This window comes from Dysidea avara, chromosome 7 (assembly GCF_963678975.1).
Source record: "Dysidea avara chromosome 7, odDysAvar1.4, whole genome shotgun sequence".
Classification (NCBI taxonomy): domain Eukaryota; kingdom Metazoa; phylum Porifera; class Demospongiae; order Dictyoceratida; family Dysideidae; genus Dysidea; species Dysidea avara.
Window position 1 is genome coordinate 29,085,438 of NC_089278.1, and position 55,744 is coordinate 29,141,181.

At 39.0% G+C, this 55,744-nt stretch overlaps 1 protein-coding gene, 1 long non-coding RNA gene and 1 pseudogene across 2 annotated transcripts; 2 read left to right on the forward strand and 1 right to left on the reverse strand.

Annotated features, from left to right (window-relative positions):
* Positions 1-12,516: 12,516 nt before the first annotated feature.
* On the reverse strand, positions 12,517-50,574 carry LOC136259548 (uncharacterized). The gene is made up of 7 exons (XM_066053012.1): positions 50,459-50,574; positions 22,282-22,646; positions 21,590-22,149; positions 20,185-20,240; positions 19,434-19,535; positions 18,636-18,973; positions 12,517-13,112 (listed from the first exon to the last, which is right to left on the reverse strand). The coding sequence occupies exons 2-7, from the start codon at positions 22,522-22,524 to the stop codon at positions 12,726-12,728; spliced, it is 1,686 nt and encodes a 561-aa protein (XP_065909084.1). The 5' UTR covers positions 22,525-22,646; positions 50,459-50,574; the 3' UTR covers positions 12,517-12,725.
* Positions 26,180-27,642, forward strand: LOC136262143 (uncharacterized; annotated as a pseudogene).
* Positions 50,575-53,618: 3,044 nt separating the features above from the next.
* Positions 53,619-55,054, forward strand: LOC136261969 (uncharacterized). Its single transcript, XR_010704063.1, has 4 exons — positions 53,619-53,927; positions 53,977-54,327; positions 54,379-54,440; positions 54,497-55,054. It is a non-coding gene; the product is annotated as an uncharacterized lncRNA (long non-coding RNA).
* Positions 55,055-55,744: the final 690 nt, after the last annotated feature.

The following is a 55,744-nucleotide window of genomic DNA, read 5'->3' on the forward strand; positions in this document are numbered from 1 at the left end:
GCAGTCACGAGTGTAACACGCCGAAAGTATATACGTAGCTAGCTATCTCCGGTATCGAGGAAATACTCTAATAAAGCAGTCACTTGTAATCTATAACGAAATAGTCACAGATAGAGAGAGCATCCGTTACCAGAACACTTTTTAAAAAGGACTAATTTTTTGTATTATATTTTATGCTTGCCATATCTATTTTACTTTGGTCTTTGTAGTCGCACGTGACTGAGGAATTGTATGACACTTCATCAGTTTTGATGGTCAAAAAAGAAAGGTACAGTAAAGCCTGTTGACCAGGACACCTGAAAATGAAGACACCTGCATAATATGGACAGATGGCAAATTGGTAATGGACCCAAAATATCTCTTAGCATGTAAACTGTCCAGGACACCTTGATAACCCAAGGTGTCCTAACTTGATGTAAAAAAAACCTAAGGAAGTCAAAGAAAAAAAAGCTGAGCAGTGATTGCTTATGACATAAAGCAGACCACCTGTGACTGGATACAGTGATCCACTGGTCTTTTTCTGGTAATTGCAATCTTGTAATAATGTTTGACCGAATTTTGGAATATCACCCACAGTGTTGGGCAAGTTACTTTGTAAAAGTAACTAGTTACATATTACATATTACCCATAAAATATAGTAACTATAATGATATTACATATTATATTACTTTGCGTCCACAGCCTTAAGCTGTCACGTGTGAAGCTACCACCTTATCATGTGACATGATTGCATTGTTGGACAATGTGCAAATCTTGGTTATAAGTAAGAAGCTGGTGAATAAGCTTCATTCAGTAGGCTCCATTACTTCATTGTGGCTAGGCATTACTCAGTAGATTACTAACGAGATTAGTAACTTCGTTACTTGTAGTAATAATCTAATCAAAAACAGCCAAGCTGTAAAAAAAGGAGTGCGGCCTTTGATGAAAAGGCTATGGTGAAAAAAGATGTGAAATCCAAGGTGGCGGCCAAGAAATGGCTGTGATGGTGGGTTAATGGTAAAAATTTTAATAACGACAATTCAGGTGAATTTGGTCTTGGCACAAAATTCACGTGAATTGTCGTTATTAAAATTTTTACCATTAACCTACCATCACAGCCATTTCTTGGCCGCCACCTTGGATTTCACATCTTTTTTCACCATAGCCTTTTCAAAGGCCGCACTCCTTTTTTACAGCTTGGCTTTTTTTGATTAGATTTCACTTCTTTTTGTATTTGTATACCCCAAAGCCAGCCTATGGCCAGCTTTGGGGCTTTTTAACCTATATATTTTTCTTTACCACAGGAAAAAGAAAAAGATGAAGCAGATTTTATAAATACTTTAACTCATTCTGATTTTATCAGTAAATGTACAAATTATATATATAATGCATATATTTATTACATGTCCATTAATCCCCACAGGATAATTTGCAGCTGATCTCTCTACTGGGTGACTTGAAATGTAGCTGAACTCTCTACAGGGTGATCTGCTTGTACGTAGATGAACTCTTTACAGGATTCTCTCTACAGGGTTACTTGACTCTAGTTGAACTCTCTGCAGGGTTATCTGTTTGTAGTTGAATTCTCTACAGGGTGATTTGTTTGCAGCTGAACTCTCTACAAGTTAACTTCTTCTAGCTGATCTGTCTACAGGGTGACATGTTTCTAGCTGGTCTCTCTACAGGGCGATTTGTTTGTAGCTGAATTCTCTACAGAGTGATGTGTTTGCAGCTGAACTCTCTACATGGTGGTTGCTTTGTAGCTGAACTCTCTAAAAGGTGACTTCTTCTAGCTGAACTCTCTACAGGATGATCTTTTCATAGCTGAACTCTCTACAGGATGATTTGTTTGCAGCTGAACTCTCTACATGATGATTTCTTTGTAGCTGAATTCTCTACAGGGTGATTTGTTTGTAGCTGAAATCCCTACAAGTTAACTTCTTCTAGCTGATCTTTCTACAGGGCGATTTGTTTGTAGCTGAGTCTTCTACAGGGTGTTTGTTTGCAGCTGAATTCTCTACATGGTGGTTTCTTTATAGCTGAACTCTCTACAAGGTGATTTGTTTGTAGCTGAACTCTCTACAGGTGATTTGTTTGTAGCTGAACTCTCTACAAGGTGATAATTCTAGGTGATCTCTCTACAGGATGACTTGTTTCTAACTGATCTCTCAACAGGGTGATCTGTTCATAGCTGAACTTTCTACTGGGTGATTTGTTTGCAGCTGAACTCTCTACATGGTGGTTTCTTTGTAGCTGAACTCTCTACAAGGTAATTTCTTCTAGCTGAACTCTCTACAGGGTGACTTGTTTCTAACTGATCTCTCAACAGGGTGATCTGTTCATAGCTGAACTTTCTACTGGGTGATTTGTTTGCAGCTGATCTCTCTACATGGTAGTTTCTTTGTAGCTGAGCTCTCTACAATGTGACTTCTTCTAGCTGAACTCTCTACAGGATGACTTGTTTCTAACTGATCTCTCAACAGGGTGATCTGTTCATAGCTGAACTTTCTACTGGGTGATTTGTTTGCAGCTGAACTCTCTACATGGTGGTTTCTTTGTAGCTGAACTCTCTACAAGGTAATTTCTTCTAGCTGAACTCTCTACAGGGTGACTTGTTTCTAGCTGATCTCTCTACAGGGTGATCTGTTCATAGCTGAACTTTCTACAGGGTGATTTGTTTGCAGCTGAACTCTCTACATGGTAGTTTCTTTGTAGCTGAACTCTCTACAATGTGACTTCTTCTAGCTGAACTCTCTACAAGGTGACTTGTTTCTAGCTGATCTCTCTACAGGGTGACTTGATGATAAGTGACGCTTCTAAATGAAAGAAATGTTAAAAAATTACAGCTAATGAAAATAAGCCTAGTATCATTTATTTGGTACTTAACTATTTTATTTACTTAACAATATAATGGTATACAGTAGTGTGGAGGTGTATAGAGAACTTGAAACTATGAAATTTGTTTGTAAAATAAAAGTACTAACTTAGTATTGTAGTTGTTTGGTTATATAGCAAGGTTAAACCTAAAGCAAAATCACAAACAATGTTTAGTATGTAGAATATACAGGCTCACTGTCTTTCCAAAATGTAGATTGCATGTAGTTCTGGATTAATAATTATAATCTAATCAAAAACAGCCAAGCTGTAAAAAATGGTGTGGCTTCCAAAAAAATCCAGAATGAAAAAATTTGTGAAATCAAAGGTGGCAGCCAAGAAATGGCTGTGATGGTAGGTTATTGACAAAAATTTTAATAATGACAATTCAGGTGAATTTGTGTTGCCTTCTCCTAGGATTCGGCACCAAATTTACCTGAATTGTTGTTACTAAAATTTTTGCCATTGATCTACCATCACTGCCATTTCTTGGCTGCCACCTTTGATTTCACATCTTTTTTCATCCTGGCATTTTTGGAGGCCGCACCATTTTTTTACAGCTTGGCTGTTTTGATTAGATATCACTTCTTTTTGTAATTTCATACCTTAAGCCACCCTATGGCCAGCTTTAGGTATTTCGTTTAACTTATCTTTTTCTTTATCACAGATCTAGAGAGAAGGTTATTATGAAGAAGAAGATTTTAATGATTTGTTTAGCTACATGTACTTTAGGCAATAATTTTTAACTGTGTTGATTGATCATAAAAATAAGTTGCACAGGTTAAACTGTTTGCAGCTGAATACTCTACAGGAACATGTGTATGTAGTTCTACAGGGAGCCTCATAATGTAACTGCACTCTTTGACTATACATGGTGAATGGTTTGAACTCACCACATGGTGGCTTATTTCTAGCTGAAACACTCTATAAAATGTAGCTGAATTCTCTCCTGTTTCCAGCTCATCTCTCTACAGGGTGACTTGTTTCTAGCTGATCTCTCTACAGGGTAATTTGTCTCTAGCTGATGTCTGCAGGGTGAATTGTTTCTAGCTGATCTTTCTACAGGGTGACTAGTTTCCAGCTGAACTCTCTACAGGGTGACTTGTTTCTAGCTGATCTCTCTACAGGATGACTTGGTTCTAGCTACACTCTCTACAGGGTGACTTTAAATGTAGTTGAACACATATTATACTGGGTGACTTGATCCAGCTGATTTCTCTACAGGGTAATTTGTTTCTGGCTGATCTCTCTACTGGATGATTTGTTTCTAGCTGATCTCTCTACATGGCTGCTTGTTTCTACTGAGCTCTCTACAGGATGACTTGAAAAATAGTTGAACTCTTTGCAGGCAACAAGGTAACTTGCCTAACCGATCGCTTTACAGGGAGATTTGTTCCCAACTGAATACTGTGCAGGGTGATTTATTTCTAGATGATCTTTCTACTGAGAGATTTGTTCATAGCTGGATTCTCCATGGGGTGAAATAACGGAGATTATTTTACTGCTCATGGATAATCCATAGGTGTTTCGTGGCACTGTTCTCTGGTAGTGCTACACGGTGTGGACTTCATTCTATCTGATCTCTCTACAGGGTGACTTGTTTCTGACTAATCATTCAACAGAGTGATTTATTTCAAGCTGATCTTTCTACAGGGTGATTTGTTTCTAGCTAATCTCTCTACAGGATGACTTGTTTCTAACTTATCCTTCTATAGGGTGATTTGTTCCAAGCTGATTTTTTTACAGGATGATTGAAATATAGCTAATTTTGCCACAGGGTGACTTGTTTCTAGTAGATGATTTTCTCTCTACATGGTGACTTCTTACTGGCTGAACTCTCTACAGGGTGACTTGGTTCTACCAGATCTTTCTACAGGGTGGTTTGTTTCAAGCTGATCTCTCTACAGGGTGATTTGAAATGTAGCTTATCTCTTTACAAGGTTATACTTGTTCTAAGGTTACTTGTTTTGAGTGATCTCTCAATGCAGTGATTTGAAATCTAGCTTATCTCTTTACAAGGTTACTTGATCTCTCTACAGGGTGACTTCAAATGGATTTGAACTCGTTGCAGGATAACTTGCTTCTAGCTGATCTTTCTATTGAAAGAGTTTGTTTATAGCTGAACTCTCCACAGGGTTGCTTATTTCTAGCAGAAACACTTTACGAAATGTAGCTGAATTCTGTATAGGGTGACATGTTTCTAGCTGATCTTTCTATGGGTGGCTTTGTTTCCAGCTGAACTCTCTACAGGGTGAGTTGTTTCTAGCTGATCTCTCTACAGGGTGATGTGTTTCTATATAGCTGGTATCTACAGGGTGAATTGTTTCTAGCTGATCTCTACTGAGCTCTTTACAGGGTGACTTGAAATGTAGCTGAACTCTCTACAGAGTGATTTGTTTGCTGCTGAACTCTCTTCAGGGTGACTTGTTTGTTGTTGAACTCTCTACAGGGTGACTTGTTTGTAACTGAACTCTCTACAGTGATATTTGTTTTTGATACTAGTTGAAGGGTGACTTGATTGTAGTTGAACTCCTTATGTTGTTAGCTGAACTCTCTACATGGTGAGTTGATTGTAGCCGAACATTCTAATAGAGTGACTTATTGCGCAGCTGGATGTTCTATTAGGGTGACTGCACTATTGGAGTATCAAAGGTGGTGGCCAAGAAATGGCTGTGATGGTAGGTTAATGGCAAAAATTTTACTGACAATCTATGTATGTGAATTTGTGTTGCCTTCTCCTAGGATTCAGCACCAAATTCACCTGAATTGTCTTTATTAAAAATTTTGCCACAATTCTACCATCACAGCCATTTCTTGACTGCCACCTTTGATTTCACATCTTTTTCACCCTGGATTTTTGGAGGCCACATTCCTTTTTCACAGCTTGGATGTTTTTGTATAGATATCACTTATTCTTGTATTTGTGTAATCCAAAGCCAGCCTGTGGCCAGCTTTGTTGCTATTTTACTTGTCTTTTTCTGCAGAAAGGAAGAACCATCAAGACCTGAATTCTATGGATATATACTTTTTATAATGATGCATTTTTTTACAAAAAATAATACTGTATGAAAATATCACATGCCCTCTCTCCTATAGGTAGACTACTTTGCAGCAGAAATCTCCACAAGGTAACTTGTTTGTAGCTGAAGTCTACAGGGTGACTTGTTTGTTACTGAACTCTACTGGGTGACTTGTTTGTTGCTGAACTCTCTACAGGGTGATTTGTGTGTAGCTGAACTCTCTATAGGGTGACTTGTTTGTAGTTGAACTCTCTACAGGGTGACTTATTTGTAACTGAATTCACTATAGGGTGACTTGTTTGTAGTCAAACTCTCACCAGGGTGACTTTTGTGTAGCTGAACTCTCTCCAGGGTGACTTATTTTGTAACTAAACTTGCTACAGAGTGATTTATTTGTAGCTGAAGTCTACAGGGTGACTTGGTTATTGCTGAACTCTTTTCAGAGTGACTTGTTTGTAGTTAAACTCTCTACAGGTGACTTGTTTGTAGTTGAACTATCTACAGTGTAACTTATTTGTAACTGAACTTGCTACAGGGTGATTTATTTGTAGCTGAAGTCTACAGGGTGACTTGTTTACTGCTGAACTCTCTTCAGGGTGGCTTGTTTGTAGTTAAACTCTCTAAAGGTGACTTGTTTATAGTTAAACTTTCTACAGGTGATTTGTTTGTAACTGAACTCTCTACAGGGTGATTTTTTTGTAGTTGAACTCTCTACAGGGTGACTTGATTGTAATTGAACTCTCTTTTAGGTAACTTGTTGTTAGCTGAACTCTCTACATGGTGACTTGACTGTAGCTGAACATTCTAATAGAAAGATTTATTATGAAGCTGAATGTTCTATTAGGGTGACTGCACTAGTAGAGTATATCTCGATCGCGCACTTGTTACACCTAGTTGACTTTTGTAGTGTTACTCAGTGGTTTTTGAAGAAGATCTCTCTACAGGGCGATTTGTTTGTAGCTGGATTCTCTACAGGGTGATTTGTTTGCAGCTGAACTCTCTACATGATGGTTTCCTTGTAGCCAAACTCTATGCAGGGTGATGTGGTTGTAGCTGAACTCTCTACAGGGTGATTTGTTTGTAGCTGAACTCTCTACAGGATGGTTTCTTTGTAGCTGAACTCTCTGTAAGGTGATTTCTTCTAGCTGATCTCTCTAATGTAACTTCTTGTAGCTGATCTCTCTACTGGGTGACTTGTGTCTAGTTGTACACTCTACAAGGTGATTTTTTGTAGCTGAATTCTCTACAGGATGGTTTCTTTGCAGCTGATGTCACTACAGGTGACTTATTTCTAGCTGATCTCTCTACAGGATGGTTTCTTTGTAGCTGAACTCTCTACAGGGTGATTTTTTTCTAGCTGAACTCTCTCTAGGGTGATCACTTCACAGCTGAATCCTCTACAAGGTGGCGTCTTCTATCTGATCTCTCTACAGCAGGGGCGGATCCAGGGACTGGCAAGGGGAGTGGCACAAACAAGTTCAGATTCACACCATTAATAAGGGGAATCAGCTACTAGCTACAATCTGCTGTAGTTGATATACACATAGCAGCAAATAATCACCTCTCAGCAGTGTTTCACTGTTAAATTGTGCTATTTAGGTCATTGCAGAAGGTTATGTAGTCTTAAAAGGTGCTACAAAAGCTTGAAATTAGGTTAGGTAATCCTAAGGCTGCAGCACATGTTGCTGTTAGACCTTCAGTGGTGGTCACTGTAAAACGCTAATAACAATAACAAAAACACCTGTCACACGATAATTATTTCTAGGGGCGCTTAATACGCACGATGGTACTGGGTGATAGTTTGAGTTTGATTTCAGGTTAAATGTGTAGTCAAGAGAGGTAATATGTCTGCCTTTTAAGCTAAAAGTATTCATTTCTTGAGTAATAAACTGATATTGGCCTAACTGGCATTACCAAAGTGATAGCTATATAGCTAGCTATTCTTCCTAAAAGGAAAAGGCAGAGCCTGGGGGGGAGGGGGCATTTGCCCCAAATGCCCCATCTTGGATCCGCCACTGTACAGTGTGATTTGTTTGTCTCCACAAGGTGACGTTTTCTAGCTGAGCTCTCTTATTTCTAGCTGATTTCTCTACAAAGTACCTTATTAGTAAAGCTGAAGTCTTTACATAGTGGATTTTGGTTGTTAAACTCTCTGCATGAAGACTTGTTTGTAACAGAACTTCTAGAGTGAATTGTTTGTAGCTGAACTCTCAACAGGGTGCATGACTTGTTTATAGCTAGCTGAACTCTCTTCATGTTGTAATGTTCTGAATCACTACATCAATATAATTATGTGACTGGGCCTGCGAAAATAGGGCATGTGGGCACATGATTTTTGCCTACTTTTTCAAACTTCTATCGCTCATAACTTTTTATACCATTATGCACTTGCAATGTAATTTCAGCTCTTAGTAAGCATTTAATTGGCTTTGTGATACAAGTTACAGAATTCAAATATTCTGCTCTAATATACTGAGATATGACCTGTAGTGTGATGGTATGTGGTTTGTGCCCACATGCCCTGTTTTCACAGGCCCAGTCACATATTTGTAGCTGAACTCTCTATAGGGTGACTTGCTTCTTGCTGAACTGTCTATAAGATTAACTGTTTGCTGCTGAACTCCCTACAGAATAACTTGTAATGTAATAGAATTCTATAATGAAGTAAATAAATCAGCTGAATGTTCTATTAGGGTGACTGTTCTATTAGAGTATCTCGATTTCGCATTTGCTACACGTAGTTGGCTTTCGAATCATAACTCAGTGGTTTGTAATCCGATTCTTCTGTACTACTGCAAGGACTTTCTATGAAGATTATTCCAGCAACGCCGATTTTCAGCTCATTGCTCTAAGCGGTTTGCCTAGTACAGTGTAGACGTAAAAACTAATACTTTTTACTTATAAAAATCGATCACGTAATTCTGACACAGGTTGGGTTTTGTGTCATATCTCCATGGTCTTTATCTCGATTTCTTTCAAACCACCAAAAGGCACTTCTACGATGGTTTCTCCATCTACATAGCAATTTTTAACTCATTCATTGAAGCGGTTTACCCCGTAGGCCTGTGTAGGCTCTGTAGGTTTAGCTGCTTTTTCTTTCTTCTGCTTTTTGTCATTTATAAATTAAATTAGGTTTAACTTCTAGCTAGGGATCGGGGAGGATGGGAGTGCCATTAGGGCCGGAATTAAAAAAAATTATTTATCGTCTAAAAAAAAAAAAAAAAAAAAAGTTTACCCCGTAGGCGTGACAACAAATCGATCTTGTTTTACGCGAATAATCGATCATAACTCCCGAACCATTCATCGGATTTGCACCAAAGTTGATGCTAGGATCCGCCTTTGGATTCCCGTTCTGTGTGCCAAATTTCAAGGCGATCGGAGCACGCGTTTGCGTTTTATAGCAATTTTTGCAAGTGTGCGAAAACACTTAGAAGAAAAAAAATCGAAACTTTGGCAGCTCGTATCTCGAAAATGCACTGTGAAAAAAGAAGGATATAAGATGGTATTTCCAGTGGCTTATTGAATACAAAAAAGCTTGGTATAACCTGTATTATACTAACAATCCCACATAAGGCTTTAGTTAATGTGTTAAACATATAATTATGTGATGGTATAGTGTGGGCATTATATCAGATATAAGCTATTTCAAGTATTGTGGTAATTAAACTGAAACCATACATGCAATAGTATAGTGTGCATTATACTAAAGTATAAGATGAGTATAATACAGGATTTATATTAAGGCTTATTTGTATTCAATAAGCCACTGGAAATACCATATTATATCCCACCTTTTTCATAGTGATGGCTGGCGCGATTTCCTTCAAATTGGGTATGTAGACCTCTCTGGTTGGCGGGCAACTCTGTAGCAAATTTGGCTCCAATCGGATAAGAGATCACCGAAATATAAAAGTGTTAAAATGACATTTGTGACCGGATTTGCAAAAAGTTACCTTTTCCACACATTTTACATACCAACAAACAAAATTATGTAACACTTGACTCCTTATACTGATTAACTTGAAAATAAATTTTTAGATATTGTAACTCTGGAGCAAGCTTGCCCTCTGTGGAAGAGATTGAAGTATGGCCTCCCTGAAAAACAGCTGTCCTTCCTGCTACGTGCTGGTTGTGACACTCTACCAACCCCTATGAACCTGGCCAGATGGAACATCATTACTGATCCTAGATGTGCTCTTTGTCAAGCTCCTCAACCCACAACAAACCATATTTTGACTGGCTGTCCTGCTGCTCTAGATCAAGGCAGGTATACCTGGAGACATGATTCAGTTTTACAGGTCCTTGTTCATGGGCTCCAACAACATTTACCTGAAACATTCAAACTTTACGCTGACATTCCAGGTTATCTAGCTAGTTCCAGCCCCCCTAGTACCATCCCAACCAATCTTTCCTCCACCCTCAGCAGGCCTGACTTGGTATACGTATTGGTTTCTAATGATTCCATTTGTTTGTTCGAATTGACAGTACCAACTAATACCCAGCAACATCTTCTTGCTGCTAGAGCTAGAAAGGAAGATCGATATAGCTCCTTGCAATATGACCTCCAGCTTTCTGGGTTAACTGTCAATCTTGTTCCAATTGAAATTGGTTGTTTAGGCCACTTTTTGTCAGAAACAATTGCTCAAATGGCTACTGCTTGTGAAGTGCCAAAGAAAACCATAAGATCCTTGTTTGAGCAGGCAGCTCGCATAGCTGTGTCCTGTTCTTACAGAATTTTTAATTCTAGAGCCTCCCCGGGCTGGGATCTTTTAGATCACCTTAGGTAAACTTTAAGTATTACATATATGTAGATATAGTTTTTTTTTGTTTTTTTTTGTGTATTGTAATTTAATTTACCTTTAGTTAATGTAAGTCTTGCCAGGGCTCCTGTACTGATCCATCAGCACATGGTACCCCTGTGTCTAGGCCCCTGTATGCTTGTAATGTATATTTTGTCTTAATCATTAAGACGTTTATTCTCTCCTTCCCTTTTCTCTCATAGTATCAAAATGCAGCCAGATACTGTAGCTACAATCATGGAAAATTTCAGGCAATTATATGCCATAGTAAAAAAGTTATGAAGCTTCAAAGTCCACAAAATGGGTCAAATTTTGTGTGTGAAAAAGGTACCATTTTGCAAATCCAGTCACATTTTCTTTTTTCATGTCAATATACCCACGGTGTGGCGCGCCGGTTTCTTGGGCCGAAAGACACACTGATTAACATAAATGTAAATGATCAAGAAGTGTATTGGAACAGTGGCTATAATCTGTACTGAATGTTCTATTAGAGTATATTACGATGAATGTACTATTAGAGTATATTACGATGAATGCTCTATTAGAGTATATCGATCTTTTTTAAATTACAAATTCAAGCAGTTGAAAAGTGGCCTGGTCCAGCACCATGTCATCATGGACTCCAGTAATGCTGTTAGGGACCCGTCGATTTTTCCGGCTAAATTTTTGGCATAATGGGTGGGTATAAGTAATGAGCAAAATGCTGGCATAATAGGTGCAATTTTTGTGAAGTGGACCTTAAAGTTTCACAAAAGATCGAGATACTCTAATAGAACAGTCAGATGCGCTAAAATATCGACAATGCATAGCTAATTGTTACAGGAACAACAAGTGACAATCGAGATATCCTAATAAAACAGTCACACATGTTAAGCGATATTAGCTAGCTTCTTGCTTTACATGTTAGAAGTAATTGCTGATCGAGATACTCTAATAGAACAGTCACTTTAAGGCGGAACTATAGCTTTGCAATTGGAAATATTCAATTAACAAAGATCAGTGCTGAGCAAAATTATATAATTGTTGAGCAAAATATGGAGCATAATAGGTGAAAAATGAAAGAATTGCTGGAAAGAAAAATAGGTGGAAAAAAAAGCAAAATTATTATTATTTATTATTTATTAGACTAGTCGCTCCCTAAATGCTGTCTAGCAACGTTTGAGTACAAAATCCGGGGTGGCCTGCTCTGCATTTTGTTGAGCATTTTTACCGAGGCAGCTTCCTCGGTTGCCTCAATGGTAGCTACGCCACTGCAACACCAATCAAAATTATTAATGATATACTACAACATTGTCTTAGTCTGGTAATTCATTGAATACAATTATGTATTACAAATACACAGGGGTGGATTCAGGGAGAGGGGCACATCCAGTTGTGGAAGTTTCTCAAGTTATATGTATATATATAGTGATAATGTCATACCCTCGATTTTACAATGAGTTATTTATATAATTATTTCATTTGAGTCTAAGTGGTCATTAAGAGGGTGTAGTTACTACACCCTCTTAAAACCACTTAGACTCAAATGTTAAGTTATACGTCATATCAAAACTATTGATTTCAGAGGTCTTGCTGAGTAGTAAATAAATCACACAAGCTTATAATAACTGTACTATTACATACTGACTGCTCTATTAGAGTATCTAAATTGTTTCTGCCCATTTCAATTACCAGTTTTGTAGTATGCATAGAGCCATGTTACAACACTGAGCATGCACAGAGAAATAGCATTTAGAAGGGGCATGGATACATCTCCCCACAACCCCCTCTGGCTAAGCTAGATAATTATAAAAATAATTTTATTAGGAGAGGGGGCATGTGCATTTACTTCAATTGTTCCATGTCAAATCCACCATCAGATACTCAACTATATGTGCCATTTGTACATATCATACAGCTTACTAAAGTGCAGTTGATAACATGTATATATGCATATGCATGCATTCACAATAATCAAAATTATGTACATATATAAACAGAAACTGTAAAAACTATCAAGAGTACTACATGTGTACATTATTATTGTTGTGTACTCTTGCTACTATGTATGTTTCAGTGCTTATTGAATATCTTTAAAATGGCCTCCCTCACAGTTTGGAAACGTATCACATACATCAGATGAGTGAAACTGATCATTGAGTATAACAAGAAAGCAATAGTAAATAAAGCAAGTGAAGTACTCAGTGACTTTATAGCTTCCAGTTTATATTCCTCACACTCCTCTCTGGCACCTCCAAGTGAACAGACTACAAACTTGTCAGTATGAGCAAGTAACTCATCTTTACTTATCAACTCCACCATATGTGCACTAGAATATGACAACATTATTAATACATAATAGCAGAACAAGAGACTCAGTTTAATTTCAGCAACAGACCAGCCCGAGATCTCACAGAATATTTTAGCAAAGGTGATATTGTTTGACCTTGAGCGATGCTTCTAAGTAAAAGAAATGATGAAAAATTACAACTAATGAAAATAATCCCAGTATCATTTATATGGTACTTGATATAAATAACATTTTATTTAGTTAACAACAATATTATAATGGTACAGCAGTGCTGGGGTGTATATATAGAGGACTTGTGGGTATATAGACTATAGAAATTTGTTTGTAAAAAAAGGGATTAGCTTAATATTGTAGATGTTTGTTTATATAGCAAACTACAAGGTTATACCTAAAGCAAATCATGGACAATGTTCAATAGTACAGGCAAATTGTCTTCCAAAATGTACACTGTAGTTGTGCATGGATTAAAGATATACGTATTTTAGCAGTTTTGCACAATATACACTTAAACAACAGTTAAAATCCTAATAATGAACATTGTAGAGCAATAATAAAAGTGATTTGATCATTCAAAGTGGCTTAAGCCTTCTATGTCAGCATTTTTGTTACATACGCATATATTATGTAAAGTCAGCTTATATGTACACCTGTAGGTTGAAAGGTCTGACATAATTTATGCAAACAAGCTAATGCAAACATCCTGTGTGCTATTTTGATATAACAGTATAACGTGACCAGTGAATCTACAAATATAGGCAGTAAAGTATATCTAATCCAAAACAGCCAAGCTGTAAAAAAAGTGTTTGGCCCTCAGAAAGGCTATGGTGAAAAAGATGTGAAATCCAAGGTGGCGGCCAAGAAATGGCTGTGATGGTAGGTTAATGGTAAAAATTGTAATAATGACAATTCAGGTGAATTTTGTGCCAAGACCAAGCGGCACCAAATTCACCTGAATTGTCATTATTAAAATTTTTACCATTAACCTACCATCACAGCCATTTCTTAGCCGCCACCTTGGATTTCACATCTTTTTCACCATAGCCTTTCTGAGGGCCGCACACTTTTTTTACAGATTGGCTGTTTTGGATTAGATTTCATTTCTTTTTGTATTTGGGTTTTTTTAACCTATGCTTTTTTCTTTACCACAGGAAGAAGAAAAGATGAAGTAGATGCATAGGCGGCGGAAAGGGGGGGGGGGGGGGGGGGGTTGGGGGGCTAAATCCCCCCTCAGAATGATATCACACCGAAATTATCTTTCTTGGAGTGGGGCTGAAAACCGTGATAAAGATCGAGATACTCTAATAGAGCAGTCACTCTAATAAAGTAGTCAGTGTGTAGCGAGCTATGTAAGGATTTTTATGTAGTTTATCAGCTAGAAATGGTAGCTGGTGAGGTGGAAAGTTCTTGTGAGTTGGTTGTGACCTTTTTTTTTTTTTTTTTTGGTCTCACCTTACCAAACTATAGAAATAAGTTTGGGTCATGGGTCAGCTCAGCGGAGCCCCCCTTCATATCAACTACTTCCTCCGCCGCTGAGTAGATGTACTTTAAATATTTTATCAGTAAATGTACAAATTATATATATATATAATACATAATAATTATTATATAGATTACAGAAATCTCCATGGTGGTTTCTTTGCAACTGAACACTCTACAAGGTGACTTCTTCTAGATGCTCTCTCTACAGGGTGAATTGTTTGTAGCTGAACGATCTACAAGGTAACTTCTTCTAGCTGATCTCTCTACAGGGTGATGTGTTTGTAACTGAATTCTGTACAGGTGATTTGTTTGCAGCTGAGCTCTTTACAGAATGGTTTCTTTGTAGCTGAACTCTCTAAAAGGTAACTTCTTCTAACTGATCTTTCTACAGGGCAATTTGATTCTGGCAGAATTTTCTACAGGGTGATTTCTTTGCAGCTGAACTCTCTACATGGTGGTTTCTTTGTAGCTGAACTCTCTACAAGGTAATTTTTTCTAGCTGATCTCTCTACAGGGTGATTTGTTCGTAGCTGAATTCTGTACAGGTGATTTGTTTGCAGCTGAGCTCTTTACAAAATGGTTTCTTTGTAGCTGAACTCTCTACAAGGTAACTTCTTCTAACTGATCTTTCTACAGGGTGATTTGTTTGTAGTTGAACTATCTACAAGGTAATATCTTCTAGCTGATCTCTCTACAGGGTGATTTGTTTGTAGCTGAATTCTGTACAGGTGATTTGTTTGCAGCTGAGCTCTTTACAGAATGGTTTCTTTGTAGCTGAACTCTCTACAAGGTAATTTCTTCTAGCTGATCTCTCTACAGGGAGATTTGTTTGTAGCTGAACTATCTACAAGGTAACTTCTTCTAGCTGATCTCTCTACAGGATGATTTGTTCATAGCTGAATTCTGTACAGGTGATTTGTTTGCAGCTGAACTCTTTACAAAATGGTTTCTTAGTAGCTGAACTCTCTACAAGGTAACTTCTAGCTGATGTCTTTACAGGGTCACTAGTTTGTAGCTGAATTCTCTACATGGTGGTTTCTTTGTAACTGAACTCTCTACAAGGTAACTTTTTCTAGCTGATCTTTCTACAGGGTGATTTGTTTGTAGCTGAATTCTGTACAGGTGATTTGTTTGCAGCTGAGCTCTTTAAAGAATGGTTTCTTTGTAGCTGAACTCTCTACAAGGTAACTTCTTCTAGCTGATGTCTCTACAAGGTCACTAGTTTGTAGCTGAGCTCTCTACATGATGGTTTCTTTGTAGCTGAACTCTCTGCAAGGTAACTTCTTCTAGCTAATCTCTCAACAGGGAGATTTGTTTGTAGCTGAACTCTCTACATGATGGTTTCTTTGTAGCTGAACTCTCTGCAAGGTAACTTCTTCTATTGATCTCTCCACAGGGCGATTTGTTTGTAGCTGAACTCTCTACATGGTGGTTTCTTTGTAGCTGAACTCTACAAGGTGATTTCTTCTAGCTGAACTATCTCTTTCCATAGTTGCATGAACTCCCTACAAAGTAACTTCTTCTAGCTGATCTCTCTACAGGGTGACTGATCTCTATACAGGTTTCTTGTTTCTAGCTGATCTCTTGAATTCTCTTCAGGGTGACTGCTCTATTAAGATGACTGCTCTATTAGTATATCTCGATCTCGCACTTGCTGCACCAAGTTGGATTTCGTGTTATAACTCCGTGGCTTTAAGTCTGATTCTTCTACACCATTGATGAGCCTTTCTAAGATGATTACTCCATCTGTACAACGATTTTCAAAGCATTACCCCAAGCGGTTTATCTGGTAGGCGTGGCAAGCAGTCGTTTTTTATTAGCTAATCTCGATTGCGTAATTGTTACACACTGTTGGTTTTTTCGTTGTATCTTCCAGTTTTTTAGCTCGATTTCTTTCAAACCACAAAAGGTTTGAGGTTCAATAGTTAACCTATTCACCCACCGATTTTCAGCGTCTTCCCATACGCGGTTTACCCTGTAGGCGTGACAACATATTGGTGTTATTTTTCGTGAATAATCGCTCATAACTCTTTGCCTGTTTATTGCATTCCAGCCAAAGGTGGTACCAAGATGCGCCTTTATACCCCCCTTCTGTGTGCCAAATTTCAAGGCAATCGGATATGGCGTTCGCGTTTTATAACAGTTTTTGTAAGTGTGCGACAAGAAAAAGAAAAATAAGAAGAAAAAAACGAAGAAACTGAGTCAATTTTTGAAGTCGCATATCTCGGGAACGCGCTAAGCGATTTCGCTCAAATTTGGAATGTGGAGTGCTGCAGTTAGAGGGCATGTCCACAGCAAAAATCGTCTTGTTTCATCAAGGAAGCACAGAGCTACGGAGGTGCGAAAATTGCGTTTTCTTTCTTCCTGTCAATATACTCATGGGTGTTACGCGCCGGCTTCTTGGGCCGCACGACACACTACCGTGTGTCTTGATAATTTAAAGCTCGCATAATTATATCTGTGTGCATACTGTATGTGAGTTACATTGTTCTATGTACAAATATTAGGTAGATGTAAAGGATTACGAAAGTGTTTTGACACTGTATAGTTAACTATTTGATAAAGGAACAAAGGCATGCACAAGAAAACATGTACTGATAGTGATATTTATTCTATTCTGTAAATGCCATCCCACTAGAGACCTGTGAGAAGGCTTAAAAGCCTGTGAATACAAGGACTTCAAAACCAAATAGATCAAGCTATGTATTGTTATCATGAATCATGGTTCAATGTATGACTGCAGTAAATGGGCTTTCCTTCAACAAAAGTAAACAGGCTTTGTTTAAACTGTGTTTTATAATACATAATGTACCACTTTCACACTTGGCTCAGATCAAAGGAAAACCACTGCATATATATCACATATGTGACCAGATTTGCAAAAAGGTACCACAAAATTTGGCCCATTTTTTGAACTTTGAAGCTTCATACCTTTTGTATCATTGCATATAATTGTCTGAAATTTTCCATGAATACAGCTACTGTACCCGACTGTGTTTTGATACTAAGAGCAAGTTAATCAGTATAAAGAGTAAAGTGGTACATCATTAATTTTATTTCCTGGTATGTAAAATGTGTGGAAAAGTACCCTTTCTCAAATCTGGTCACATATTGCACTGATTCAGGAAAGTTCACGAGATAATTATATGCAATGTAAGGCCCCTATTTGATGATTATTAGTTTCTCATCCACTGCCCACATCCTTCTTAGGCTACCACATGGTAAGCCATTATTTACTCCGTGCATGCTCAGAAGAACACGTGATACCAAACCATCATCGATGAAGTTTTTAATTAATGCTACAGTGTGCCAGGAGTATAGTTGTATTGTTTCCTTGGCAAATTGCTGCAGTGGATTCTATTTTCGACTGTTTTTCAAGTCAACTGAAATCCTGCTAGCTTGATTGAGAACGATTGCAACTAAAACCAATGTTAATTTGTGGGAGGAAAGAAGGAGAATTTGGAATTAATAATATAATGGCCTAATGGTAGTACCGTCCCGCCCACATCATAATAAATAGAAAAACTGGATGAGAAACTAATAATCAGCAAATATGGGCCTAAACAGTGCGTATATCTCATTAACTCAAGATATTGTACAGTTAGGTGTGCATATAATTATCATGTTAACTCATTCGAAGAAATCCTCAGATTTTTTATGTCCTTTTTTATCTCTGTGCCATTATATATAGTCCCCAAGCATTTGGAGGTGAAGTGGTATTCTATATAACATACTCATAACATACTCAGCTATAACATACTCATAATTATAGTGAATAGCTGGCATCATTATCAAATCGTGTTTTGAGGTCCTGTGTCTCCTTGTTCACTATATAAACCCACAATCAAACATTTCGTATAGTCATTTTGCTGCATGTAAATTTCAACTCTTAGCACAGCAATGCCTTGTCATTATTCTTATATTGTTTTCAGTACCCACTATCGAAATTAACAAGCCCAATATAAATACACTCATGAAACATGCCAGCAGTTGGCACATATTAGTTATACCATCAGCACTTGTACTTTGAATGGTATATACACACTTGCTTATGGTCCTTGGGTAAATGCGTACATACCAGGCAAAGTACTCGTGCCCATGGTATCACTATTACTTATAGTATTTTGTTTGCATGTTTCAATTACTATACACTTAACATTCACTCAAATTCACACTTTTTACTTTCAGCTTACTTTCAGAAGAATCCACCATGAAGTAAATATAAACATAAGACCGATACAAAATAGAACAATATTTGGTAATAGTCCTCCATAAAATGCAACAGAATTTGATTGAGGGAGACAGCGTATTCCAGTAAATTGTTGCTTTGTTACACTCACAGCTATTATTGGAGACAATAATCCATACAGTACTACAATTACCACTTCAGTAATGTGGATTTTCTTTCTACATGATGATGAGTCCATCCATGCTTTTGTTGTGAATGGAAAAGCCAAACCAAGAAACAAGTGAAGGAGATGAAAACACCAAAATCCCACAAAACAGGAGTACAAAAATTGTAACATGAATCCTACAAAAAATATTAATTAAAATTGGCTTGTGCATATATATGCTGGACAAATTCATACACATGTCACTTTATGTAATTTAGCAGTGTATTATTTAACATGGAAACAAATAATGTAGCACATTAGACAGTCAGTATTCATATAAGTATGTTCTACAGAGCATAGCTACCTAGATTTACTATACAGTTTGGCATGGAATTTACACAGCCTATGCTAATCTGACTCTTTTGGATTATGTTTTGAAATGATTTTAAAACAGATACTCTAAACAGTCAATATATGCACATGGTTCATAATTAAAAACTCTAGCTGTCATTTATTGGCAACAACATAATATATCACTGCAGTAGAGGAAATTGGTGAAATGTGTCCATGGCTTTGGAGTGTTCATTGTCTTGAAGTGCTTGGTGTTAATTCTTTATTGTATGATATATATTTATGTGATCATATTGTGACACACACCTTGAATCTCACAAAAGTAGACACGTTTTCTAATGCTTTTTAGATTGTTGTGATCTGAGCACACCAATGAAGGTACAATAAAAGGGAGCATGGCAAAACCCACTGCAATAAAGCATGCACAAGTAAACACTGTAGACATTCACAATACTTAAAAATTACAAGTAAAGTATAGTTGATGTATAAACTTTTTAACAGCTGTACCCTAAATTAATTATAATCCATTTGTGTGGTAAGCCAGGGTTAAAATATTCTGAAATTGCAACCAAAGGTGGCAGTCAAGAAATGGCTGTAATGATAGCAATTGCAATACATTATAATAATGATATGCTTACACTATTATCATGATAATTATTGTCTACAGAACCACTAGAACTTACTTTGTTCACATGACAGTGGTTTACTTATTATTATAGTAAATTCATATGTGTACATAGTGCATGTGTGTGTGTGCATGTGTGTGTGTGCGTGCGTGGGTATGCGTGCATGTGCTTGCATGGGTATGCGTGTGTCCGTTTGTGTGTAAGTGTGTGTGTTTCTAGTTGTGTAATGTATATATGTGTGTGTAGTAAGTAGTACAGTGCATTTTGGACATTTGCATGTGGGTGTGTTATTGTTAATGCTGAGTGTGTCACTGTGTGTTGTGTGTGCGTAGTGGAGGTGGCAGAATCTTTAATCATCCATTGTTATATGCAACTATACTCTACTGGCTCTATGCTAAGTGTGTGGTTATGATAATGGTCAGTCAACTTACAGAATATTTGCCAAATGATAATTTTGTATACAATGAATATCCGAGGAAACTGTATTCTAAAAAAAACATTAAATATTACCCCAAATGTGTACATGTAATACAGTATGTGCAATTACTGCATACTCTGACACAAGTCTATAGTTAATATTGTACAATTAGGCTTGAGTACATAATGATTTTTAGATTACCCATTTTTGGCAATTCATTTTTGTTCATGTATATTCCTGAATGTCTCCTGGAGTGATTCATGAAACAGAACAAGTTGCTGTACATACGTTTTCTTTGGGAGCTCAAAATATAAGCTTTAAACAATCCTTTTAAATGTTGCGATACTCTGATAGAGCAGTCACATAATATTTGGGTGACAGTTTATTAGGTTAAGGTCCAGGGTTACTGCCCTATTAGAGAATCTTGATCTTTGTACAGACGTTATGCTAGCAATATTTAAGCATGTGCCTTCATGATGTTCTCTCTGGCAGCTACACATTGCAAGAACCAGCAGAAGATCATCCTATTATCCCACCTGGTTCTTTTTAGCTACCAGAACTTATTCTGGCATAATTAGGGCTAAAATGAACATTCTAAATGCTAATGAAATGAATAGTTTTAAAAAGAATGAATACTCGAATATTCTAAATGTATATACTTTATTCATAAACACTTACACTTACATTTTTTTGTAGGAAATTTAACTGCTTCATTTGTGCTGATCTGCTGGTACAATTACTACAAGCCCCATATTTTATAAGAAAATGATGAAATATTTTGTAACGTTTTTAAAGCATTACCATTGTAAAGTATGCCTATAGAATGTCAAATCTACTCCCACAACTTTGAATATTTATTTATTTATTATCAAGGCTTTAGAGCACAAGTGCTGAAAGTCTGTAAGACACCTGGTCCCACAGCCTGTTTAAAGTGTTGTGTTTGAAAAGGTGGAGAAGGAAGAAAAAATCCATAACTGGACCTGGGCAGCCTCGAACCTGCAGCCATCTGATTAACGCCCAAATGCTTACAGGAGTCTCCTAGGCAGTCAAAATGTTTTCTTCTAGACAATTTATTTGATTTAGAACAAATAATGAACTATTGAATGGTTGTTTTAGCCCTAGGTATAATATACTAGCCTATGTACACTAGCCCATGTACAATGTTCAATCACAGCTAATAAAATACTTTACAATCTTACATGCCTATCATAATTGATATGATTAATTGACCATTGAACCAAGGAGGTTTGATGGGCCACAATTAAACTTCATCGCATTATTCATGACTAACAGTTTACACATTAAGTAATGTAGTCAAATTATTATAACCTTACTTTACATGCAAGGGGGTGGATCTATAGCTGGTTAGCATGACCATGATGTCTTTATTTAATAGATGAACATGTAGTAAAACTTACAATTTATGTGCATTGCAGTAACAGACAATGATAGCAATGATCCCTACAATAAATCCAAGTATTCCACATGAAGGTGCTACAAAGCGGAAAAAAAATAAAAGAGTGCCTTCAATTACCAAGATTTGTTCACCACACACTGGTAAGCATATAGAGTTAGAGTCACAAAAATGGTCAAAGCCAGTTGGACAATTCTGATTTGGAGCCTTTGAGAATGTCAAAGTCCCATCTCCAGAATAACTTGAACAATTGACAACACTTATGTTACAAATGCTCTCCACTATTCTCCACTCAGAAGCACATTTGTTATCTCGAACTTCTTCACACTCTTCAATCAGGTCTACTGAAGAACTGCTACCATTACACAATAGAAGTGTTGCATTGCAGAAAAATGATAAAGTATCATTTGTACCACACTGAGAAGCAGTACTGTTTAACCCTAAGTAATGAATTGAGTGTAGACCTAATATGGCCATAGAATTCAATTTGCAATCTTGATATTCAGAAATGTTTATTTTACAATGGTCCATCAACCAAGTAGAGTCAGGCACTGGACAAGTAGCCTAATATATGCACATAAGAGAATGAATGTATATACCAAGTAAGGCAAATGTAATGCATGGTACAGTAACTATAGTAGCACAAGACTGACATAATCATGCAAATAATAATATGCACATTGGTAAAGTACTCACCATGCAATTCTCAACTTCTAGATTATAAAAGATAGTGCTTTCTGTTAAATATGTTTCTGCACTAGGTGGATCTGTGTTATACCAGACAATCGAAGCAAGAAATAACAATATCATCACACAAATGATAACAATCAGAGTTGTCATTAATCTACACTTCTGTGTCGTAAAAACTTCAGCTGCAATATTTCTTACTGAACTCCTTAAGGAGTTATGCAATGTTTCATTATTCACGTGAGCATCCATCTTATCATTTAGCAATGTTGGATTATTTGGCACTTGCAAGTGGTTATCATGTAAGTCACTTCTCTCAGCACAAAATGATGTGGTACTTTCTGTAGCAGCACCAGGCACTTCTGTGTCTTCCACTGTTAAGTTAACCGATTTACAGTAACAGTATTTGTTATATTGTCATTTATCTCACTCAAATGGCCATGGTGAAAAAAGAAATCCAAGGTGGCGGCCAAGAAATGGCTGGGATGGTAGGTTAATGGTAAAAATTTTAATAACAACAATTCAGCTGCCACCTTGGATTTCACATCTTTTTTCACCATGGCCTTATTGGGGGCTGCACACTTTTTATACAGCTTGGCTGTTTTTGATTAGATATCACTTCTTCTTGTACGTATTTGGGGCTTTTTAAACCTATCTTTTTTTCTTTACCACAGGAAGGAAAAAAGATTTAATTACAATCAAGATTTAAAGAAGATTTTTAATACTTAAACTATTTTGATTTTATCAGTAATTATACAAATTATATATATATATTTATATTAAATGCCAATCATTATTTCCTACAGGATACCGTAATTCACTTTATTTTCGTGCAAAAAATTTTTCGTAATAAAAATTTTTGTGCAAAAATATTTTCGTATGATTTACGAGAATGACTGCTCTATTAGAGTAGTTCGATACTGTATAAAAATTTTCGTGCAAGAAATTTTCGTACAAATTTTACATGCGAAAATTATTTTACAACGAAAAAAGCAAATTACGGTAATTTGTTTGCAGCTAAACTTTCTGCTAGGTGACTTGAAATGTAGCTGAACTCTCTACAGGGTGATTTGTGTGTAGCTGAAATCTCTACAGGATTCTCTCTACAGGGTGACCTGTTTCTAGCTGAACTCTCTACAGGGTGATTTGTGTGTAGCTGAAATCTCTACAGGATTCTCTCTACAGGGTGACCTGTTTCTAGCTGAACTCTCTACAGGGTGATCTGTTCGTAGCTGAACTATTTACATGATGGTTTCTTTGTAGCTGAACTCTCTACAAGGTAACTTTTCCTAGCTGATCTCTCTACAAGGTGACTTGTTTGTAGCTGAATCTCTACAGGGTGATCTGTTCGTAGCTGAACTCTCTACAGCAAGGGAAGATTTAACGGGGGTGCTTGGGGAGCTGAAGCACCCCCTCCAAAATTTTACCGTGTGCAAGCTAGGAAGCTTCTCAGCATAGATGCAATTGCATCTTATATGTATGCATGGACAATGAAAAGATAGAAAGAGAAGGGAGAATGGCTACTCTTTACTTAGAATTACTAAGATGGGGTTCAAATTATACTTTTGGAGTGAAACTTAATCTATAAGCTGCTAAAAATCGAAATACTCTAATAGAACAGCCAACTACTCTAATAGAACATTCATCATAATGTTTTTTTTCAATTGCAAGAAGTTGCCAGTGTGTTTTCTTGACCTGTGCACTGTTATCTTACCATTGCTCCAAACATCCTGCCATATACTAATCACTTTCTGAGAACAACGTTTGTCAAATAGTTTAATGTTATAGTGGGTATTTTCAGTTGTTGCTACATTGATGCTTGGGTTAACATGCTTAAGTTAGGGTCCGCAATCCGAAAAATCAACTTTTACAAATCGACCCCCTACCATTGTGGGATGTTCATTGTAGTATCCCATTGCTAGATCCACCATGAAACCGGAGGCACTATTGTTGTCTTCACAGAAATATCGATTTAAAAAAATATATATATAAAGTCACGTGATTTCGAGTGATTGACTCTCCAGTGCCTCCTGTATTGCCGCGTCCTGCGAGCTACTAGGCACGCTGTACGACTGCCTTCACCGACGCACGGTGTTACGAAAGGTTGGCCAATGCTTTGTTGTCGCGTGGTTTCTCGCTTGTCGCTTTTCTGCAGGGTTGTAGGAGGCATTAATTGGAAATGCGTCGCTCGTCACGACGTAAAGCTGCTGTGGCTGCTGCTGCGGAGGTGAACAACGCTCCAGACAAGCTGTGGTGTTCTTGCCAACAACCAGAGAACAATCGTTTTATGATTTCGTGTGATATCCGTAGTGAGGCTTGTAAGATTTGGTACCATGGAGACTGTGTAGGAATTACCAAGGCTCAAGGGAGGCGAATAGTGCGAAATGGTGAGCAATATATCTGTCCAATTTGTTTGCCGTTCTTTTCTGCCACCTCTGAGGTAGCAGAGGAGGGAGTGGAGCCTGTCCCCTCCGTGGCGGCCCAGCTGCCTCAGTTTTTAAGTATGTCCTCCCCCTCCTTTGAGTGGAATGAAGTTGATGGTGAGGTTTTTGTGCAGGAGATTTCATCCGCATACAATATATTAGTGCACTGGCGCTGTAACCTGTTTGTGGTCCCATTTGGGAGGGTTGGCAAAGCCTTTGTTCAGGAATTGGCCAGATTATATGCTGCGTATGGGGAGGGTGGTTCTCTTGAGTGTATTGCTATTAAGGCTGCTATGGTAATGTGTGCTCTTTTACTGCAGAAACCACATCGATCTGCTAAGTCAAAGGATTTTATTGCTTGTTTGGAACGTCGTCTTGATTTGTGGAAGCAAGGCCAGATTGCTGAGTTGCTGAATGAAGGAACAGTTATACAGCAACGTCTTTGTGCACAATCTAAGAACTCTACAGATAACACTGAACATTTGTGCCGTCGATTTGCTAACCACATGTTGCGTGGCAATGTGAAGGCTGCTATCAATCTCATTGATTCCACCGAGCATTCCGGCGCTCCGATGAAACTAGATACACTTCTGGATCCAGACTCTCCTTCTTGGACCGTTTATAATGAACTTTTGAAGAAACATCCTCAGTGTCAGCCTGCTCACCCTGATATCCTCAAGCCATTGTCAAATAATGATGAAAAATTTCATCCAGTGATTTTTGATGCCCTGGATGGGACTGTGATTCGTCGTGCTGCCCTTCGAACTCAGGGCTCTGCAGGCCCATCTGGACTGGATGCCTATGGATGGAGACGCCTTTGTACCTCATTCCAGCGGGCATCTGATGATCTGTGTAACTCTCTGGCACTGGTTGCTCGCCGTTTGTGCATCTCCTGTGTTGATCCTGGTGGTATCGATGCTTTGGTGGCATGTCGTCTCATTGCCCTCAACAAATGCCCCGGAGTACGTCCTATTGGAATAGGCGAAGTGGTGAGACGGATCATTGCCAAGGCTGTTTTGCTGATCATTAAGCTGGACATTTTGGAGGCAGCTGGGTCACTTCAGCTGTGTGTGGGGCAGGATGCGGGCTGTGAGGCAGCTGTCCATACCATGAGATCCATCTATTCTGATCCATCAACAGAAGGGGTGTTGTTAGTGGATGCTTCAAATGCATTCAATTGTCTTAATCGTCAGGTGTCACTCCATAATATGCAGTCATTGTGCCCTCCTCTTGCCAACATTCTCATTAACACTTACCGGAAAGACATCCCCCTGTTCATTGATGGTCGCCATATACTTTCTTCTGAGGGAACCACACAAGGCGATCCTTTAGCCAAGGCTATGTACTCCATCAGTGTTACACCATTAATTGCCTCACTGCAGGATCCCCATGTGGCACAAGTCTGGTTTGCCGATGATGCGACGGCTGGGGGAACTCTGCGGGGGCTGTATGACTGGTGGTGTAAGCTCAAGGACCTTGGCTTCATGTATGGGTATTTTCCTAATGCTGCGAAGACATGGTTGATTGTTAAACCAGAACGTTTAGATGAAGCCAAACAACAGTTTGCTGGCACGGGAGTGAGCATCACTGTAGAGGGCAAACGTCATCTTGGAGCTGCTCTTGGTTCCCGCGCCTTTACTGAGAAAGTCGAGTCATGGTCCCGTTGTGTTCGCCGGCTGGTTAATATTGCAAAAACTCACCCTCATGCTGCGTATGCTGCATTTACGCATGGCTTGTGTAGCAAGTGGACCTATTTTGTGCATACCATCCCAGCAATCTCCTCCCTTCTCGAACCACTGGAAGACATCATCTCTCTTCAACTTTTGCCCGCACTGACTGGGAGATCTATTAGTGATGTGGAGAGGGCTCTTTTTTCCTTACCTGTTAGACTGGGTGGTCTTGGTATCTGTGATCCCAAATCTCATTCTGATGCTGAGTTTGATTCTTCTGTGAAGATTACCTCTGCGCTTGTTGCTTTGATTGTTCAGCAGGAGCTAACATTTAGCATTGACACCTTGGAGGCCCAACGCTCGGCTAAGTGTGAAGTTGTGCGAATGAAGCATCGAGCGCATGATGAGGTCGCTGCCACTTTGTGTCAATCACTACCAGTTGGTCTGCAGAGGATTGTGGCATGCACTGTCTAGCGAGAAAGGGGCCTCCTCTTGGCTTTCCGCTTTGCCTGTAGAGGAGCATGGTTTTGCTCTGCATAAGGGTGCCTTCCGTGATGCTCTCTGCTTACGCTATGGGTGGCTCCCATCTGGATTGCCAACCCAGTGTGTTTGTGGTCAAAGATTCTCTGTGGACCACTCCATGAACTGCCCTACGGGTGGCTACCCCACCCTTCGGCACAACGAACTTAGGGATTTTACTGCTGCCATCCTGTCAGAAGTCTGTACTGATGTGTGTGTTGAGCCCCCTTTACAGTCTCTCTCTGGTGAAACACTCACATACGCTACTGCAAATCGTGAGGATGGAGCACGATTGGATGTTTCAGCTGTTGGGTTCTGGGGTGGTCACCACCAATGGGCTTTCTTTGATGTTAAGGTGTTTAATCCAACTGCTTCGTCATACCGTGCTACACCAGTGGCTTCATTGTATCGGAGATTTGAAAAGGAGAAACGTAGGAAATATGAGCAGAGGATTAGGGAGGTTGAGATGGGTTCATTTACCCCAATAGTCTTTTCAACGTTTGGTGGAATCAGTGGATGTACCAGCATGTTTTACAAACGTCTAGCCTACTTACTGTCCCTGAAGAGAGAAGTTCCCTACAGCAGTGCGATGTCTTGGCTACGTTGTCGCATCAGCTTCTCGTTGCTCCGCTCAGCGATTGCGTGCCTTAGGGGGGCGCGCTCCCACAGTGGTTGTCCCATCAGCCATAGGGCACTTGACCTTGTACTATCAGAGGGTCGGGTGCCTTCCCCCTAATTATTTAAATTGCTCCCTTTAATCTCAGTCAAACTTTTGTCTAGCACTTCAACATCTAGTGCTAGGGGAAAAAAAAAGTATTTCGTGAGATGCAAAAATAATTTTTTAAATTTCGTGCTCCACACAAAAGAACAGGACAAAACTTGTTGCTTAGCTAGATATTATCTAAAGTTAAAGTAGTTAAAAAGTACGCACAGTAATAAGGAAATGATTCACTGGGTTCCCGGCACAGGGTTGCTTTCTCTCAAAAAGCAGAAAACGAAACACGAATTTTCGAATTCAAACTGCCCTACCAGCCAAGACAAGAAAAGCCAACTCTTCCTCATAGTGATGTGATAAGGTTGGATGCATAGTCTGTCTATGCTGATAGTCTGGAAAGGATCTGAGACTTCTCACCATCTGGGTGAAGAACGTTAAAATTTTCGTGCGTCATTTCAAGGGATTCTCTCAATGGTACCTAAGTGCTTTCCAGTACTTCTGATGCCACACTGGTCACTTAATTTTGTTTAGAATGATGATAAATGATGGTTGAAAACGTTTGGTAGTAGTAGCAGTTGGTGTTTCTGTGATTTCATATCAGGGGCGTAGCTAGCCAGAGGGTGATGGAGGGGCAGGCATGCCCCCACGAAATCACTTACGATTGCAAAAAGGGCTAATGACCCAATGGTGGGCTAGCCAACATACGGTGTTGTATTATTACAGCTTACACAACTAGCTACGTAACTATTTCAGTACTGATTGCTTATCACTTATCAATGGAGGTATATTCGTCGAACATCGTCGCACGTGCCACAACTGTACTCCAACAAATTCATCCACAGTCCGGTAGAACTATATTGTTAATATTTTAGTGCTAATACAAGTTACTTTGTTAGCCACAGCTTGTACTGCAGTCCTAGCACACTGCCAACAGGATGACATGTTCACTCACTACACTCCGCGAAATTCAAATGCCACGTATTGCATGAAATCCCACCTGTCTCTCTTGCTAGCAGAACTTGTAAGCTTGTGACTGATCCGCCTGACTGACTGATAAAGTAAAAAAATAGACTGCACTGCCGTAAAAAGATCTAGTGTGATCGACTCGAGAAAATAAACTTGGTACATTTAACACTTTATCACCTCGCAGCGAGCAGTAGGTTCGTAGCGTCACTCGGTCTCCTTCGTCACTTGTGAGTTGCGACTCCTGCCGCGGCGAGGATTTTTAGAGCGGGTCACTCTTTAGATTCGAAAATGCTCTATCACGTGAGTAATCTAGGCTAAATATAGAAGTGTGTCTCTAATATTTTCGTTCGGTGGATTCACGAGCGAGTTGAATGTTGTGTGTGCGCGTTCACTAGCAACCCCCTGGTGATACCGCTGAGTAGCGCACATAATTTATAATCATTTGCGTGTCAGTTTATTACTGGTAAGCTTGTGACGGAGGTTTAAAAAAAAACCACTACGGTGATGGGGGGACAAATGCCTCCCCTTGCCCCCCCTTGGCTACGCCTCTGTTTCATATGATGCAGTATACCAGGAGCTCCACCCAGCTCGAATCAAAAATGACAGATTTTGTGCCTTTTTCGGTTTGTTTTGGGATGTTGTGCAGCATATTGGTGATGTAGGGTGATCTAGTGAAGATTTGAAGCTGCTGTGGAGCGTGAGAAGAGAAGTCAAATTTGGACGATTTTGCTGCCTCCCTTGAGGCATAGCTTAGAGCGAGGCGTGGAAGCTGTGCCGGATGAAATAATAATTGACAACCACTGCTACCAAACGTTCAGGGACATATTTTTCCATAGTTTTAGTTAATAATTGATGATTGTTGTGGTTGCAGAATCGATAGAAATGGCTAGAAAGCTAGCGCGACACAATTCTCTAATGCTGCAGAAAATTTTGACGCTCGTCACCCAGATGGTGAGAAGTCTCAGATCTTTTCCAAACTAACAGCATAGACAGACTAGGCACCCAACCATATCGAAACACTATGAAGAAGAGTTGGCTTCTCTTGTCCTGGGTGGTAGGGAAGTTTGAAATCGAAACTTCGTATTTCTTTGTCTGTTTTTTTCAAAGAAAGCAACCCTGTGTCAGGCACCCAGCAAATCATTTACTTATTTCTGTGCGTACTTTTGAACTGCAAAAACTCTGCATACGATTTGGCTAAGTTGCAAGTTTCATCCGGTCCTTTGTGTGGAACACGAAATGTTAAGAATAAATTTTGCATCTTGCGAGGTACTGAAAACGATATTTCTGTGAAGACAACAATCGTGCCTCCGGTTTCATGGTGGATCTAGCAATGAGATACTACAATAAACATCCCACAATGGTAGGGGGATTGATTTGTAGAAGTTGATTTTTCGGATTGCGGACCCTACTTAAGTAAAACAGTTAATTTCTTAGAATGTATACAATTAACAAGGCTGTAGTATCTGAGAACTGTTTGTTTTTGTTTTATCAGTATACCAAAGTTCCACGCTGCATTTATCTGAATCTAGCATCAATTGAAGCTAATAAAATTTAATGTCAAACAAGGTTTGCACTTCCACACCCCTTGAAACTCTACTTTATAAGCTCAAATGATACCACAGCATTTATGCTGTCATGTTATAAGGGGGTTAGTTGTGGCCAAAAACTGGTAAGTAACTTTTGACTCTGGTCATAAAAAATGGTGATGGGGCCATATAGATGAAAAAGTCAGACTGATATAGTAACAGAACAGTCTGTGGCTATATATACTACAAAGTTGAAGTTATATTTGTGTGCATTTTAAATCTCTACAGTGACCTTAAGATCGAAGTTTTTGACAATCCACTATTAAGCATTTAAAGATGTAGTTCTGTTTTTCTAAAATTGCTTACAACTGAACTCATCCATCTTGTACCCCCACAATCTTTCAATACAATAGAATATTTGGTTAAAAATAGCTTCCTGGTTCAATCTTGTGATAGCTATATTCCAAAAATTTCCAGAGGAAGCATCACCTTAGCTGGAAAATTCTACGTATGCATACTCTACATACCACATGGTGAGTGTATACTTGTCCTCTCAAGTCTCTCTTCATTGTTACTATTTGGACATTACAGTTTGAGCCATAAGACTGTAAAGCACACTTAGCTATACCTTAAGCCAAGCAATACACTAAATTTAGCGATCTTGTATATTGATGAATTTACCATATAAATTTGTGAATTGATGTAATCAATTAGAAAAAAACTCAACCTCTAAAATTGCTAAATTTAATGTACCTCTAAATGTGACCGGATTTGACAAAACCAGGCTTCCACACACATCCAATTCTTCAACTTTAACCAGTTGTAACTTGGCCACCAAATATGCTATTGACCTACAATTTTCACAAAATTCGTTTACTGCATGGTGCAATAACTGTTCAAAATTTGAAAGTGATAGCGTACTCCCAAATGGAGTTATGGTTCTTCAAAGTCGCAAATCTGGATGTATGTGGAAGCCTGGTTTTGTCAAATTCGGTCACAAATTAAGGTATTTCAAACAATTAATCGCAGGTATTGATCATGTATAGCTGCATCCTTTTCCTTCCTGTTCTTTATGTAAAGAATATCTAATCAAAAACAGCCAAGGTGTAAAAAAAAGTGCGGCCAACGAAAAGGCCATGGTGAAAAAAGATGTGAAATCCAACCAATAAATGGCTGTGATGGTAGGTTAATGGTAAAAAATTTAATAACGACAATTCAAGTGAATTTGGTGCTAAGACCAAGCGGCACAAAATTTGCCTGAATTGTCGTTATTAAAATTTTTACCATTAACCTACCATCACAGCCATTTCTTGGCCGCCACCTTAGATTTCACATCTTTTTTCACCATGGCCTTTTTGTTGGCCGCATCTTTTTTTACAACTTGGCTGTTTTTTGATTAGATATCACTTCTTTTTGTTTTGTATACTGCAAAACCGGCCAATGGCTGGCTTTGGGGCTTTTTTAACCCATGTGTTTTTCTTTACCACAGGAAGAAGAAAATAACTTAAAGAAGATTTTTAATACTTCAATTATTTTTGATTTTGTTAGTAATTATACAAATTATATACATATATTTATTACATGCCCATTATTCCCCAAATATTTATTACAGGGTGATATTATTTTGCAGCTGATTTTTCTACTGGGTGACTTGAAATGTAGCTGAGCTATCTACAAGGTGACCTCTTCTAGCTGATCTCTCTACAGGGTGATTTGTTTCTAGCTGAACTCTCTACAGGTTATTTGTTTGCAGCTAAACTATCTACATGGTGGTTTCGTTGTAACTGAACTCTCTATATGATGGTTTCTTTGTAGCTGAACTCTCTACATGATGGTTTTTTTGTAGCTGAACTCTCTACAAGATGACTTCTTCTAGCTGAACTCTCTAAAGGGTGATCTTTTTGTAGCTGAAGTCTCTATAGGGTGATTTGTTTGCAGCTAAACTCTCAGAGTCTACATGATAGTTTCTTTGTAGCTGAACTCTCTACAAGGTGACTTCTTCTAGCTGATCTTTCTACAGGGTGATTTGTTTGTAGCTGAATTCTCTATAGGGTGATTTATTTGCAGCTGAACTCTCTACAAGGTGACTTCTTCTAGCTAAACTCTCTACAGGGTGATCTTTTTGTAGCTGAACTCTCTACATGATGGTTTCTTTATAGCTGAACTCTCTACAAGGTGACCTCTTCTAGCTGATCTCTTTACAGGGTGATTTGTTTCTAGCTGAACTCTCTACAGGTGATTTGTTTGCAGCTAAACTCTCTACATGGTGGTTTCTTTGTAGCTGAACTCTCTACATGATGGTTTCTTTGTAGCTGAACTCTCTACAAGGTAACTTCTTCTAGCTGAACCATCAACAGGGCGATTTGTTGTAGTTGAATTCTCTACAGGGTGATTTGTTGGAGGCTGAACTCTCTACAAGGTGACTTCTTCTAGCTGAACTCTCTACAGGGTGATCTTTTTGTAGCTAAACTCTCTACATGGTGGTTTCTTTGTAGCTGAACTCTCTACATGATGGTTTCTTTGTAGCTGAACTCTCTACAAGGTGACTTCTTCTTTCTGAACTCTCTACAGAGTGATTCTTTTGCAGATGAACTTTCTAAATGATGGTTTCTTTGTAACTGAACACTCAACAAGGTGACTTCTTGTAGCTGATCTTTCTACAGGGTGAATTGTTTATAGCTGAACTATCTACAAGGTAACTTCTTCTAGCTAATCTCTCTACAGGGTGATTTGTTTGTATAGCTGAACTATCTACAAGGTAACTTCTAGCTGATCTCACTACAGGGTGAGTGATTTGTTTGTATAGCTGAACTATCTACAAGGTGACCTCTTCTAACTGATGATTTGTTTCTAGCTGAACTCTCTACAGGTGACTTGTTTGCAGCTAAACTCTCTACATGGTGGTTTCTTTGTAGCTGAACTTTCTACAAGGTCACTTCTTCTAGCTGATCCCTCTACAGGGCGATTTGTTTGTAGTTGAATTCTCTACACGGTGATTTGTTTGAGGCTGAACTCTCTACATGGCAGTTTCTTTGTAGCTGAACTCTCTACAAGGTGAATTTTTCTAGCTGAACTCTCTACTGAGTGATTTGTTTGCAGCTGAACTCTCTACATGATGGTTTCTTTGTAGCTGAACTCTCTACATGATGGTTTCTTTGTAGCTGAACTCTCTACAAGGTGACTTCTTCTAGCTGAACTCTCTACAGGGTGATCTTTTTGTAGCTGAACTCTCTACAGGGTGATTTGTTTGCAGCTGAACTCTCTACATGATGGTTTCTTTGTAGCTGAACTCTCTACAAGGTGACCTCTTCTAGCTGATCTCTCTTCAGGGTGATTTGTTTCTAGCTGGATGAACTCTCTACAGGCGATATGTTTGCAGCTGAACTGTCTACATGGTGGTTTCTTTGTACCTGAACTCTCTACAAGGTGACTTGTTTCTAGCTGATCTTTCTACAAGGTGACTTGTTTCTAGCTGATCCCTCTACAAGGTGACTTCCTCGAGCTGATCTCTCTACAGGTTGATTTGTTTGTAGCTGAACTCTCTACAGGGTGATTTGTTTGCAGCTGAACTCTCTACAGGGTGATTTGTTTGCAGCTGAACTCTCTACAGGGTGATGTGTTTGTAGCTAAACTCTCTACAAGGACACTTCTTCTAGCTGATCTCTCTACAGGGAGATTTGTTTGTAGCTGAACTCTCTACAGGTGATTTGTTTGCAGCTGAACTCTGTCTAATACATAACAAAGTAACTTTTCATAATAATGCATTGAATTCTGTGAGTGATTAAGTGTGACAAATTGTGACAAATTACTTTGTTGACAAATAATTCCATTCCTATTGTCTAAAAATATTATAAAGAGACTTCTGATAGTTAAATCAAGTGTTCTTGGTCTTTTTCTTCAATTAAATGCCATGTATCATTGTCTAAGACTTAGTTTTAACCATTCTAGCACCTGAACAAATCTCCCCATTTGTAAGGTAATTGGTGTCCCACGCATGATGAAATCACTACATGGTCTGATAAAATCATCCATATCTCTTAGCAGAAAGAAGCTTTGGGTATGAAATTTCACAGGAAGAAGGCTTAATAGTTGCTTTATCCAAATGTGTAAAAAAATTAGTTTTTAAAAAATTGCTGAAATCTTCATTTGAGTTTTCCTGCAAATTTTGCATGTGCCCAAAAGGATGGTTTTCCAAAATTGGGTATCTATGCTGAAAGACATCCGTGTGTTGAAGTTTCCTCCTGGGTTTAGGCCCATGGAGTGATTTTACTCCCTCTGCCTCTGTGAGGTCGCAGAACTTATTTGATTACTGTTCTGGTAAGGGTTCCTATAATTGCTTTTTATTTATTTTTATTTAAGTTTTTATTTATTTATTTATTTATTTTTTGCTGGGTATTTGTTTAGAAAGCACTCTCTATTTTCCACTGGGTTTTGTTGGGTTTATTTTGGAATATAGGTAGTATTGCTTTTGAGGCTGCCATCTGGTGCACAGTACCAGGATACAAGTCAAGCAGCACCCAGTGGTTTAAAGTGTCTTGGCAGACAAAGCCACAAATGAATGGCTTGTATATACTACTATCTGACAGGCACAATGCCACGAAGTTAGTCTTATCGAAGACACTGTACCACGAAGTCGGTCTTATTGAACATGCTGTGCCATAAAGTTGGTCTTATTGAAGATACTGTACCGCGAAGTCAGTCTTATTGAAGACACTGCCATGAAGTCGGTCTTATCAAAGACACTGCATGTGCCGCGAAGTCGGTCTTATGGACCTTATCCACAATGACGTCAAAGCGTTAAATGGTGGCCAATAGTGTCGACACTTTGTACAGGCGGATATTGGGAGAGATGGCGGTTCGCTATGTTAATGTTCACATATTGCTGCAAGGGGCAAGGTGAAGCAAACATACTTAATTTCAAGACAATTGTGCATGGTTTTGCGTCGATACCAAAACTTAAGTCTGGTTTCATCTGGGGGACTACTTCGCATTGCCACATCATGCTAACTAGCCTCTTACCTTTATTATCCAATAGTTACATGTCGTGAAATCTGCAAACAAAGTTCATGTTAGTGTGATTACATACTAAATGTACACACTATACACGGCCATTTTGCCAATTATGATGTCATTGCGGATAAGGTCCATTGAAGACACTTTGCCATGAAGTTGTTCTTATTGAATACGCTGTGCTGTGAGGTCGGTCTTATTGAAGACACTTTACTGTGAAGTCAGTTTTATTGAAGACACTGTACCACGAGGTGGTCTTACTGAAGACACTGTGTGGCAAAGTTGGTCTTATTGAAGACATCACACCATAAAGTCAGTCTTATTGAAGACACTGTGCCACGAAGTCGGTCTTAACAAAGACCTCTACATAAAGCCTCATGCCAGAGAGCTGACTGACATCATCCCTCTGTCTCAGATTTAGGCTCTACCTTCAATCAGTATTCTAATCAGTTCCCTTTATTGTGTTGTGTCTTTAAATGGATGTGTACGTATTGATTGTGTAGCTATTTTTTAGTTCATGGCACTCCTCACATTTAGCTGTGTTCTTCTATTACCAGGTCGTATATGTGTAACAGAAGGCAGGAAAACAAGTGAGTGGCTAGTAATCGCACAGCAACAGACTCAATACCTGTTAGGAATCTGGTCCTCAGTACCAGTATACAGGTGAAACCGATTACCCAGGAGTTGAAAGGTGTCAGCAGGCACGAAGCAGGACCACAAACGAATGGTTGGTATATGCCCGTAACTGACAGGCACAATAATCGAATGTGCCGCATTGTCGGTCTTATCGAAGACACTATTTACAGGATAGTGATGCCTCCTCCCGGGGATGTCCGATGGAGTCACATCCTTCTGTCTCTGCTGTAGGTCATTATTCTACTCAATGTGTATTAGGGCTGTCTTTTGTGTATGAATTTAGGTGTACTTGTATATTCTGTTGTGGCTATTCTCTATAGCATTATTGTGGTATTCACTCTTCTATGTTCAGCCATTATTGGGTCATATACATGTAATAGAAGGCCGGCCCACAAACAAGTGAAGTGGCTAGTATTTACACAGCAACAGGCTCAATCCTGTTAGTTATCTGGTTCTCAGTACCAGTATACAGTCAAAATAGGTTGCCTGGTAATTGAAGCGTATCAGCAGGCATGAGAGGCAAGGCACAAACAAATGGCTTGCACATGCTGCAACTGACAGGCACAATAATCGATATGTGCCATGTTATTGGTCTTATCGAAGACACCATTCATAGAATGCTGAGGCCTCTCCTCCCAGTGGAGTGACATGATCTTTCTGTCTCACCTTGATCTACATGTACGGCTCTAGACTCTTTGGGGTATACGCATAACAGAAGTTAGTGCCACCAACAGGTGGCTGGTACAGGCACAGCAGCAGGCACAATATCTGTTACGTGGATCATTTGTGCTGGGGATGTGCACCCAATGGGGACACAGTTCAGTTAGCAACCATCAGGCCGCTAGCAATTGGTTGATAAAGCAACAGATATGACTAAGGGTATGATGCCTGTTATACTCTTGATACGAAGTATCTACCCACTGTCCGAGGCAGTACATGCAAAGGCACTGTTGTGAAGTAGTGGCAATTACTCTCATGACAGGTAGATGGCTAGTTCAGTATAGGTGTCAGGCACCCATACACGTTCGAAGCAGCTCACTCCATGGGGTGCTCAAGTACCAATACACAGGCACACTATCAATAGGGCAACAGGTAGAATGCCTCCTATGTATTTGGGGCAAAGCACTAAAGGCTGCACAGCCTATGGAGTCTACACATTAGACCGATCAACAAGGTGCCAGGGTCTGGTGGTGGCAAGTCTGATACAAGGCAGTGCACCCAGTTGGTGGTATATGTGTACATTAAACTGGAGACAAACAGTGCTCAAAGCACTTGATCAGAACGGGGCTATCCATGCCCAACCACCTAAGGTCCCCACAGGTTTCACAGTTAACAATTGGCAATTCCACAAGTACGGTAGAGCAGTTGATGCTGTAGCTGATACTAGTCAGCAGCGATAGGTAGGCAAGGTCAGGCTCACTGGCCCTACTAGCATGTTAGCTTCATGTCACTTGGCTATACACCAGACAAGGCAATGCATATGCATACTGAGGTCAGCAAAGTCACAGTACTCTGGGCCCATAAAGCAAAGCTGTGTTTCTGGGATATTAAACTGTTATTTGGTATTGAGTCATAATAAAAAAAATACACTAAAGCTGGTGTGGACTCAATAATGCAAGCTCTTCATCAGGGAACCATTAGCATTGTTTTCAGTCACACATCAATGCTTAAGAATAAGTATGTAATTTGACTGCAACTCATATCCTTGTGAGTATGACAGGAGGTGCGCTGGATGGGTATCATCCCCACCAAAAAGTGGCTAGCAGTGTTTCAAATGGGCTGTTCAGGCACAAACAGTTATGCAGACTTGTTCCTGAGCACAGAGAGTACTTACGTCAAACAATTGGCCAATTGATTAGTCAATGCAGAGACTTATCACTTCTGCCCAGGCACTCTCAATGACATTGTGCCATAGCTAGTCATATCGATGCCTCACAGTGAATTCAGTAGGGACCCGTCGATTTCGCCAGCAAAATTTTTGGCATAATGGTTGGGTAAAAAAAGCAAAATAGACTGGTGCCTAGAATTCAGGCACTTCTTCATTGTTGAAGCAAACACTGTGGAGGTACTATGTTGACTAGGCATTACTATGGCACTTGTAGGCACATCAGTTTTTAACAGTGTTCATTGGCAGCCTTACTTCATTGGATGATGTAGTGAGATATTGCACATGAAAGAGTGATTCTGGTCATTTCAGCATGGGCTCAGTGTCTTACAACTTATGATAGCACTGTGCTGGTGGCCCATGAATACAAGGTCCTTCTTGTTTTATTTTGTTTGTTTCTATCAGACACTATAACCAGTGCAAAATATTTTGTGATTCAGTCATGAGATGTGATCAATTATGAGATAATCATGTCTCGTGACACTCACCATTAGCATGTCAAGTGTTAGCTGACACGCTAATGGTGAAAGCTTATTACACCCTGATAACAATTAAACAACTCAAACAAACGTAACAGCTGACATCACTTTAATAGACAAGCCCTGAGGGTTATGACAAACTTGAACAAACAAGCCCCGAAACTAGCAATAGAACGTGAATGGACAAGCCTGAAAGCTAATGACAGGACTAAGCCAGTAGTGCAATATATTGCAGCGTCACTTTAATTATGCTAAACTTCTTATAGAACATGCATGATAACTCGGCCAGTACCCCATGATAGCTGTTCATCTTATTGCAATCGTGCGATTCAGTTTCATTCAATTTAGTGAGTCTCATGCATCACTTGTCACACGAGGAACAAGCTCACCGGTTGTAATGAACTTCCAGTGATGACGACCTTGCTATACAGATGCTAAAAGCATGATGGGGCTAGTCTGAGTTGTGTAAAAAGTGATGTGACATCAATTGTGTTTCCATGATTAGCATTTAATGTATGTGTGTTTGTAGCTATACATACAGAAATTATTATTATCCCCGTGCTAGATGGACTGCCCTTGCCTACCACCCCCAGTACTGGCTGTCAAGCTGGACAGCTGGAGGGTACCAGCTACTGAAACAAATCAATCAAGGGTGCCAGACTCAAGGTGACCCTCGGAATAGGCCAGATCGACCATAGATGGTATCGGATGACTAGTCAATGACCGATGACCCCGTGAGCACATCACAGCAGACCTCAACAAAAAAAACACAACCGACATTGAACCCAGAATAAACAATGACTGTGATTTACATTCCACTTCTCAGCCAACATAGAGGCAAGTTTCCGAAAGACGGTAGTTGCAGTAGGTCCCATGCCTCCAGTGGCTGCAAAAACCAATGGGGAAAAACAAGCTCTCTCCACCTCCCGAGTCCGTTCGGCATTTCTCCTCTTCATGAACTTGATAGTACCTTGGCAGTGGGGAGCGAGAATAGGAGCGCGCAAAAGGATTAAACACCCTAATGTCAAAAATGCACGCTGCCTGTTCTAACCCCAAAGTCCCTAGCAACAACATCAAGTCGAGCTCCATCTTCTCTGTTGGAAGTAGCGTATCAGAGAGGCTCATGGTCTAAAGGAAGAAGAGCAGGCTCAACACCGACATCACAACACACTTCACTCAGTAGACTCGCAGTTGAGTCATAAACTTCATTGTGGCAGATAGATGGAAATCCACCACACGGACAACTAATAGCATGCTCCACAGAAAATGGCTTTCCACATACACATGTTTGCGGCAGGTTCACTGGTTGCCAGCCAAATCTTAAACATAGGGCATCATGAAACTCCCCTTTCGGTAAAGTATACCAAGCACTGGGAACATTGTACTCCAGTCAATACCAGATTCATAAGCCTCTGAAATGTGGCTGGGGCATTGCAGAGCCCAAATGGCACAACTTTAAACTCAAATAAACCATCTTGTGTAACATATGCTGTTGTTTCCCTATCTTTATCTGCTACTTTCACCTGCATAGTAGGTCTAGGGTAGAAACCATTGTGATCCACGCAACGTATCAAGAGTATCATTGATAGGGGATAGGAGTCCTTTCAGGTTACACAATTCAGCTTTTGATAATCTACACAGAATCAAGCTGAGTCATCCTTTTTCCTCACTATGATAATCGGGAGACCCATGGACTTTTTGATGGTTGGATAGCATCACATTTGAGCATGTCTTTGACAAGTTGGTGGACCTCCTCCTTGTGATTAACTGGCATTCTCCTCGCTGCTTGATGGGCTGGGGGAAATGTCTGTATTGAGATAGTATGGTGGAGTTCATTGGTTCTCCTCAAGTTTGTGTCATCAAAAACACATCTGTGAAACCCAGCAAAAGCTGATATAGTTGCTGTTGCTATTAGCTACTAAGAGCTTCTCCACCAACTGCTATAAAGCTTCCTGAGCTGTTGGAGAAACATCACCTACTTCACTGCCTTGCTTTGGATTAATATTTGAGATCAGTTCGGATTCCATGATTGAAGATGTCAATCTTAGTTCCCTTGTAAATTGTAACTGTTTGTGATGATGGATCAATGAGCCGTATGGGTAACACCAGCTCTTGAATACACTCCACTTGGGATGCAACAATAGCATTAGCAACTATGATAGGGGAACGGTGATTTGCTGTCTCGACAAATAACACACAACCACTTGGTAGTTGGTCAGCTGGTTTCAAGCTGGTAGGGGCCATCAGTTCCACTTCACTGAGTAGTGGAACTTGCAAAATTTCTTGGGATAATCACACTTGCGTGACTTGCTGGTTCAGTGTTGCTGCTTTTTCTGATACTTCCAGAGTGGAGCAGCCTTTCCTTGCAGGTGCAAAGTGTGTTGGTCTGCATTTATCACACATCTGTGATACTCCAGGAAGTCCAATTCCAGTATGGCTTCACTACTTAATTGATCTATCATTAGGAAATCAGCTTCCACCCCTATTTCAGCTTTTGTAAACTTCAGTTCCACCACTCCTTTAATGCCTACTTGTTTCCTTCAACTCTAACCAGCTGACACCCAGTCTCAGGAGATAAAATTGAGAGGCCTTCAGCAACCCTCCTCCAAGTATCTTCCTGTATTAGGCTTACTGCAACTCCAGTTACCAGTATCTATCATAAATTATATCTTCCCTTCGAGAATTCCCAATAACACGCTGGCACAGGTTGGGGTGACAGCATACAGTTTAATTACATTATTATACCTGGGAGACTGTTCACTCGGGCTCTGCTCAGGAATGCTCTTTGGCAATTGGTCCTTACCATGAAAACCTTCAGCTGCTTTTGGATTCATCACCCTTGGGTCTTGGGAAGTGGCTCCACCAGCACCTCAATTAGCAGCACAGCCTCTTGTAAAGTGATTATTTTTACCACATTTTCCACAGGTGACTAGCTTGGTGTTTCTTGCATTGTCGTATTCTTTTGACAATTCTCTAGTGAATACCCCGTTATGCTAGCAGAAACTTTAGTCTCTAGGTTATCAAGGCGAGTGGTTAGTATGCAAATCAAATCTGACATAGTGTCTTGCCTCACTTCTACTGCAGCTGCGCCCGTAGGCAGAGGCTCCATCAATTGTACATCCTCACTAACAATTACTATGGAATTAGCATAGCACATACTCTGACCCATCATCAATATGTGGGATTCTGTCTCCAGGGTATATGCAATGGCTTCATTAATACTCCTGGGGTGTCTCTGTCTCACCAATAAAGCTAACTCTGGCCGGTCCAGCAACATGAGGAAGTGCTCTCTAGTATTATTGTTCAGTTCCAGAAATGCTTTGTCTGTTAAGAACCGTAAATTGTTGGCTAATTCTGCCCACGTTTCACCGCCGGCACGCCTCTTTGTCTCAAATTCAATACAATACAATTCTCTCCAACTGTCCAGTTTGAACCTCCATCAAAGGGCTACCTTAGTGGTGTCATAGTGTAATTTCATTCTATCACTGAGACATTTCCAAGCATTTCTGGCCTTCCCATTCAAGCGAACCTCTAGCCATAACAAACGGTTGTCATTGTTCCATTCATTAACCTGTAAAACGCTTTCAAAATGATCGATCCATTCATCCCAATTTACAGATGGCTCTCCATTAAACACACCAGGAATAATAAATGGCCATACCTTTCCATGGTCACCTTGGTTCTCCCCAGTATTGCTGATCATGGTCTCAAAGCTCATCTTGTACAGACTAGAATGCTCCAACGCTCGGGGTGACTACAGGGCCCTCACCTGGGGAACAAAGCACAAACACAGAACACACTGGTTCAAAACAAGACAGAAGTTAACCTTTCCAGGTACCGTTTTAGACTGCTGTTAGACCACGGTACCAGGTTTTGCTCTATGGGTTAATATGTCACACTGCAGAAATCATAAAGGAAGAATCACAGGTCTCTAATCTTGCCGACTATACGCCAGTGTAAGGATAGCAAACACTCATACAGGACACATGGCACAATAATCAACCTCTCTTGTATAATTCTTTGTGTCCTATAGCTATTTGTTTCAATAATTATATGTTCTACATTACAGAAGGTTCTGGAGTTTCATAGTTCCTTACAGTACCATACAATGTTATGGCATTACAGTATTACATATATTTCTTTCCATTTACAGTGCACAGAAAATGTTTGGGCAAGCCTTTGTCAAGATCAAGGATAGAGACTTTATTGTGTGTACCAGATGAAGACCATAGACAGACATTTGTGCTTTGACTGTTGGTGTACTTTGTGTATGGATGGATGACCTTTTGTTGATTTTGTGCATGCATTATAACCAATTAATACAGAATATAGGGGTGGGATGAGAGTAAAATGTAGTGACATTTCCTTACATTTGCTGTTGGATAGATGACCTTTCCTAGCCTTTAAGTGGTAAGGAAAGATCCTGAAATCAACTGAATCTTTTCATTAAAGTTGTAGAATCTAATCATTCCTGACAAAAGGAAAGGTAAGATAATATTGTGAATATCTGACACTTTCCATAGTCTCGAAAGGTAGGGAAATCAATTATTTTTTGTAGTGTTTGGCCTGGATCTGAAGTGTCTATCATGTGTCACGGATTATTACGCCTTTTATTACATGTTTCTGAAGCACCCAATACAAAATGTATGGGAAAATTTGCTACACTGGGTCAGTTTAGGCCATTTTAATGCACCAAAATTTCTGTGAAATGGACTTCTTCTGGCATCACTGTACTTACAGAGAGTTGCTCTACATGTATCACATCCGGAAAGTTACTAAACAGATTCGAGCTAGGCGGTACACAATAATTAATTTAATTTTTAATAGTTTTTAAATTAGCATTAATTTTAAATTAAATATAAGAAAGTCTTGCCTTGCTCAAACAGTGGGTAGAGAGCACAAACTTTGACCAATCCTGTGATGATAGAATTGTTGCCATTACCAATGCAGCATTACCATGTTGAAAATCATTAGCAGCTTTCTGAATCAAAAATTGTGTGGCCCTATTATCTCCAGACTACTCTATTACCTGGGAACCTATCTGCCACGCCTACAAACATGTACATGATCCCAAGCACCCAGGGACTCAACACACAGAGGGAGAAGTAAAAAGATGGAGTTAAAGAAGAATACTTCCTGACCTTAGCTGACTGCAGAGTTTGCTAGCCGACTGGCGCCACTTGCAGAAGTAGACAAATTAGATGGGGCAAGGGTGTCTGAACAGGTAAAGTCCCAGAGCAAGGGTATGTCCCTCCACCAAGTTAATGAGTCAATGACATGCCATCTGGCCTCTTATCATCATCACAACACACACCGACAGGCTCTTAAACAGCAGGTACACCTCCAGTCACCAGAGCATGACAAAATTTAATAGTTTCATTCACTTCAGCGTGCCGTGGAATACAGCCTCCACTATGCCTGGAAGACAAACCGTAAAAACATCAACTTTGTTTACCACAATTTTTTAATGGTATTTCAATTGAAATGTATTGGACATGCCTGTACTAGCTGGCATTTTTGCTATAAACAAAAATATAGCAAATGTCAGCAAACTTCTTGACATGTGTTGTTGACAGCTTTGCTAGTAGGAGCGATTGTGGTCATTTCAGTGTCTCCGTGGATCGTGTTTATGGTTGTATCACATTCACACGAAGTGTGCTTTATTGCCATGCACAAGGATAATAAAGCAGACTTTGATGGAAATATAGCACTGTATGGAATATAAAGTACACTTTCCCCTTTGAACTTAGGGACCATCCATAATTTTTAGCCTTTTCACAAGCACATACAGAGTACTCTATTTGCCTACCCCCTACCCAAAAATGTACTATAAAATGTTAATGTGATACAGTAATTATTGTATGATCAGTGCTAATATTTATAGTTTTCTTCAATGCATCTGCCTGTTAGCATTGAAAGAATGCTGATTATTTATACATAGCCTTGTGTACACTAAGCCAGCTCCTGAAGCAGTCATTCAGACTCCAGCTGCAATTCAGCTTCTACCGCCTTAAAGATTCTAACCACCAAATACTAGTACTAAATTGAATCTATGTGGTACTACTAAGACCAACATTTTAAAAAGCATACAGGTGAATTCACCCCTCCCCCTAGCGTACTCTCTGTACTCTTGCAAAAATGCTGAAAATAATGGACAATCCCTTAGCTAGATGGTATCATATATTAAACAGTACTACTATTAAATGAACTAATATAAACTGGTCATCTCTTTGAGTGTAGAAAGCAAGTATGCATGTCTTATAACAAGATTATAGTAAATCAATTATTAGCTTATGCAGATTCTGCCAACAATCATGCATTTCAAACTACTTCCACAGACGGCTCATCATGATCTGGCAGAAACCGAGGCAGAAGCTTACTAACTAGCAATAGTCATGCATATACGGTCAGGTTGGACATCTTCAGTACCATGACAAGTCGTCATTCCTACCAATTACTACTAATTTACTAGCTAGCTATTCCCCATGGAACTTACTCAGTAATCTGGAAGGCCATGCCTAGAGTCACGGCAGTCATGTGAATAAAAAGACTTAGACAAAAGCCTAAGAAAACAAAAAATAAAAGTTTGACTAAAGTGAGGATCAAACCCAGGACCTCTTACACTTTAGCCCAGTGCTCTAAACACTGTATTACCGTACTGCCAGCTACCCTACACCCTCAGTTTGTATCTTATAATATGTCATTCATGAAGAAACCTATATAAATAATACCAAGAGTTAATAATAAGAGAGGTGATAATACCAGTAAAGAAGAAACCAAACCTAAACCCTGATCCTAACCTAACTCTAAAGTACAAGGTAGTGTTTTCTAGTACAGGTATATTACTCTAGTACAGTTCTAGTTCAGTTGCTAGTTCTAGTATTCATTGTTTAAAACAATTTTAGTTCTAGTATTCCTTGCTAGAAACAATAATAGTTTGTATTAGTTCTGGTATCCATAGCTGAAACAATTTTAGTTAGTATTATAGTACCTGCAATTGTGGCTGGATCTGTGAAAACCAGTGTTATTGCCCAAGACAGGAAGTTTGAATCTTTCACACAAACGCAAAGCTTTATTAATGTACTATCAAATTTCACTGTCACAATCAATCAGAGTAAGTGGTCTGCTTTTGCTAGCTGCTTTTTCAAGCATAGTGGCAAGCCGTACAAGTAGTCTGGGGTCTTGATGGAGCCCTGGCCAACCAGGAGATGGCGTGTGTGTGGCTGTACAGCTCTGTGGTATTGGACAATGACCTGTGCTGTAAATTTCCTTTCATTTTAGCCAGTTTTGAGCCCTGAATGGCCCATAACTTGGCCTAATTCATCCCAGCACGTTCCTCTTCAAATTTAAACAGCATCTTGCCCACCTTCCGGATCCCCCACCTCCCATCCCTTTTGGAGCTCATCTGATACAGCCAACCTCAGTTAAAAAAACTATCTAAAATGGTGGGAAACTTAGCTGTTGACTACTTTTTCAGTGGATGATCTGGAAGGTAATAAATTGTTGTAAAACGTGTGAAAATTTGGTACGCGTAGCTACCACCATTGGCAAGCTCCAACACTCTGAATATTTAAAACCGGCGTTTCTTGATACTTTTAAATGGGCAATAAGACCGGTTTTCCCAGAGACAGTCACAATTTAGTAAGTATTAGTTATAGTACAGTACATGATGCAAAGAATACGTGACTCGGTCTGGCAAAATTGGCCTTATCACCCACAACAGCAGGTTTGATTTTTTGTCACAAACACAAAGCTACATGAACACATTATCAGATTTCACTGTCGCAACCAGCCTGGATTAACTGGTCTTCTTATGCTGGCTGCTTTTTCCAAGCCCAGTGGTGAGCTGTATTAGCAGTCTTGGACCTAAATGGAGCTCTGGCCAACAAGTAGATAGCTGTATGTAGCTGTACAACTCTGTGGTACTAGTATTGTTCATTTACTTTCATTTTAGCCAGGTTTGATCCCTGAATGACCTATAACTTGGTCTTATTCATCCCTTGGCCTTCCTCTTCCATTTTCTTTCATTAACCCCTTGCCCTCCCACTTCCGCCACCACCACTCATTGTAATGCTGGCTGATACAGCCGAGCCACGGTCAACGTCGGTAAAATAACTATCTAAAATTGCGGAAAACTTGGCTGCTGGCTACTTGTTCACCGGATGGTATTAAAGGTAAGTAATAATTGGTGAAAAATGTGTGAAAATTTTGTACACATAACTAAAGCCATTGACGAGCTACAACCTTTAAAAACTTAAAACCGGCGTACTTCAATACTTGTAAATAGTCGATAAGCCCAGTTTTGTCAGACCAGGCCACATATATATATACTTTGTCATGCTTATTCATTGCTTTTACAAAAAAAATCATCACTAACTAGGTGTATTAGAATTATCATCCCAGCTATATGACTTTGAGAACTAGAACCTAATCAAAGATTTAAAAACATCCTACCTAAACAATATACTATGTAAGAAAACCTCTCTAAGTTTTGTCTGTCATGTGGTTGTTTTCCCTCTTGTCACCTCTCCACCAGAAGAAAACATTATTTCCACCAGAGCATTGGTTACTGAAATGTCATAAGCCACTCGAGAAAGCAATGGAAAGAGTTGCCTTTGTTCTTACAAAGGTTATATCATCTTATACATATGTTAATATGTACTTCAAAGTCAAAGTTTTAGTTTAGTTCTTAGTATTGGTGCTATAAAGCTATTAATTTTAGTTTAGTTCTTGTTCAAAAACTTTATAACAATACTTTTCTTGTATAGTTCCAGTTTATTAAATAGATTGTAATGGAATTATAGTTTAGTTCTAGTTCCTATAACTAAAGGAAAGAGCTGTACTAAAATTTTAGTTATAATTCTAGTATACTAGAAAAACACTAGTTAGTATAGTGGCACAACCAAAAAAGTGTGCACTTTTTCATAAAGCCATGAAACTTTCCACATAAATAGTAGTCCTCAATACATGTATTTTTAGATATAGTGCCATCGCTAATTTGGCCTTTGGCAGGGCCGCCCACAGAGGGGGGGGGGGGGGGGGGGGGCAACTGGGGCATTTTGCCCCGGGCCCCAGCCTGAAAGGGGCCCCAGGAGGCCCCATGAAGGGCCCCCTGAATACCTGTTTAAAAGATCGATATACTCTAATAGAGCAGTCAGATCTAAATACTCTAATAGAGCAGTCACAGTATTCTTCAGAGGAGCAGTGTAGCAAGCTTATAGATAAGGAGATATGGTTGGTGATGGGTAGTTATTGTCATTGCCAGCAGGTTGTGACCTCTTTTTTTTTTTTTTTTTTTTTTTTTTTTTGGTCTTCACCTTACAACTTGGGTCAAAGGCCCCACTTTAACTCTTTGCCCTGGGCCCCTTAAATTCTCTGGGCGGCCCTGGCCTTTGGTGACCTTTACTGCCATTTTTGTACAGAAAATTGATCATTTTTGTCTTTAACTCCCGGAGGCAGTAATTAACTTGTTAAAACATGGTACCAAACAATCTTGTTGATAGAAACAACTTGGTTTTTATTTGAAGTCAATAGGTGATTTCATTCTGAAGTTATGAGTATTTTTATTAGCTGCAAAATTTGATATATTTATACATAATTATCTGCCCACAGGTAATTCACACCTTGAGGGCAAGTAAAATCATCAAATTTTTCAGCCAGTAAAAATGATCATAACTTTATAATGAAATCACTTTTTGACTTCAAATAAAAACCACGTTGCTTCTATCAGCAAGATCTTTTTTTTGATACCATGTTTTAACAAGTTAATTACTGCCTCAGGGAGTTAAAGACAACAATGATCAATTTTCTGTATAAAAATGGCTGTAAAAGTCACCAAAGATCAACTCATTGATGGCTAAAATTAGATGTCATGAGGAGTACTATATATTTATGTGGAAAGTTTTATGGCTTTATGAAAAAGTGCACAATATTGCCAATTTTTGGGGTTATACCACTATACTGAGTAGAAGATGCGTACCCTAAAGTTGAATACTTGGAAAAAATTACTAGGCGCATGCCCTAAAGTAGAATACTCGGGGCATATTACTAGACGTGTGCCCTAAAGTAGAACTGTTTTTATTACTTTTTAAGCATAAAAATGTTAAAAGCAATAATTAAATATAAATATACATGCATATAGATGTTGAAACAATGCTGGATTTGTGGCAGTCATTGGAGTCCACCCACTATTTCATGGACTGTATCTCCAAGTGATTGCTGCTCTCTGCTTAATCTTCCTACCCTTGAATCAAGACGTCAGTACCGTTCTATTTCTTTTCTCCATAATATTTACCACCATCATACACCCATCAAGTTCAGTTGTCACAGTAATACCAGAAGTCATCATTTGTCAACCACAAAGTCCACCACGCAGAGGCATAGGAAGATATTTCACTTATGGGTGCCCAGTGGTAAAGCTGAAGACCAAAAAAAAGGTCTCAAGTGTGACTAATCCTAAGGCTGCAGCACATGTTGCTGTCAGACCTTCAGTGCTGGTCACTGTAAAGCACTAATAACAATAACAATAACTACTCTATTACAGTAACTCGATCTTTATAGTACAATGTGCTGAGCCCGTTAGTTACACCACTAGAAATATTTATGGGTGCCCAAGCACCCATGGCACCCATGCTTCCTACGCCCCTGCCACAGTCAACCATCAATTTTCGTTGTTATTCATTCTTCGTTAATACAGTCTTTCTGTGGAATTCTGCACCATTACACATACTCAATGATCCAAACCTGGAATTCTTCCAGCATTCATTATACAATCATATATATATATATATATATATATATTTATGATTGTAAAACTCACAAATTTGAGTATGAAAACAATGTCTTTAGATTATTAATTACTGTTTTTCATTGAATGTGTCAGAGTTGATTGAAGAATACTATCAAAATCATTTAGGGAAAAAATATAATTGATTGGTAGTTGATTCCATAGGGTAATTGATCTTGGGTAAAAGTTAAATTTGTATGCATCAACAGTAGCAGATGGTTTGATGAATTTATCCTGGTTTCCTCGTAAACATCTTGTAAAATGTACAATATAACTAGGGATAGGAAGCTCTACTAGGTGATTGACAATCTTGTAGAACATCAAGAGACGAAGCCTTGTATGGTGGTACACTATGGATTTTAACTTTAGTGAATTTAGGATATGTGATATACTACTTAATCTACGGTAATTTGACACAATAAAATGAGCAGCACGCTTCTGAATAGCTTCTAGTTTATTGATGTAGTATTGCATGTGTGGGGACCAAACTGTCGCAGCATAGTTTAAAATTGGTAGAACAAATATCTTGTAGGCATCTAGTTTAACTCTTTGGTTACAGTGTTTCAGATTTCTTTGTAAGAATGCTAAAGTGTTATTAGCTTTTTGGCAAACAGTGTCCACATGATGGCTGAATGTAAGCTTGCTATCAAAATTGATACCCAAGTATTTAGCATTTACAACAGGATTCAGTTTTTTGCCATGGAGTGTGTATCCCGTAATGTAAGGATTATGTTTTAATGTGATAGTTAATATCATGCATTTCTCTATATTGAATTTCATCCCCCAGGTCTCTTCCCATATTTCCAGTTTTCTCAAGTCTTCTTGAAGTATTTTAGCATCATCCGGTGTATCAATCTTTCTGTACAAAATACAGTCATCAGCGAATAAATGACAGGAAGATGATAAATTGGTGGTGATATCATTAATATATGCTAAAAATAATTATGGTCCCATCACACTTCCCTGAGGTCACCTGACTCAGTTGTTAATTTGGATTCCTTTGAAGCATTCCGTAGATCTGCTACTGATTTCTTAAACAATTTATAATTCTTTTTATACTTAATTAACTACTTAACTTAACTACATACTATATTGCACGTATACTCTTTCAGAGTCCTGCAATTATTATAATAATAATAGTACGCCACTAGTTACGTTTATAGGTTTAGAGGTGACATACGTGTGCTAATTGATATCGATGTTTCTAATAGCTCTTGCCCTGTAAAAGTCGAACACTACGGGCATACTAGACGCGTGCCAACCCTAGTTCGCCTCAAACTCAACAAAAACTTACCTTCATACAACTAGGGTGTTAATTACTGGGTGACAGCACCGTGACTTTAGCAGCAAAACATGATGTCCAGTCACGGTGCTGTGACTTTCAAGTAGGCACATGCAGCGAATCCGGAAACATTTAAACAGTTAGCTAGCTATATCCCAAACGCTAGTCAGTAGTCAGCTTACAACTCACAAGAGCACTGCATGGTGTCTCGAGCTAGTCAGAGGGGCCGAGTTCAATTTTTTTTTAATTACAAACCCTAAAACAACAACACTATTATGATGGTACGCACCTTATTATGGCTTAATCTTTGGCCGAGGCTCAGCTAGCTAGGTGGTTAGCTAATTACCAAATCTCGCTCTTGGCTTAACTATCGCTATAGAGGTTTTCAGAAGATTACAAAATCACGTATTTCATCGTATACGCATTATAGCATAGAAGATTACGTAATTCGTAAATTACGCGCGAGGAACGGTAGCCATTTTGGACGTATTGAACTGGCTGAAAGAACTGAAATGGTTGGCTTGAAAATGCCACTGAGGCGTGTTGCATACCAGTGTAGCAGTACACAAGGATTCTGTCTGTAAGTACAGTAGTTTCATCACTTTCCAGAGGATAGGAGCAGGCCGTGAAGGAAGCTTGGGAAGCAGCGCTTCGCCGGCCGACGCCACATACTTTGTCAGAGGTAGCTGAACCGTCTAAGGAGACCAAGCTAATTAATTTTAATAAAAAGTGCATAGTTCGCCTCTTTTTATTGTATGATAACTACTGTATCTCAACACTGAAGAGCTCGAGATTATCTATACTGGCTGTAAGACCACTCCAAATAAATTCTCTGTTTCCCGTCCACCGCCCGCATCTGGTTACTGTCAGCTCTAAATATTCCATTATTCCGTATTCTTCCATTATTTTCCGGTTATTCTTGCATATTGACAGGCTCAGTAAAAGCCATCTTGAAACAATGTCAGCTCACGTGTCATCAGTGCTATCAAGTTGACATAAACTTCACGTTTGTGTGTATTTGCAACTTTTAAAGGAAAGAACAAGCTTAAGCATGCTTTATGCAGCTTTTTATAGTTGTGCCAGGCAAATAATGGCTTGAAAAGCTCAGAATCTTATAATGAAATAATGGAAATGGACCGCCCACCCGCATGCAAATATGCTTGAGCCCAGGACGGGAAACAGAGAATTTATTTGGAGTGGCATAACTGGCAATTTCAATATTTACAAGTATATGTGACCCAGTCTGGGAAAACCAGGCTTAGCTATCACCTGTCACGAAAAATTGGACCCCCCTACAGTATTTTAGTTCCCCCCGGTCCAAATATTTGGACCTCCGGAAAAAAATGTTTGAAATATATGGACTCCTCTGAAATATTTTATCCCCCCTACAAAATTTATTAATAACACCATTTGCATCCATTCAAAGGGGGTCCAGATATTTCAGTTGAAATATTCGATTCATCCTGTGTATACTATAGTACGTTCGCATTGAGGTGAATCCTGGGTTGTTGGTTAAGAAGCCATACAAGATCAAAGGCTTTAAACATAATGTTCATGACGCATTTATTCGTAAGCTCATGTTACGGGCGCGCACTTAATTGTTGAGAATATGGCGTCCAGTGCACTGTCAGCAAGTGCGGAGCCAAACCCTCTTAGAAGGAAGTTAAACAGCCAAACGAAATATCTACTTATAAAACTATGGGAGTAGACTTTAAGCAAGAAGCGAAGAAATGTAAATTTCTGTCAACATCACGGAGAGAATCTCGAAGGCCACCGGTATTGTATCTATACCTTCTTTGCTGGGTTTTGGCATACATTACACCACGCAGGTATTTCAAGGACATCCATTGTAAGAGTTAGAATGGAGTACTGCAAGAAAGGCGGTTTATCTACGCCAAGAATCGTTTGAGTACTTGAACACCAACGTGTTACTCCAACTGTACAAATCCTTTGTTCGTCCCATATTAGAATATGGAAATATTATATGGGGTCCACAGTTCATACTCGATCAGCAGTCAGTTGAAAAAATTCAAAGAAGAGCTACCAAGTTAGTGAGCGAAATTAATGACTTGCACTATCAGGACTGTGGACGACTTTTGCCAACTCCAACAAGATATAAATTTGCTTTTTGCATGGTCTAAGAAATGGCAACTGAAGTTCAACATTAGTAAGTGTAATTGGTTACACTTAGGTAAACCTCACGGATTTGGTGAATATGTAATTGATGGCACTACTAGCTATTACATCTTGTGATGTTGTAAGGGACTTGGGAATAATGATTGACAATCAGTTAAAGTTTCACGATCATACCACCACAGTTGCCAAGAAAGCTAACAGACTACTAGCAGTTATTCACAAGACATTTCAGAATTTCGACCATGCTACATTCATCAACTTGTATAAATCATATATCCGCCCAGTGTTAGAGTATGGTAACGTCATCTGGGGACCACAATACATTCTAGATCAAGAACAAATAGAGAAGATACAGAGAAGAGCCACTAAATTGGTCCAGGATCTTCAAAACTACACATATAATGATCGCCTCACTGCTCTAAAGTTGCCATCACTTAAATACCGCAGACTGCGCGGAGATATGATAATGTTCTATCAGCTATTACACAGCCATTTCAGTCTAGATACATCAGATTTGTTTACTACTGCAACTTCATCAACAACTAGGGGTCACAATTACAAGTTATTTAAACCTCAAGCAACATCAAGAGTGAGATCTACTTTTTTCACTGTACGAGCCATTAATGACTGGAACAGTTTACCCAATCACATAGTTAATGCTCCCACACTTAATGATTTAAAAAATTTTCTTGACAGTGGCTGGTCTACTTTATTGTATGATTATTAATTAGTTAACTATTATTGTATATAATTTTTGCTATGTAGTTGCAAATTTGTTAAATTCTTTTTGTACAGATCAGGCTTTACAGGCTCCTTGAGCCTTCTTTACCTGTAATACTAATACTAATACTAATACTAATATGTTGACAGATTAAACCACCTAAACTTACCATCTCTCAGATATCGACGTCGTAGAGGGGACTTAATTTACACATACAGACTATTTCATAACATGCTGGACATGGATAGCTCATCTTTATTTACCCTTCGATCATCTTCTATAACAAGAGGTCATGATTTAAAGATCTATAAACCACACGCTACCTGCTTGCCACGCCGTCACTTTTATTCAGTAAGAATTATAAATGATTGGAATGGACTCCCATATGATTCAGTTAATGTTCATTCAACCAATTTGTTTAAGACACACCTAGATAGATTTTATTATGATTACCAGTATGATATTGTATAGTTATTTTTGTAGTAGTTTGATTGTATAGATCAGGTTTTTACAGGCTTTGCCTCCTTACCTGTACCCCCAATAATAATAATAATAATAAGAAAAGGTACAAAAAGCACTTTGCACAAACCCGCTCAATTGTAATCGTCAGGTACAAATGTTCATGAGTCCATGTTGATGCAGACAGTTTGGACCGAGATGCCATCAGACAAAAGATCCATTCATTGTATGGAAAGAAGGAAATCTATCGCTCTCAAAGATTTTAGTAAGTTAAACATTGAAACCTTGTTACATAAGTAACGCGTTACTCCCAACACTGTTTGTCACATACTCCGTCTTAGGCCAAACTTAAGAGTGATGGTGTTTTCTCTGGGGGTACAACATAGCTTTAAAGAGTGTTGAGTGATATGGGATTTAAGTACAAGACGATTAATGACAAGAGGTTAGCATTGTAACTGTTTGTGCTTTAATGTCACTACACATACACGCAGGGTATACTATGAGCAGCCCTGCATAGTCCATCAGCATCATAAATATTAAAGACGAATGAGGTGCAACAGAACTGAAGGAAGACCAGTTGTGTATTTGGATGAGACTTGGGTAATGAAGAACTTCTAGAGCAATTCCTCATCCAACTCAGCAGTGATAGTGAGGATGGCGATGGTGGTATTAATGAATCTTCCACTAACAGCAATGGGTCCAAGTCTTCTTCTGGGCTTACTTCATCTGATGTAAGATTGTTTGATATTTGCAGTATTGGTGTTACAACTTGATGTTGTTCCCTGGAGTCATCGGGTAGCTGGGATTAAACTCTGTGAAGTACATGAAAATACAGATGAAGTGTAAGTGTGCGCACTTTAATAAAAAATGTCATTGATTTATTATGCTAGCAGAAGTTGAACATACCAACCCTTGTATATTTGATCAGTGCAGGAGTGTTTGGAAGTCACTACAGGTACTGTCAGTCCAAATTCATACAAACAGTATTATTTCATTTGTTGAAACTTTTAGAGTTTTTGGGAATGTGACTTCAAAAACAAAATGCTGGCTGGAAAAGCTGTGTACATGTGTGGCAAAGTGATGAGAAAAGGATTATAATGACAAATTGACTAGATGGGAATAAAAGACGATAGGCAGCTGGGTGGTGAATGTGAAGTAAAATACATGTTGTTTGGTTCACTTGCAGGAACACCAATGCTGCGTAACAGATTTTGAGGTATTATAATTTGGTTTTTTCTCTTTTGAGGCTGAAGAAGTTTTTCCCTGAATATAAGTAGGCCATTTATCTTCTAAATACAGTGCAACAGTGGCCCCAGCTCTTCTACTTTTATGCAACTCTGTTTTACACACACAAAGACTGTTTTATTTTTCTTGTAAAAGTGTATTACAGCCTCCAACATAATGGATGGTGAAATCATGTGTGTTGAGGCCAGGTATATGACGTCTGGCTTCACCACAAACATGTGTCAACATGAACATCAAAGGGCCACACTTTAGAGGCTTCCCCATTGAAAATGTATGGAGAAACTTTACACTGTCATAACTGGAGTGTCTTACATTCGAATGAAGTGCTTTATTTCATTTTTTTTGTTATTTATACTGAGCAGTCAGCCCTGCTGGTGTGCTCAGGAAAAAAAGTACATTAATTACAGCTAACTACCGCAGTCTCTACATACAGAAAAGTGACAAGTATACCATATAAAGTATATAACTATACTTCAGGCAAGCTACTGTAGTGTTCACCACAGTGTAGAGGTTCAGCCACAGGGAAGCAGGAATACATTTAGCTATTCTCCTGTGTATACAATTAGGATAATAATATAACTATAAATTTCATTTTGGAAAACAGCTATAGGGTATTATTATTGCTGGTTATTGAATAGTATCTGGGTGATAGCACGTAGTTAGTATGGTTATTGCTTAAGGTGCTTATAGCTAGTTCAGAGTTCTGTAGGTCTGCATATAACTATATTTCAACAAATGAATACTAGCAAACATTTTAATGAGTTTTGTAGCTAGAACATGCAGCACCTTATTGTGATGGCAAGTGGATCTCTGCTGACTTATAGCAACAGGGTACAACCATATTAAAACATGTGCCGTACAAAGGCAGGTGGAGTTACACAATATAGGCACTTTACATCACATTACATAGATTGATGTTGGCAGTGGGCAAAGTGTCGGCAGAAGCAGCCCGTAAGAGAAATACAATAGTTAGACACTTTACACTTGTTAAAGGAACTGAAGTGGTTAGATGAA

What these genes read in the sequence shown, in the direction of transcription:
- LOC136259548 (XM_066053012.1), bottom strand. Translation starts at nt 22,524, where the DNA reads ATGGATGCTCACGTGAATAATGAAACATTGCATAACTCCTTAAGGAGT. An exon ending in TATCATTTGGCAAATATTCT is followed by an intron (nt 19,536 to 20,184) that starts GTAAGTTGACTG and finishes GCTTTATTGCAG; the next exon opens with TGGGTTTTGCCATGCTCCCT. An exon ending in CTACTTTTGTGAGATTCAAG is followed by an intron (nt 18,974 to 19,433) that starts GTGTGTGTCACA and finishes TATTTTTTGTAG; the next exon opens with GATTCATGTTACAATTTTTG.